Consider the following 59,042-nt stretch of genomic DNA (forward strand, 5'->3'; position numbering starts at 1 on the left):
ATAGTGCACCACCCCCACTATCAACGTCAACCCGAAGCGTGGCGAGCGCAGCGAGCCCGCGAGGGGCGGCGGTACGCGTCCTACGACCTTTTCATACCCCCACTATCCACGTCAGCGTGGAGTTGAGAATAGAATAGTGTGGCGAGCGCAGCGAGCCACCGAGCCCAAAGCGTGGCGTGCGCAGCGAGCCCCGCGAGGGGACGCGGATACCTTCACAGCTATACGCGTCTCCTCGCGGGCTTTACAGGTATCCGCGTCCCCTCGCGGGGCTCGCTGCGCTCGCCACGCTTCGGGCTCGGTGGCTCGCTGCGCTCGCCACACTATTCTATTCTCAACTCCACGCCGACGTGGATAGTGGGGGTATGAAAAGGTCGTAGGACGCGTACCGCCGCCCCTCGCGGGCTCGCTGCGCTCGCCACGCTTCGGGTTGACGTTGATAGTGGGGGTGGTGCACTATGAAAAATGGCATTTGGGGGCATTTCACTACTTTAATACACATTTCAATGCATTCTGATGCATTTCAGTGCAAAATCGGGTGCCATCGCATCGGATGCCATCGTATGGCATCCGATGCGATCGCATACGATTTTTGAGCTAAAATGGCTCAAAAATCGGTAAAACATCGTATCGCATCGTATGACATCGTATGCCACTACATATGGCATACGATGTTATCCGATGTTTTACCGATTTTTGACCATTTTTGCTCAAAAATCGGTAAAACATCGTATCGCATCGTATGACATCGTATGCCACTACATATGGCATACGATGCCATGCGATGGCATACGATTTTTGAGCAAAAATGCTCAAAAATCGGTAAAACATCGTATCGCATCGTATGACATCGTATGCCACTACATATGGCATACGATGCCATGCGATGGCATACGATTTTTGAGCAAAAATGCTCAAAAATCGGTAAAACATCGCATCGCATCGTATGCCATCGTATGCCACTACATATGGCATACGATGCCATACGATGGGAGCCGTGATACTCCACAAGTACCAAAAAAAAAATATGGTGAGTAAATAATGCAGTCCTTATCCAAAGGAAGTATTGTCCATTACAGTCATTTCAATGCATGTGTTTTGTAAATGCATATCCATTGTAAGGTCCATAATGGCTGGCCATCTTTCCTTGTACAGATTGTCCATCCCGAAGTGCTGCGGCATCCAAGACAAGAAGGCCTGTTGCTGCAGAATCTGTGGAAGCAGGTAAATGAACAAAAAGCACGCCATTACACATACAGTACACACACCCATGTCACATGAACAATATCTCACACTACACCTAGAAGTGGTGTAGGGGTGCCTGATGCTGGGAGAAGGTAGCTCATATATATGTTTGTTAATTTTGTCTAATCCCAAACATCTTGTAACATGCCCCCACAGTTGTTATGTTTCACCTGCAAAAATGCAGATTGCGTCTGAAAAAGTAGGTAGAAGTAAAAATGTCTAACCGCATACCATTGTGTTTGTGTCTTTTTCTAAAAACCAATTATTGTGTGAATTATAACATATTGTAATGGTATATGACAATGGGATTGCACTAAAGTAGTGTGGGGTAACTCCATGGCCGGCAAAGGTTGTGGATCTACATATTCCAGCAGGCTCTGACACTCATGGTTTGGACTGTAATGGTTGTAGTGTGTCAGGGCATGCTGGCACATGTAGTTCCACAACACCAGTGAGCCATGTTTGACTGCAAACTTCATTCATACATGTATCAAATGTACTTACAAGCTAGATACCAGCAAGGGATAGGTCAGCACCACCATGTGCATCCGTTGGGCACTGTGTATTAGGCTAAATGTGGGTGGAAACAGATGGTATTGGTCAATAATTTGTTTATGAGTACACTTACAGCACAGGTACATTTTGGAGTACAGGGCACATGTGCTTACCAGAAAAGTAACGGCTGCTGATGTATGTCCGCCACAACTTCTTTAAAGCAAGTAACACTTGAGTAAAATGCTTAGAGAAAGTGGGCTGTGATACCCCCAAGGCCCATGAGGTCACAGACTGAGTGGAGCCTGTGGCCAAATAGTAGAGGGCACACATTAATTTGTGCTGGCCAGACACTGCATAGTTGGCTCCCCCAAAAGGGTCCAAATCATCTCTCACCTGCTCATATAAGTCCAACAGGTTAATGTGGTTCAGCCTAACCATCCCCACAACCTGTTGATCCGAGAGGGAGTCCAGGTACAGGCGAGCACGATACATACGTGGGGTACGCAGTAGTCGGGGGGCTACCATGATCTGGTGCGCAGCTTCCTCCCTCCTGCGCAGCTCCTCCAAATGGGCCACATCACAGATATGCAACTCCAAAACACTCTGCAAAATATCCTTGTCTGAAACCCTCACAGGTGTCCTTAATGATGTTGGGGTTTATGTAGGGGTGTTTGGGAGTGAAAATGAGGGCACCTGTGGTGAAATTAACCATGTGTGCACTTGACCAAAATGAGTTCTGGGCCAAATCGCCAAACAGAACCTGGTCTGAAATAAGTGCGATTATTAGACACCTAAAAAGTGCGATTTGCGAATGCGCATTGTATTAAATAAGCGAGTTGTATAGTTTTCTATACGAAAACATCTGGGTGCGATATAAATGCGAATTATTTTCGCACTTTTGGTCCGCATGCCTTAATGCACATAATATGCGATTTCAGTCCCTTAGCGCATCCTATTAAATTGGCGATTTGACGGGAAAATGTGATATTGCCACTTTGTTGTCTAATTAACACCAAAAAACGCAAATCTCATCCCATAGAATGTCACCCTATATGTTCTCACTTTGATAACATCATGCAATATTCTACTACATTTCTTTCTAAGAGACAAAGACTACCCATTGGGTTATTTACATTTATGGTATATTTGGTCTGCAACCTGTCCAACCTGAGCATTTTTTGAATTATTGTTTAAGTATACTGAGTGCTATATTTGGAGGCAGGATTCTCCTATATTATTGGAGTATTTTGCTTTCCTTGTAGATCTAAATGACCTGCTTTCATGGGGCACCCCCTACGCTAGAATTATTACACAACCATAGAGTTCTTATCACTTGTGATTGTTGGATAGCATACCTCCCAACTTTTGGCCTGAAGAAATAGGGACACTCGCGCGAAAAGGGGGCGGGGCGTATGCAAATGAGGGAGCGGCTTATGCTAATTAGCCGCGACCTCATTTTCATACGAGAATAGACGCTGTGCGTATGCGCACAGCGTCTATTCTACTAGATTGGGGGGTCTCCCAACTGCCACCCCCCGCAGCGGGATAATGCCTGCCGCGGGTGGGACAGCGGGACAGGACCCGAAAATCGGGACTGTCCCTCTAAAATCGTGACAGTTGGGAGGTATGGGATAGTTAGCTACCCCCCTATTGGGCGCTAACCTTCCTGCGCTCCAGAATACACCTCTTCCTCGCTCCTGTGGGAAAATATTCTTAAATGTGCTTTCAGACAGTTTCAACTGCGGCCCCACTGCACAGCTATAGCACCCTGTATTTGTTTACAATATAGAGGGTGCAGGTGACAATGCTGTGGCTGCCAAGGGCATAAAAACATCTGAATAGCAAAAATGTAAAAAAAAATGATGTGGTCACGCCCCCTTTCTGATACTTTGAATGGACAGTTGGAGACCCAAAAACCTGGTACAAAGCCCTTTTTGGCCGGTTTTCGCCATAAAAAAAGGTACTATACGGCCAACGATGTACAGTTGGAGGGTATGCTTAAGGTAAGGGTTGCTGGTTGCTGCTGTGCGCTGTGCTTTTGGGTGCTGTGTTGGGTCATAGGTGGAACTACTGCCAGTGCTAGGGTCAAATTTGGTCAGTCGGCTCTGGCTTCCAGCAATATGGGGTGATGAACCACGCATGTGCAAGAGTGGGCACAGGAGGTTCACATACCTCCCAACTGTCACGATTCCGTCGGGACAGTCCCGATTTTCGGGTCCTGTCCCGACGTCCCACCCGCGGCAGGCATTGTCCCGCTGCGGGGGGGTGGCAGTTGGGAGACCCCCCAATGTAGTAGAATAGACGCTGTGCGCATGCGCACAGCGTCTATTCTCGTATGAAAATGAGGTCGCGGCTAATTAGCATAAGCCGCGCCCTCATTTGCATATGCCACGCCCCCTCGCAAATGAGGGGGCGAGTGTCCCTACTTCGTCACATGAAAAGTTGGGAGGTATGGGTTCAGAACCTTTCTTCTTAAAAAAATGTCATAATGTAGCCTATAGGCTAGATATGGTATCACATGTCAGGACTACCAGTCTACCAGTATTAAACTATGGGGACTGATTTTTGTGTAAGAAAACAGACAGATTGTAGAAAATACGATTGTAGCAAATGGGGCAGTACGGATGGCATAATGGTTAGCATTACTGCCTCACAGCACTGAGGTCATGGGTTTGATTCCCACCATGGCTCTAACTGTGTGGAGTTTGTATATTCTCCCCATACTTGCGTGGGTTTCTTCCAGGTACTCCGGTTTCCCCCCACAATCCAAAAATATACTGGTAGGTTAATTGGCTCCTAACAAATTAACCCTAGAATGTCTTTGTGTGAGTGTACATGTGGTAGCGAATATAGATTGTAAGCTCCACTGGGGCAGGGACTGATGTAAATGTTCAAATATTCTCTGTAAAGCGCTGTGGAATATGTGTGCGCTATATAAGAAACTGTTAATAAATAAATAAATAAAAATACATTATTATATTGGGTTCAATAGCCCCAATAATAGAAAAGGGTAGAAGTCCCCTGCAGCAATTACTCACACAGTGACAGTGCATAAAAACGATTGTTTTTCTTTTGCATTCGCCCCCAGCTGTTGCTATCATTACACAAACCTAGGTGGCTACCTTAGGGGTGTCAGAGTTACTGAATAGTATGGGATATGGTCATTAGGTCGACATGCACTAGGTCGACCACTGAAGATCAACACCAGAAATAGGTTGACAAGGCTCAGGTCGACAGTCAAAAGGTCTACATTAATTTTTCACTGGGTTTTTTAGCCGACAGGCGGTATTTTATGTCCTACCATCCACAATGGCGTGGTGGGAGAATAAAATAGTGTGCCGAGTACACGGTACACTTAGTGTCCATGTCGATTAATTCGACTGCCAGGACAAAAAAACATATAAAAACTCATGTCGATCCCTTTGACTGTTGACCCTCCCTAATGCTTGTGTCGACCTTCCAATTAGCCTTGTCAACCTATTTCTGGTGTTGATCTAATCCCTGTCGAACTTCAGTGGTCGACCTAGTGCATGTCGACCTTAATAGGGTTGACCTAATGACCATATCCCAAACTAACCAGTAACTCTGACACCCCTAAGGCAGCCACCTAGGTTTGTGTAATGATAGCAACAGCTGGGGGCGAATGCAAAAGAAAAACAATAGTTTTTATTTGAAATAATGTTGACCTTCCCATTGTTGACCTGAAGCTTGCATTGATCTAATTCAGGTGTCAACCTAAGCCCTGTCGACCTTCAATTGTCAACCTAATGTAATGCATGTCGACCTTACTGCAGTCAACCCTATGACTTATACCCATTGGTATAGGGTGCCGGCCATTCAATGTGACCACCTCTAATTGAGTCTGATCAACAAACATAAAACATAAACTTTACCACAATAACATGTCAACGAAGCATCTCCAGGCAAGTGAAGCAAGCTCTTAATGCTTTTTTTTTCTTTTAAGAAGGCAGAATTGTTTTACTCCTACACAGCACAGCACACAACATGCTCTCAGAGACAGCAATACCACGCGTGTGCGGTTCATAATAAGCCATAGCCCTCATTATCCTACTGTCAGCTCTGCTTACAAACCTGTTACCATGCAACAGAGTGCTGTCTCTTCCACCCCCACTCTCCTATCCCATCCTTCTGGCACAAACCCCCCACCCACTGCCTATCCAATCCAGCTGTTCTCTGCCCCTAATGCATTCTGGGAGGTGTAGTTTTTTTTTTTATTTACATTTTTTTTTATTTTGCTTTAGTCATCCAATTCCTGATACAGAGACTCATAGTCATACACCAGCACCAAACATCATGTCACACACCAGTAAGGGACACAGCTCTCTAGCAGCAGCCATTTCGCCATCATTTTAGCCTGGGAAGCCAGATGGGGGCGGATGCACTATGGGTAAAGGAACAGAGGCATAAGCATTGCTGCTGGCAGCTATCTGTGAATCAATCTCCCTCACACTGCAGAATGGGATCAATAAATAAAATTCTATCAGCGTGTTGGGAAACAAATTATGCTCTATTCACACAGATTACTGTGATAAAATGAACACTGTAACTTGATTTAAAATACATAATTTATGTGAGGTAATCCTCATATAAAAGTTTTTTTTTTTTAATCTAAATCCTGTATGGTGGTGAGTAAGACCTACTCATTGAGCACAAACAACTGACAGATTAAGCTAGGAATGTGCATCGAATACCATGTTTCCCCAATAATAAGACACTGTCTTCTTTTTTTTTTTCAGTCCAAAAAACACCATAGGGCTTATTTACGGGGTAGGGCTTATTTTCGGGGTAGGGCTTATTTTAGCCCCTCAGTCCTGCTTTTATCCACATCATGCCCCTCAATCACCTTATACTTTAAGCAAAACTGCCGCTTTCCTTTCCTTCTGCATTTTTCAGACACTCAGCCTTTCTGCCGCCGCAGAGGGGTAGATTTATTAAGCTCGGTGAAGTGATAAACTGTCTGGTTTTTATCACCGGCCAATCAGCTCCTACCTGTAATTTTTTAAACCAAGCCTGTAACTTCACAGGTAGGAGTTGATTGGGCGGTGAAAAAAAACAGACAGTTTGGGCGGGATTCTCTAAACTAAAAATGCGGTAAAAACCCCGTTATCGGGGTTTTTACCGCATTTTGGGATGCTGTAAGCATCCCCCGCCGGGTTACCGCAGCGGGGGGCATCGCCAGAAAAATCTGGCGATGCCCCATAGAAGCCAATGGGCTTCTATCGCAACCCTCCGCCGCCCCGCGCCGCCCCCCCCCCCCCCCCCCCGCCGCCCCGCATCGCCCCCTCACCTGTGTCCGGGCAGCACAGCGCAGTGCTGCCCGGACCTGTGACCTCCTCCCTGCACTGATCCTCTTCCGGGTGCAGGGAGGAGGAGAGCCCGGCGCAGCAGCAGCAGCGCCGGGTGTGGGAGGGAGGGGAGAGCCGCCGGGACCTGCTGGGACCCGGCGACTCTCACCGCAAAGGACAGCTCTTAACGCAAGAGCTGTCCTTTGCCTTAATTATCGCATATGTTACAGCATATGCGATAATTAAATATGCGATGGGCGGCGAAGGGGGGCGGAGATTCTTAGAGAATCTCCCCATATATCACTTCCCCGAGCTTAATAAATCTACAGTCACTCTGCTCCCGCCTTTGTACAGATGCCGCTCAGTCCTTGAGGTGCGCAGTGACGTCACATGCGCAATGCATCCCTGGGACCGCTGATGCCAGCAGAGGCTGTAGCAGCAGCATCCATTTCATGCTGGGGAGGGGGGGGGGTGGCGGAGCTGGAAGTTTAGCACAGGGACTGGGCAGAAATAAGGATAGGGCTTAGTTTTGGGGTAGGTCTTGTTATCAGGGAAACAGGGGAGTTGATGGGCTTTGAACATCAAATCAAGTGATGCAATAGCTAGTAACCATTTGATGATATAATCAGCAATGTTTTTTCTGTGTGCAGGTGCCGAAGCATGTGCAGAGTTCCTCAGCTACAGACTCCTTTTCTGGGTGCCCACAGCTGCACTGAACCTGTCACCTATTGGATGGGCATCAGACAGCTGCGCCCGATGGCTGGAAACCATCAAATGACCGCAATTTGCTGGGAACATCGGATTCCCGATGGCATTTGCTAGATCAAGCAATACAATAGGTATATATATATATATATATATATATATATATATATATATATACACACACACACACACACACGGCTGGTGTTATGGTGTTCGATGCCCTACAAACTATCATATGCACACTTGCTCCATTTACTTGGCAGAGAGAGAGCAGGGGAGGGGACAGAGAGAGAGGGACAGCCAGATAATTGGCACAGAGGGGTGGGGATAGATGCTGGACAGAAAGAGTGGGGGGGGGGGGGCAGATACTAGGGAGAGAGGGGATAGATACCAGCTGGCCGCTCCTCGCTGCAGTCCCAGCACCAGTCCAGTGTAGATGGCATGCACCGGGATTGGTTCATGCTCAGTATCGGTCTAGGTACTGCGCATGGACATACCCCAGGTTCTATAGGATGCTTTAGCTGCAGCCCATAGAAGCCAAATCACGGTCCGGTGTCTGTACAATGCAGATGACAGGCACCAAGACCGGCGCATGCACAGTATTGGCCTAGTTACTGCACATGCACATAGGAGCAGCCCATAGAAGCCAAAGAGGAAGCCCGGAGGGAGGGAACACCTCCCAATGGGACTGCCTTGGGTGACTGGCACATCGGACTACCAATAATAAGTTGCTACCAGTCACAGTGAAGCCAGTGTAGTCTCACTGCAGCCCATAGGTAAAAACTGCCACTGGTACTATGGAGGGGGTGAAGGACAGATGCTGGGGAGAGAGGGGGTGACCAGTGGCGTAGCTACATTTTGGGCGCCCCCCCGCCGTTAGGGGGGGGGCGCCCATACCCACCCCCCGCCGCCGCCCCGTCGAGCACCCCACCCCCCCCCGGCCGCCCCGTCGCCCCGCCGCCTATGCTAACCCCCTCCCCCGCAGTCTTACCTATCGCGCTGGTCCCGGCGGCTCCGTCCGTTCATCTGCTGAGGACCACCACAAAATGGCCGCCCCCGTACAGCAGACAGTTTCAGAGAACTGTTTGCTATATGGGGGCGGCCATTTTGTTGTGGTCCTCATCAGAAGAACGGAGCCGCCGGGACCAGCAAGATACGTAAGTCTGCGGGGGATTGGGGGGGGGTAACTATAGCACCGCAGCCCCCGGTGCCCCCACATGCACAGCGCCCCCCCGCGGTGGCGGGGGCTGCGGTGCTATAGTTACGCCCCTGGGGGTGACAGATGCTGGGCAGACAGAGTGTGGGGGGAGAGATGCTGGGGAGAGGCGGAGGCAGATTTGGAGGGGGGGCAGATGCTGGGCAGGGAAAGAGGGTGACATATAATCAGTAGATAGAGTAGGGGACAGATGTTTGGCATATAGGGCGGGATGTATTAAAATATATCGCCGCCCGCCGCAATGCCAGCGCATATGTACTAACATATGCGGCTGGCATCGTGGTGCGTTAACGGAGACCCCACGCTATACCTGTACTGTGGTGTGCGGGGTCTTCATCCTCCCTGCCTCCTCCTGCTGCCTTCACTAGAAAACTAGTTAAAGGGAGAATATAGTTGGTAGTAGAATTTTGCACAGTGCGGCATTGAGGGGGCGTGCCAAGCTCCACCCAAAGGGTGTGTCGAGCACCATATATGGGCGTGTCTATGCTTGTTGCAAGATATTTCTTATTTTGGGAAATTAAGCAAGTATTGATAATAACACTGCTGCCTGCAACATTGGATTTATATGTTTGCAACGATTTGCTATTACAGTATGTTCTTTTAATATACGTTATAATAAATGTGATGCTATGCAATAAATTACAAATGCAACTTAGCCTACTTTTGAAAAAAGCATGTCAGATATTCTACCATAGAAGAGTAGACGTGTACTGCTACATCTGAAAGGGGCATTATAAAATGACTTATATTCTAATATGGATAAGCCCCAAAGCTGTTAGTAAAATCTACTGTACTTGCTGAAGAAAATACACTGATATGTGTCACAGCTTGCTCATACACTGTTTTTTACACGTGGTTCAATATAAGTGGCCATGAGAAACCTTATTTAATATGCATGTAGCCATAGGGATCATTGTGCTTTATAAACAATGCATAGAAATGCCGCTGATGTTTCCATTTAATGTATCATTTTTTTCCCTCCAAAAAATGCATAATGTGGGTTAGATGAAATCAGGGAGATTAGTAGACCATTCAGGGAGACAGGGAGATTACTAATATTTCAGGGAGTCTCCTGCAGATTGCGAGATGGTAGGCAACTATGTGTTACCGGGATCAGAGGAGCATGTGGCACACTCCTCCAATAAGAGGGTCTTCTAATCAGTATGTGCTGAGCTTCTCCAATCACAACCCGGTACATGCTTTTCTGCCCCTGATGTTGGGATCAGGCAGGCAGAGACTGGGCACCGCAGTGAGTTATTGGATTGCAGGTGCTTCCCTTGCTGCTGTCCCGGAACGGCTGGCACTGTTGTCTGTCCCATACAAGGCCAGATGTACTAAGCTTGAAAAGTGATAAAATGGAGAGTGATAAACCACCAGCCAATCAGCTTATATCTGCCATGTCACAGGCTGTGTTTGAAAAATGACAGGTAGGAGCTGATTGGTTGGTGGCTTATCTCTCTCCATTTTATCACTTTTCAGGGCTTAGTACATCTCAGACCAGTGCAGCCAGCAGCAACACAGGCACATTAACAGAGTAGCAGAGCGGGGAGAGCGACTCTACAGCCCAGCACCTCCTTGCACTTCATCTTCAGTACAGGTACTTTAGATGTTTATTTTATTCATTTCTGGAATTATTTCACTGCTTTGCTCCTGTTTCTAAAACTAGTTATAAGAACTAAAAATAAGATACATCTTCTACAATAGTTTTCTATTAACGTTTCTTTCTATGGTTCAAACTGCACATGCCTATTGATTTACAGGATTGGTGGAAATATATTCATAAAACTTCATTTGGCTCCACATATGATGAAAGGAAGCACAAAATATGTAGGTTCTATTATTTATTAAGTCTAAAGTGAAGTGTAAACTACATTGTTTAGGCACTGCTTTTTTTAAAGCAGCAATCATTTACATGGCAAAATCAACCTGGTTTTGCAGTGTAAATGATTGTCACTTTAAAAAAAAAATAGGAAAACTCTCCCAAAATCTCCCTCTTTCTGATTCTCATGTCCTATTACATTTGGTCCAGTATGTTTTTTAATGGACTATAAGTTTGCATTAAAGGCATACTGGACCTTGTGTCATTTATCCTATAAACTTGCATACACAAGGGGTCAATCACAATAGCTTTTGTTTTTCTACAAACTAGCACTGCAAACATTAGTTGCTAACATTAGCAGTGAGGATTGTTGTCTGGACCTGTAAAAATGGTAGGCTACAAAGATCCAATTCACCTGTCACAAATCCATGCTTCCAGGATTTGCTCCTCCAGTGGTCACACTGAATGTCGAGTGTGACATCATCACACCCAAAATGATCAGTGTGAAGCACCGAGAGAGGTGAGGTTGAGTAGGTTACTTGGGACCCAACTGCACCGCTTTGCCCAGGGGCCCCTAATGTTGTTAAGATTACCCTGGAAGTGGGATCAGATCACATTGGCCCTTATTCTGGTTCACTCGCAAATGTAAATTTCTTCTTAAATGGACAAAACCATGCTGCACTGCAGGTGGGGCAGATGTAACGTGCAGAGAGAATTACATTTGGGTGGGGTTTTACTACAAAGTGAGATCTACAGTATATTGCCGTGTAAAAATAAAGCAGTCAGTATTTTCCCTGAACAGAAAATAACTCACCCAAATCTAATTCTCTCTGCACATGTTACATCTGCCCCCCCTCCCCCGAATGAACCAGAATAAGGGCCCTAATGTGCACTGGTACCACTTACCCCCATGTGTTATAGGTTTGGTATAGCACACCGACAGTCGGGATCCCGACAGTCACGGGGGGAGTGCAACGAAGACCCTTGCGGGCACAGTGGATTATTCTATTATTTATTTATTTATTAACAGTTTCTTATATAGCGCAGCATATTCCGTTGCGCTTTACAATAGCAGACAGTGAAACAACAAAACAGGGTATTTACAGACAGTCAAAATGTAGGAGGGCCCTGCTCGCAAGCTTACAATCTCCCTCTATGGGGGTAGTGGACCCCCACAAGAGAATTGACAGTGGCCGCTGAGATCCCGAGTGTCTGGGTTTTCACAGTCAGGATTCCGACGTCGGTGTAATGACTGTCGGAATCCTGACTGTCTCTCATCCATCCGGAACCCATGTGTTATGTGGAGGAGTGTGGCAAGAGAGCGTCCTTCTGCCTATGTTGGTGCTGCTATCTTTAAGATATGCTGGGCAATGTATAAACGTCAGTAGCACTGACCGTTCCGACTCCTGCAGCTATCAATTTCAACAGCTGCAGGCATTTCTGGCTGTTTCGGGCCAATGTCTGTTTGGGGCGGGTGACTTTCCCAATCTGCGTACAAAATAAAAGTCAGTTTAGACTGACTTTTATTTCCAAAAGACAGGAGAAATCATTTGATGTTTGGCGATCTTCAAATTATTTCCACTGCAAGCGGTCGCATGCCAGCGGATGTGTTAGCGAACACATCCCCTCACAGGGAAGGGATTCGGGTGCCGGGGGGCGGGCGTTCAGCGGGGTGGAGTTAGGGTGCTCACTAACCTATAGATCGTAAGCTTGGAAACAGGGCCCTCCTACTTCTGTCGGTTTGTATCTACCCAGTTTGTTTTATCACTGTTGTAAATCGCAACGGAATATGCTGCGCTATGTAAGAAACTGTAAATAAAAAATAAATAAGCAGCAAACGACCTGAATTAGGCCCTCAGTGCCTACTTGGATGGTACCAACCCACTGAACAGGACAGCCGGGGAGGTAATGTAGTGCACTCTCACACTGGCTATATGCCGAAGATATTGTAAACAAACATACACAATGAAAGAAGCCAGCACAATCATACATGTTCCCCTATGAACCACATGCTGTCACCTTCCAGAGAAGGATACATTAATTGTATTTTCAAGGTTAATTGTCTATGCCTGAATGTTATTTTAATATCTTTGAACTAAAGTTATTAGCTGCCTTATCTCACCTGATAATAATACATTGTGGCATATTTATTAAAATTATTGTGTGGGATATCGCTTATGGCTCCATATAAATAAACTATAGTCATTGTGAAAAGCAACAAAAATAAATGATAATCATTGATAACATGACAGCTTTTGTAGTGAATACAAAAAGCCATATATATATATATATATATATATATATATATATATATATATATATATAGAGATAGATAGATAGATATATATCTATATATATATATATATATACATATATATATCTATATATATATATATGTATACATACACACACACACACACACACACACAGTCAGTGATGGTCACACAGCTATTCATTATTTCTGCCCTGTAACTCATTTTGACAGATGGATCACTCTTCTTTCTATAATCCCTTCCTCCCTCTGTTTCTCTGTTTTTGTTCAGCTTTCAGCTTCAGCAATCGTTCTCTCTGTAGGACCCTGCAGGAACCCTTTCAGGTTGCAGAAGGCAGGAAAAAAGGGAGAGCGCAAGAGAGGGGGAGTGATACAGAGAGAGGGGGGTGTCAAAGAGAGAAAGGAGGAAGGAGGATGTTGCCTTTCGTGATGCTAGTTTAGGCCAGGATGCATCAGCTACAGTGACATGGTGGGTGACTGTGTTTTTCATAGCTCTGCTTCATAGCTGTGCTAGATAATCTCACTGCTCCGTTATACAGAAGAAAGGATGCTTCACTCAGCTTGATGTGACAGACACAAAAAAAAGGACGAGGCTGGAGGAGGAGAGAAGAGGACTATGAGATCTGGGTACCCACATCCTACATCCCCAAAATGATGAAGACGGAGGGTAAGACCCCAGGTGGGGGGCCCAGGAGTTCTTCTCCACATAGGAATGCATATGAGGTTGGGGTGCAGACACTGCGCACTGGTAAAGATGGGGCGCCTGAGATGGAATCTGAGGAAGCGCGTAAATCAAGGTGCAAATATGGTTCCAATGTTCACCGTATTAAAAATATGTTCCTACAAATGGGGACAGGTCCAGCAGGTAGTGAGCCTGAAACTGCCAAAGCAAAGGATAAGCCATCTCGGTTGACTTTGCCGCGGGCCGGCAGCCTGAATGAAAACGTCAACCATAGCGCCCTACTGAAGCTAGGAACCAGTGTGTCGGAGAGGGTGAGCCGTTTCGATCCACCGACAGAAAGACAGCCCTCCAAACTACAGGAGGCACGCCGTGTATTTGAAAAAAATCTACAAGAAAAGGAGACCACCAACAGGATTTTTCTGCGTAAAGAGAGAGGTGGGTTCCAGGACAGAAAACTAGATGTTGTAGTGAGGTTTGGCGGAAGCACAGAGTCACTTGACAAGCTAGACACAGAGGCCGTCTCACCTACCGTAAGCCAGTTGAGTGCAGTGTTTGAGAATGCAGACCTCCGCAATAACATTCACAAAGTTCCCATGAAAGGTTCAACCAGTCGACGGACAAGACTTTTTCAACCAGAAGCAGCCAAAGCCACAGAAGAAAAAAAAACATTGGGAAAGGCAGGAGATGTTCCTCAAAGGCCGGCTGTAGTCCAGGAAATTTGTAAAATCAAACCAGTGGAGGTCGAAGAGAGTGGGGAGTCAGAAACTGATGTGGTTAAGGAGATCGAGGCATCAAAAGATGAATCTGGCAACACTGGAATTGAGAATGGTGGCTCAGAAGCAAAAGGGGTAACGGCGAGGGAAACAGAACTGGAAGAAAAGGCTGAAGGGGAGGCCGCAGAGGATGACTTTAAGAGGGAAGACTGGTCTGAGGTTGAAGTAATAGAACTCAGTGCTTACAGTGGACTAGGGGAGGATTCGGGGGGCAGTGGTTTGGATGAAGATGAGGATGGATTTTATGAAGTGGTCACTGGTTGCCAGGAAATTGAAGGTCTGTCAGAAGAAGAGGAGCAGGCTCCAACACGAAAAATTCGCTTCAGCACGGCCCCCATTAAGGTAAGGCATCTTGGCAATCAAGCCATGATATGTCTCATATACTACACTGTTGAGTTTCTGATCATGCCAGGCAAGTGGCAGAATAAGATTCAACCTATAGTTGCATTTTCCAATATACCCCTTTTTTTTTATGCAGCCACTAAGTACGAACCCTCCTATATTCTTAATATATACTCAGCCACTGTGTCAATAATAACACAGTATTCCTAACAGTGACAACAGGCCAGAAAATCCCAGTGTGCTGCTGTACAGAGTCCAGGAATGGTACAGCATATCAGCATATGCTATGGCATGTAATGTCTCCATGACACCAGTAGGAATATAGAACCTGCCTTAAAATACATTGTAGCCGGTACAAACATGCTCACTGTCAGTGTTACATTAACCACTGATACATGATATATAGGCGTGTATGGGATAGGACTATATATATTTATATCTGACTGTGTACGTAGACAGAGATCAGTTATCTCAGCGGGGTTAGTTTTTTTCCTGCTATACCACACACTCAGCTGTTTGAATGGAGGAAGTGTGTGTATGTGCCTGTATGACACTTCCTGCTGTGGGGACAGTGGCAGGGTGTGTGTGTGTGTGTGTTGGGGGTGGGGGTGGGGGGGCGGTAGTTCCGCATGCTTCCTGTTATTGGGGTTATTTAGAGATTTAAAGGTTCCTGTACACTGACCCAGCTGCACTGGCACAGCTGTGTGGAGTCGTGCGGTGCTTATTACACCCTTGTCTCTTACAGTTTTACAGCCCATATGGCAAACAGAACACTGGATGTCAAATATGTATTCTCTTGGGTGCTACTTATTTAGAGCAGACATAGGCAAAAGGTGTCTCTCTAGCTGTAATGGAACTACAAGTCCAAGTATGCTCTATTTTCATACAGCTTGCGAAGTAATCTCTCAACTGATAAATATATTACCTGTAGGTGAACTGTAGGGTTTTATTAGTGGGATTAACGTTTTATGTGGGTTTTATAATTTATAGCTGCCATTGTGGTATCTACTAGTACAATATAGTGTGTTATTGGTGCACCCAGACAGACAGAGTAGTGTATATTTAACATGCAAAACTGTATGCACTTCAGAATGGCATATAAAGGATTAACATTAACAAAGAGCAGCGGGTGTTATGCAAAAAGTTATCGGCTTATGCAAAAACACATGTGTACTGCAGGGGACACTAGTCTGGCATACACCAAACTTTACAGTAGCTTTCTCTGATGCTCACAATCTCAGGTTTACATTTTTTTCAAGGAAATATTTTTTGGGGGGGGGGGGGGGGGTTGGCATGCAGTGATCCTTATTATAATATTGATAGATGTCATTGTGCTGTTTTCTAGTCCTAAAACAGGTCGTAGATATTAACAAAGAGCATTAACCATTTGAGTGCCAACATCTCTATGAGAGATTTTCAAAATATATGCTCAAAATGCCTCCGTCGCTCACATTTGGTATATAAATGCAAATAAATAATGTTGTGTAAAAAGGTAACATTACAGGTCATTATAATTAATGAAAAGGTTTGCTTTGCAATTTCAAAACCTATTTTGACAAATTCCCTGCTGTGGAGATAGAGCTTCGCCACCCTGCAGCTGACCATTCATACATGTGCATATCGGCCTGCTGTATGCATAGCACCCCTGTCATTTAGTACACACTAACTCCTTCATACATGGGGTAGAGGCGGTATCAGTGTACATAACGTGCACTGATACCTCTTCTCCCCCATAACAATGCTTCATACATCTGCCCCAATATTCCCAATGGCTACATGCATTTTAAATAAGGTTTCTTATGGCCACTTATATGGAACCACCTGTAAAACACAATACATGAACAACCCTGATACATATCACTGTCCTTTCTTCAACAAATACAGTAGATCATAATAATTAACTGGTTTGGGGCTCATCTACATTTAGATGTAAGTCATTTTATGACACACCTCTCAGATGTAGTAGTGCATGTCCAAGCTGCTAGGTGCCACCTTCAAGGGACTGCCCAATGGCCCCTCCAATTCTGGTGCCTCCCTGTTTACAATATAGCTGAAATACTTTCTCAAAAGTAGGTAAGTATGGTTAAATTACATTTGGAAGTTATGAGGCACTGTCTGACACACTGGGCCCCCACTTAATCTAACTCTGGTCCATATATGGAACTAGACACGCTTTCTTGGGTGGTGCATGACACCCCACCCTCGACGGGGCAACATGCAAAATTCTAATACCAACTATAATCTCCCTGAAACTAGCTTTCAAATGTAGGCAAGTATGCACAAGATATATCAAATGCATTTTGATAATATTCAGTGGCTTTGTCATATTTGTGGAGAGACGTTATACTACTTGCACACAAAAATATACATCTTAATGTTTTTTTTTTTATTTTATATCACTATACCTCCTTACAATTAAAGGTGCAAAATGGGGTAGGAAAGAACTACAAGGATCAGCATGATCTAGAATAGAAATACTATTGCAAAAATACACACTCCATGATAAAATATATAATAAAAAACAAATGTTATCAATGTAAATCACTGCGATTATATGCTACTTGGGATCTAAATGACACTAACCAATCTGAGTGGCTTTCCTGCTCCGAATAAGACTGTCTGTATAGGCTAATTAGTGATAGGCCTCCTGACTTTTCATGTGCGCCAGTGCTCCACAAAGTGTAGTGGGTGTGGATTAATAGGTGGACATTGTTTAGGTCTACAGACAATAGGTCGACCACTATTGGTCAACAGACAATAGGTGGACACATGGATAAGGTTGACTTTGACAAAAGGTTGACATGGAAATGGTAGACACAGGAAGGTCAACACAAGTTATTTTTGTGCATGTATCAACATTTGCCGACATGGACAATGTATTAGTTACTGCATCCCCTCGCATGGCTCGCTGTGCTCTTTGTGTGTATCATACTTTTGTCAATGTCAATCAGTCACGCAGTTTCCGATGGTTGGGAAAGGCATTCCCAGGTGTGCACAGGGGCTCTCTCTCATTTCAGAGCAGGCATCATCAAGTGTGTATACAGGGGTGGGGGACTTTGGCTTGTGTTTATGGGGCTTTAGTGGCACTACAGGCGGGCAGGGGCATTTTATGTGTAAACGGCACTAGTGGGGGGCATTATGGGTGTAAGTGGCACTACAGGGGGGCATTATATGTGTAGTGGAACTACAGGGGGGCCAATATGTGTAATGGGCATTATGGTATGTGGCATACCATGTAATGGACATTATGGTGTGTGTCATTATGGAAGAGGCATGAAGGTGTGTGGCATAATGTGTAACAGACATGAAGGTGTGTAGCATAATGTGTAACAGGCATTACGATGTGTGGCATAATGTGTAATGGACATTACGATGTGTGGCATATTGTGGAATATGCATTACGGTTTGTGTGGTATAGTGTGTGAGAAGCTAGTGGGGGGGGATGAAAAAACATACCCTTGCTCTGGGTACTATATCACCTAGCTTCTCCTCTGGTTCCACACTTTAGTCAGTTTTCTTGTAAGACGTTCATCTCCATACTGTTCTGTGACTGTCGGCTTTCTGCTCAGAAGTGCTGGTTCAGAACTGTGCACAAATGCTTTTGCAGCTGTAATTTAGGGCTTAATTCAGACCTGAACGAAAAGCACATTTTTGCTCAAATGAACAAAACCATGTGCACTGCAGGGGGGCAGATGTAAAATGTGCAGAGAGAGTAAGATTTGTGTGCGTTATTTTGTTTCTGTGCAGGGTAAATACTGGCTGCATTATTTTTACCCTGCAATGTAGATTTCAGTTTGAACACACCCCACCCCAATCTAAGGGGCATACACGCGGGGCAATTTTAGCCCTATTTCTAAGTAATCTATCTAGATTGCTTAGAAATTAAGCATGGATTGCTCCATGTGTATGCTTTCGAGTGACGGTGAAAACTCTTTCATTCAATTTTCTTTTTTTTAGTAATCAGATCTAATTTCCAATATCTGTAATGGAAAACGTGATCTGGCCAAATTTACTTAAATTTGTTTTTTAAAAACCCAGTGCAGTGAGTGAGCCCTGTGATAATATCTTCACAGCTACCTCTGCACAACTTTCTCTGCCCACTAATTGAAAGGTCCAGCCATTACTGTCCATTGGAAACACAAGCTGATCATTGTAAAAATAATAATAATAATAATAATAAAATACTTACCTACATCCAATAACCTGTAATCAGTGATCCAGTGTGGGCTGCCGGTTATATCTCTGTGCTCCTGCAGTAAAGTGATGTTGGGAAGCGGCAACTCTCTTTACAACACTGTTGGTCACAGCAGGAACACAGTATCTGATGACTAGAAGCGCTCCCGTATCACTAATCACCGGTCCCTGGGTCTGCTTAATAATAATTGGTAATAAAAAAGAATTTGTGCCTGCGCTGGCTGCTTCCAAATAATTGTATCAGACGTTTCTCAAAAAAATATAAACAATTTATTAAAACATACACATGAATAAAATCACACTATATCATATGAACTGAGAGTCCTTTTGTTAAGGATATTATCTCACTGAGAGCTAAATAGCAGGTGCTGGCTGAGAATAATAAAGTGCTGTGGATTTTATATTACCATCCTGGTCGGTCTGGAAGATTTTGTATACCAGAGTCGGGATCACAGTCCTGAATTAGGCCCTATGGCGGGCGGGGGTATATCTCTCCCCTTAGAAGATGATGTCCTTAGGAGACTGGGATTAGGGATCATGCAGGTATCCCAAAGGCTGAAACTCCAGTTTTTCCAAGAAGGACTTGTGAAGGCGATGGATGGCTGTGTCCCTTTAAACAGCATCCATCGCCTTCACAAGTCCTTCTTGGAAAAACTGGAGTTTCAGCCTTTGGGATACCTGCATGATCCCTAATCCCAGTCTCCTAAGGACATCATCTTCTAAGGGGAGAGATATACCCCCGCCCGCCATAGGGCCTAATTCAGGACTGTGATCCCGACTCTGGTATACAAAATCTTCCAGACCGACCAGGATGGTAATATAAAATCCACAGCACTTTATTATTCTCAGCCAGCACCTGCTATTTAGCTCTCAGTGAGATAATATCCTTAACAAAAGGACTCTCAGTTCATATGATATAGTGTGATTTTATTCATGTGTATGTTTTAATAAATTGTTTATATTTTTTTGAGAAACGTCTGATACAATTATTTGGAAGCAGCCAGCGCAGGCACAAATTCTTTTTTATTCTCAATTGTACTTTAGGGCCTGACAGCCCTGTGCCAGCCGCTGTTGATTTGCGCACCACACATTGTTTTCTAATAATAATTGGTGGTTGGAGGGAGGTCCTGGCAGATGAAGGGTACCCGGTGACAGTAGCAGTGTTGGCGCTTGCATGGACACACACTCAGGGTGTTTTTTTCACGAAAATTGGATTTACAGGGGATTACAGGGGCAGAGATTTCTCACAATATATTCAAGAATCACTTTGTGCATTAGGGATATGTTATCACATCCATATCCTCAGATTCCGACTGTGATAAAACTACCCCTAATGGTGCATACACATGGAACGATTTGAAGGACAATGTGGGCGGTCCCAATCGATGGGAACGAAAAATTGTTCAAAGATCATAGACCAATCTTTTGTGAAGTGTATCAAATCATTCCATTTGTATGCACGATGAACGATTTGATACACTCGTGAACGATATCGGAAACGCTTCTGGCATCATTCCATGTGATCCTTGTTCTGAGCCTGGTAACTCTTTCCATTCTATTCAGTTTGGAACCAGTCACCAATGTTAACTACTGTATATAATCTAAAGTCACTCTAACAGTTACAGTTAATTTTCATGTATTGTGTTCTATATATCATGGAATGACCCATCAGTAAATTGATTACCAACATTTAAAGGGAGGGATGCTCTAAAGCAAAAATACGTTAAAAACCCCGTTACCGCAGGGCTTCTTTTCGTGACCCCCACCACCCCGGCTGCTTCGCAAAGGGCAACTCTTAACGCGAGAGCTGCCCTTTGTGATAATAATTGCATATCTTAGTGCATATGTGTTTATTATAGATGCAGTAGCCGGTAATGTGCAACAAAGTGGGGCAGCAGATGTTAGTGCATCCCCCCCAATTAACATTGTTACTATGGGCCCGTCGACCTTCAATTGTCGACCTAATGTAATGCACGTCGACCTTACTGCAGTCAACCCTATGACTTATACCCATTGGTATAGGGTGCCGGCCATTCAATGTGACCACCTCTAATTGAGTCTGATTATTTGTAAACATAAACTTTACCACAATAACATGTGAACGAAGCATCTCCAGGCAAGGGAAGACTGTCTAATGAAGCAAGCTCTTAGGGCCTTATTCTAGTTCACTCTTTATGACAAAATCCTTCTTAGATGGACAAAACCATTTGCACTGCATGGGGGTAGATTGCAAATGTGCAGAGATAATTAGATTTGGGTGAGTTATTTTGTTTCTGTGCAGGGTAAATACTTTACTTACTTTTACACTGCAATATAGATCTCACTTTCAAGTAAAACCCCACCCAAATCTTATTCTCTCTGCACAAGTTAAGATCTGCCCCCCTGCAGTGCACATGGTTTTGTCCATCTAACAAGGATTTTGTCAGAAAGAGTGAACTAGAATACGGCCCTATGATCCCCGGTCATAACACATAACACCTTCATCCACTTGTCTTTTCATTTGTTACTACTTAAGTCTCCATGTGTGGGTGGGTGCCATTTAATACTGCAGAAAATGCAATATATGATAGAAAGTACTTTATAAACATTTCTCGCCAACACTGGTGAAATTGACCATTTCACAAATAAGATTGCCAGCTGACTTTCATACATCATTAAAACATAATTAAAATGTATATCTATCGGAGAAATGGGAGGGAGATGTGGGACAAATTGGACTAGAGGAATGGAGAAAAGCACTGACGGCCATACCTAAAGCAACTAACTCCGTTAGAGTACAACAAGTACAACTATATATTCTACACCGCGCATATATGACGATGCCAAAGTTGCTTAAGTTTGGGGGTAGAGCAACGGATCGGTGCCCGAAATGTCACGTTATGGTCGGTTCCTTTTACCATCTTATTTGGGAATGCCCGATTGTACAGGAGTTCTGGGGGAAAATCATTAAGACCCTAGGGATATGGGGTATTAAAAGGGAACTCCTCACTAGTGGGGGCTGTCTGTTAAACATTATTAATGGCAGGAATATTCCTGCAGAAGATAAACTATTTATAAATAATATGTGCTCACTTGCTAAAGTTGTAATTGCGAGGACCTGGCTGGCTAACACCGGACCTAAATTTGTAGAATGGTTAACACTAGTAGAGTACACGGTTAAACACGAAAAATTTGTGCATATTTGTAGAAAGACACCTGAGAAATTTGAGAAGATTTGGAATAGATGTTTAGACACAAAAAACACAGACTGCACTAAATTAAAGAAAATAAATATTATAAATACATAGAGTTTTTTTTTTTTTTTTTTTTTTTTTTTTGGTCAATATTGGATTGATTTAATTTGGTAGAATGGTTAATACTAGTAGAGTTCACGGTTAAACACAAAAAATTTGTGCATATTTATAGAAATACACATGAGAAATTCATAGAATAAATGTTTAGACTTAAGAAACACAGAATGCACTAAAATAAAAAAAATAATAATAATAAAGTTTATAAATATAACGTGTTCGCCAGATAGGTCCCTAAAGGTGTACAGCGAAAAAGTGTGTAAAAAGGTTATATGTAAAATTGGGCCAATTGGACCAGCATGGGAAGCAGGCCAGTGACAGAGAGGCTTTAGAGAGGGAATTATGTCGGGTGGGTGGGTAATAGAGGATGGGTGTTCTCTGAAATGCGGTCACAATCTGTTTTAGCCTGGGACTATAGCAATTGTAAAGCAGGGATTGCTAAGCGGGTCAGCCACATAAGTATGAAATAAGGGATGGATGGGTTTTGTATTGTTGATGTTGGATATTGTATAGTGTTTTGTGAATGTCTTGTCTTTTTATATGCTGAAATAATAAAAAATTAAAAAAAAAACATAAAAAAAAAAAAAATGTATATCTATTATCTAACAATATTAAACGATGTATTGTGGGAATGAGAGTGGTCAATCCATATAAGTTTTGTTCATTTCTTTGCAAAGAAAGGAATTAATAAGTGTATTCATGAGTGGAGATAGCTGGGGCAGGGCCAGGTAATTGTTTGGGGAGTGGCCTAATTGTTGGAAGGCGTGACTGCATGCCCTCATGCAAATGTATGCACAAAATGTATTTGAGAACAGATCTCTTTGGCGCTATCATGCCCATCGGCCAGGGGCAATATTAAGCTGCTGTTGTTACTGACAGGTAAGGGGGATGGGGGGATTGGCAGACCCAGGTTTCCCACGCCCTTCCATCAGGCCCGGGCAGGGTAATTAGTATCAGCTCCTCCACTCTCAGCGGCAATGAGATGTATCTTTTGTAATAGTAACGTTCTATGCCTGAGTTTGTATAAAGCTAAAATTGTTTATCTTACAGGTGTTTAGCACATACTCCAATGAAGAATATGATCGGCGTAACGATGATGTGGATCCTATGGCTGCTTCTGCAGAATATGAGCTTGAGAAACGAGTGGAGAGGCTGGACCTCTTCCCTGTGGAGCTGGAGAAAGGTATAGCGTTTACTACACTATACAATTACCATACTGTGGAAAAAAATCCAACTGCATAACGATCTGCACATGACCCTCCAATTTTATTCATATCAACCAATAAGGACACACCATAGCTCAACCCATTTGTGTCCTCAATTTGTTGTCCACAACCTTTTCCTTTTATAATATGAAACAATACAATGGGCCTGGAGTAGGTTTTGCTATTCACTTTTGGGGGGGAATTTAATTGTAGTGCCAGCATTTCAGCTCGCCCCACTTGGGGCATTATGTGCAAAGAGTTACCCGTCTGAGCGCTCATATGGGACTTTTCGCATTGTGCCAATAAGCGTAGTTGGGCTTAGCTGCTTTACACATCTAAACATGACTATATTTAGCAATTCACTTGCATATCACCCCTGCAATCTGTGAGATCGGTACAATATAACAATTGAATTCCCCCTTATGAGTTCAATTTAATGAGCTCTGCAAAGCCCTATCTTCTGTCAAAATGGCTGTTTTGGAGTGTATTCTATTTGATAAAGGTTACCTCCGCCTGGGGCTATTGCCGTGTACCACTGGTTGCAGCTGTCACTTGTAAAGCGTGGTGGGGAAGCTGGCTATTGATTAGCAAGGACAGTGATGTGCTGTCTGAACATTACTGCCCTCTCAGGATGGCAACAGCTTTGAGCAGTATGGTAACAAGGGTGTAAAAGAGCTACTGTAATTAGGTCAACAGTCATTAGGTTGACACCAGATGGTCGACATGCATTAGGTTGACAAATACAAAAGGTTGACAGTTGAAAGGTCAACAGAGGGGAAGGTCAACACAATTTTTTTTTGCACATTTTTAGGTCAAGATTTGTATGTTTAGTTATATGTGACCGCCATGGGTACAAATGTTGCGCTCTGTGCACGGTGGCTCTCGCTGCCACTGCTACACTTGCCACAGGTTACTATTCCCCATTGTAGTCCCCATGCATAGTAAATCAAGCAAATGTTGGGAAAACATGTAAAACAACAAATTTCGACCATTGTCATGTTGACCTTTTGAACCTGTCAACATTAAGCACTCCCGACCTTTCATCTTTTATCCTTTTGTACCCGTCGAAAAAGAAATTCTGAAAATATTGATAAAATACTGATAGTGCTTCGAGCTGAGCAAATAAATGATTTTATTTTATGGATTATATTGTTAATATACAGTAGATACATCAAATGTTCAGGAAATGAGAAAGACACACAAATTGAAATAGGTCTTTGTTAACAATTTGGGAAGCGGGACCATTTGTCTACAGCAAAAATATAGACAACCATTAGGTAGATACCATTAGTTAGACAAGCAAAAAGCCAAAAGGTCGACATGCCAAAAGGTCGACACTGCCATTAGGTCGACAGTGTCTAGGTCGACAGTCAAAGGGTCGACATGGGGGTTTTCACCTTTGTCGACCTTTTGACATGTCGACCTTTTTGCTTGTCTAACTAATGGTGTCTACCTAATGGTTGTCTATCTTTTTGCTGTAGACAAATAGTCCGGATACAACAATTTGTATAGTCATGCTCTATATATTATGTACAGTAAGTAGCCTTTACCTTTTTTATTATTATTATTATTATTATTATTATTATTACCTATCCTTAATTTACTATATGCAAGAGTATAGTGAGCCCACTGTCTATGTCTGGTGCCCACAATGACTTAAAAAAACAAACATCACTGACCACTAGAGACCATGCAACGGATTAAGGCCCTTATTCTAGTTCACATGTGATGTTGCTTTGGGCAACCAATCAGAATCTACTTCTTATTTATTTAGCACCCTCTAGAGTCTAGAAGATAGTAGACAGGATTTGATCTGTTGCCCATAGCAACATCACATATGAGTAAAATACACTTGTTAGTACATTTCCTCCAGAGATTGGTAATAGAAGCAGATAGGGACTAGGGGTGGGGTGGAGAGTTTGTGGACTAGAAACTGTCACAGCTGAAAGAAAGTGAAAGTAAAAACTGTCACAGCTCAAAGTTAAAGAAATTGCAGAAGGCTTTTAACTAGCAATTTCCATACTGATTGTGTCTGATGTTACTAGATGACATCTGCAAAAAGTGGTGGAAAGGAATAAGTTTCTTTTTAATTGAGTGATAAAGATAGTGGTATATGTACTCAAGATGAATGCCACAATCTGTCTGACAGACACTTTATCGGGTTTAATAGACACGGCTGATCACAGAAACAGGGACACTCATGAATTATACAGGTTCTGTGGCTTGAAGGTTCAGATGAAATGCTGGCTTGAAGTCAAGACAGCCACAAAACCTGTAACTCATGAGTGTCCTGGTTTAAAGGGATAGTATGTTAAGCCTGGTCATTTGTATTGTGTTATATTAGTTCCTGTTCTTCTGTAGTTCTAAATAAGTTCCATCCTATGATCAAGGCTGGATTTAAGTAACAGGCCGCCCATAGGCACAACATTGTGCCTGCCCCCCTCCTCCCATCAGTGTCCCAGTCGCAGGTCTGGAACAGGCACCCTGTCCTCTCCTTCCCGGCCAGTGCTGGAGATGTCACTGTTGCCATTGCAGCTGGTGTTCCAGTCACTTCCACAGTCGCTGCCATAGTGCTGCTGGGATATGGAGCAGTAGCCGCCCCGGCAACACCCCCACCCGCGATTTGTAGCCCCCCCTCCCGCAACCCCCCTTCCTGTGATTTACCCCTCCCGCATTTCACGGACCCCCGCGAGAAGACCCCCTGCAGATGCCGCCCATAGGCACGTGCCTCACATGCCTAGTGTGAAATCTGGCCCTGCCTGTGATTGGCCCAAGCCCAAGTCTGCCTAACCATTCCCACATTCACATGATGCTATGCTTCTTTATAAGCTAGGACTACTGGGAATATGTTAAAGAAGATGTCATTAAATAAAAATAATATACAGTATACAATTGTTAAATATTTTCCAAAATTTATAATGCTATAGGATGGTCAAGTTGAATGTTGGTAGTAAAGCCGTGCGGCAGTGCAGGATCTCCTACCAGGCACATGACACTTATGCCTAGGGGCGGCAAGGCAGCTTTCTTCCCAAGCACAGCTGGAATGGGTCAATGCATGGGATCTAAAGGCAGTGTGGGTTTCCATCTGTCACTAAAGGAGGGATGAGGCTCATTATAGTCTACTATGGAGAGGGGGAGGCAAATTATACTCTATCATATAGAGAAGGGGAGGCATATTGTATTCTATGCTATAGGGAAGCATATTCAATTCTGGGTGGGGAAGGGTTGGCTAAGAATGTTTTACCTAAGGGCGGCCAGACTCCTAAATCTGCCTGTGAAGCTGGGGCCACCGGATTACATTTGCTCCCAGAGCAAAATTTGCTAACAAGTCCCAGCCCTCATGTGTTCTGGGTCATGTCATCATGGTCACTTTTGACAATGAGGCACATGGGACTATGGTCCCAGACCTCCACATAAATATAGGCCCATCATTATTACAGCCTGATGAATACCAGTGGACACCAATATGTGCAATAGCATACCTCCCAACGGGATGCGGTCATTTGGTCTACTGCATTATGGTAGAAAGTCATTAGGTCGAATCCATTAGGTCGACATGCTAAAAGGTCAACATGACTCTAGGTCGACATGGGAAAAGGTCGACATGATTCTAGTTCGAAAGGTCATTAGTTCGACAGGTCATTAGTTCGACAAGGTCATTAGTTCGACATTGTCTATGTCGACATTCACAAGGTCGACATGGAGTTTTTCACTGTTTTTTGAGCCAACATGTGCCGACAGGCGGTATTTCATGCCCTACCATCCACTAGGGCGTGGTGGGAGAATAAAATAGTGTGCCGAGCGTAGCGAGGCACCGTGCCCGACGCATTGCGAGCGCAGCGAGCGATGCGAGGGGATGCAGTGCACTTTAAACTGTGTCCATGTCGACTGTGTTGACATTCAGGTAAAAAAACAATGAAAAACCCCATGTCGACCTTGTGAATGTCGACATAGACAATGTCGAACTAATGACCTTGTCGAACTAATGACCTGTCGAACTAATGACCTTTCGACCTAGAATCATGTCGACCTTTTCCCATGTCGACCTAGAATCATGTCGACCTTTTAGCATGTCGACCTAATGGATTCGACCTAATGACTTTCTACCATAATGCAATAGACCAAATGATCCCAACCCGCTCCTGCAAGGCCGCATCCCATTTTAGCCACTGTGGGGGCATGGCCAGCGGCTCTGAGAGCTTCTGGCCATGCCCCCAGCCCCTCTGTATCTGGGAATATACGCTGTTTGCATGGGCACAGCATCTATTCACCACTGCAGAGCGCCTGGCAGGGGGGACTCCCACTCTGGCAGAGCACTTGTTTGTGCCACCAGCTAGAGGGTGCCCAGACAGAGACTGCATACAGGCCCCCTATTTACCCAATAATGATGTCCCAGTAATGCATGGATTTACAATAAATTGCTAACATGGCAAATACCACAACGTGCCTAACACAGCAAAATGAATGCCTGTTCTTTGGTGATATCACTGGCAATAAGCTAACTAATGCACTGTGGGGCAGATTTATTAAGCTTGGTGAAGTGATGAAGTGTCTGATTTTTATTACCGGCCCATCAGCTCCTAACTGTGAAGTTACTGGCTTGGTCTGAAAAATAGCTGATGGCCAGTGATAAAAATGGGTGTGGATCGTTTTATAGACCACACGGAAGTACTAGGCACAGACAGGTAGATACGGCAGTACTAGGCACCAGACGGTAGATTTGGCAGTACTAGGCACCAGAGAGGTAGATACAGCAGTACTAGGCACCAGACAGGTAGATACAGCAGTACTAGGCACCAGACGGTAGATACGGCAGTACTAGGCGGTAGATACGGCAGTACTAGGCACCAGACGGTAGATTCGGCAGTACTAGGCACCAGAGAGGTAGATACGGCAGAACTAGGCACCAAAGAGGTAGATACAGCAGTATTAGGCACCAGACAGGTAGATACGGTGGTACTAGGCACCAGACAGCTAGATACGGCGGTACTAGGCACCAGACAGTAGATACAGCAGTACTAGGCACCAGACAGGTAGATACGGCAGTACTAGGCACCAGACAGGTAGATACGGCAGTACTAGGCACCAGACAGGTAGATACGGCAGTACTAGGCACCAGACAGGTAGATACGGCAGTACTAGGCACCAGACAGGTAGATACGGCAGTACTAGGCACCAGGCAGTAAATACGGCAGTACTAGGCACCAGACAGGTAGATACGGCAGTACTAGGCACTAGACAGGTAGATACAGCAGTACTAGGCACCAGGCAGTAAATACGGCAGTACTAGGCACCAGACAGGTAGATACGGCAGTACTAGGCACCAGACAGGTAGATACGGCAGTACTAGGCACCAGGCAGGTAGATACGGCAGTACTAGGCACCAGACGGTAGATACGGCAGTACTAGGCACCAGAGAGGTAGATACGGCAGTACTAGGCACCAGACAGGTAGATACGGTAGTACTAGGCACCAGACGGGATGCAGTTAAAATCCCGGCGGTCGGGATCCCGGCGTTCAGAATCCCGACGCCGGAATCCCGACCGCCGAAATGCCGACACATTCTCCCTCCTGGGGTGTCCATGACACCCCTGGAGGGAGAATAAATTAGTGTGCCGAGCGTAGCGAGGCACCGGGCCCGCTGCGTGGCGAGCGCAGCGAGCCCGCAAGGGGGGGCGATCCACGTCCCCCCCTTGTCGGCATTTCGGCTGTTGGGATTCCGGCGTCGGGATTCTGAACGCCGGGATCCCGACCGCCGGGATTCAATACTGAATCCGCACCAGACAGGTAGATACAGTGGTACTAGGCACCAGACAGTAGATAAAGAAGAGGGTTGGAGTAAATTGCGCTGCTGTTTAGATGATTTTATTATCTGTAACACATTGGCTGCCCCCAGCCAATGTGTTACAGATATTAAAATCATCTAAACAGCAGCGCAATTTACTCCAACCCTCTTCTTTAGCTTTCTCTTTTTGTGGGTCTGACAGGCCCACAGGAGTTACTGCAGCAGCTGTGGCAAATTCTGCTAATTATCTATATATTTACACATTTTTTCAAAGAAGTAGATCTTGAACTGCAGAGCGCCAGGAATTGTGTCCCAGAGAGCCCTGTTTTCGGTGCCACTCTGACACACAATAAACCCCCTTGCACCAGACAGTAGATACAGCAGTACTAGGCACCAGACAGGTACATACGGTGGTACTAGGCACCAGACAGCTAAATACGGCGGTACTAGGCACCAGACAGTAGATACAGTAGATACAGCAGTACTAGGCACCAGACAGGTAGATACGGCAGTACTATGCACCAGACAGGTAGATACGGCAGTACTAGGCACCAGACAGGTAGATACGGCAGTACTAGGCACCAGACAGGTAGATACGGCAGTACTAGGCACCAGACAGGTAGATACGGCAGTACTAGGCACCAGGCAGTAAATACGGCAGTACTAGGCACCAGACAGGTAGATACGGCAGTACTAGGCACCAGACAGGTAGATACAGCAGTACTAGGCACCAGGCAGTAAATACGGCAGTACTAGGCACCAGACAGGTAGATACAGCAGTACTAGGCACCAGACGGTAGATACGGCAGTACTAGGCACCAGACGGTAGATACGGCAGTACTAGGCACCAGACAGGTAGTTACGGCAATACTAGGCACCAGAGAGGTAGATACAGCAATACTAGGCACCAGCAGAATGTTATTATAATAATTATATTGCAGTAGGTACTGGTTGGCAGGGCACCGGCAGCCTGGAATTTATTACAGCACTGCAGGACAGGTATTATTTATTAATGAAATAAAATAGCATAGGTAGGTACTAAGTAGGTAGGCAGTAGCACTGGCAGTGGCACCAGTGGACTGAGTTGGTACTGGCAGCCCCTATTCAGTGCAGGCACTAGCAGCACCAGTGGACTATATATATAATATAATATTATTATATACAGCACAGCACCAGAGGTAGGCCCCAGCACAGGGGAGACAGTAGTACTACAAGTACACAGTTACACAAACAGCAGAATCAGTTATCAGTTTACAGTGTCAGTTAGTTACACAGCTGACTGTCCTCGTTGCTAGGGTGATACCACCCTAAGCAGAGAGGACAGAGTACACAGCAGCACTGAGGGAGCCCCAGCAGACAGCCCCAGCGACAACTTCAGTTCAAGCCCCAGCAGCAGCACCAACACACCCTCTCCCAACCCTCTCCTAGACTGGAGTGAAGATGGCGGGCGCGAGAGCCGCTACTTAAAGCATCGTGAGAATCCGTCACCGGGCGATGACGTTTTGCCCGCGCGGCCGGATCCGAGTCAGGCGGGAAGCTCCGATCGCCGCTCGGATCCGGGCTCGGATTGATGACGTTCGTGTGGGCTCAGATCTCGGAAATCTGAGCCAGCACATCCCTACATTTAAGCAACATTATTATATTGGTTTGTATATACCTCCCCGCAACATTTGACACACATTCTTTATTTTTCTGGCTTCCTGGCATTGTGCTCACAATACAGTATTTCTTTTGTCTTGGCTGAGGTGTTTATTTTTCATGCCCTTGAACACTAACCAGCCAAGCTTAGCTCTGCTTTGGATACTATGGCACAAACAGAAACGTTTTTGTGTATATTCAAGGAGACTGAATACAATCAACTGTGCCTAGATGGCATGAATATTGAAGGACCCCCCCCCCCCCTTCCAATATACTATGGAGGTACCGCCAGATTTCTTCATATCTACGGCAGTCCCTCCATTTCCATTATCAGCCACAGCTCCCATAGGTTTATGGGCCGGATTAAGGGCCTTATTTTGGTTCATTCTTTCTGACAAAATCCTTCTTAGATGGACAAAACCATGTGCACTGCAGGGGTGGCAGATGTAACATGTGCAGAGAGAATTAGATTTGGGTGAATAATTTTGTTTCTGTGCAGGGAAAATACTGACTGTTTTATTTTTACACTGCAATATAGATCTCACTTTGAAGTAAAACCCCACCCAAATCTAATTCTCTCTGCACAAGTAACACCTGCCCCACCTGCAGTGCACATGGTTTTGCCCATCTTAGAAGGATTTTGTCAGAAAGAATGAACCAAAATAAGGCCCTAAGTCTTGTGAAGTATGGGACTGCACACTGCAGTCAAGGACAAGACTTAGGAAGAGTCTCTGTGAGTCACTTTTCAGTCCCTAATGCTGTCATCAGAAAAAAAGTTACATAGCACCCAGACACATCAATCTAGCCTGCTCTGTATGGGGGGGGGGGGGGGGGATATGGGATTCCTGGGTCATTTACAGCCTTCTCCCCTCTCAAATCTCTTCTCTGCTTGGAAAGCTCCAGTCGGTAAGGATGACTATCGATGATTCTAAATTATTGATGATTCATGGCCAATGTAGAATAGTTTTGCCATCCCTGGGGAAGAACCAGATGGTTTCCACCATCGATGTCAAACAAACAAATAGCTTAGTTTTTCTTTTTTCACCAAGGGGCTGGGACACAGAGCATAGCTCTGCCACCGACACCCGTGAAGCCCCGCCCCCTTGTTTTGATTAGTACTCCAGTCAATCAGTCAAATAAAATGAATGACCATTGATAGGTAAAAACACCAATGGTCATCCATTGCATAGTATGAATCTATCGATGGCCAGTTGCACTATTGTCATCAATGGAAACCATCAATGGAAAATGCAACGATGGCCATCCCTACCAGTTAGTAGCTTATGAAATCTGATACTCCTCTGCTCTGCTCTGCACTGCACACTCCTCTGCTCTGCACTGTACACTCTCCTGCTCTGCACTGTACACTCCTCTGCTCTGCACTGTACACTCTCCTGCTCTGCACTGCACACTCTCCTGCTCTGCACTGTACACTCCTCTGCTCTGCACTGTACACTCTCCTGCTCTGCACTGTACACTCTCCTGCTCTGCACTGCACACTCTCCTGCTCTGCACTGCACACTCTCCTGCTCTGCACTGCACACTCCTCTGCTCTGCACTGTACACTCTCCTGCTCTATACTCTTCACTTTCCTTTTCGCATTTTGGCTGTCAATTTTTTCTTTCTGCTGCTGCACAAGAGGGAGACTAATATAGGGGGTACCTGGGTACAATGTCCTCTGCATTACCCCCTCAATATGGCTCTGGCCTATTGGTCACATTATATAGAAATTACTTGGAAATGGTTTCTCCTAAACTGTCCCCATCAATGGATGTTGCATATATGTCATTAGATTGCACATGCGCAGAACAGCCTGGCACATAAAGGAGATGGGAAATTATCGCTTTTATGACACATCACAGAGACTGATAATTTCATGGTCCCGGCATGGTATAAACAGCACAGGTGAAGCATAATTTAAATTTTGCCACGAATAGCAGCAATAATTGCAATTATCAGCTCTAAAATTCAATAATTAGTAGATTCTCTATGCAAGTACGTTTTTCTATAAAACTCTCCAGTACACTGGTAGATTCCAGTATATAACATAGAGTATGTCACATGAATAGTATATTGTGTATAAGAATAGGAGAATGAATAAGGATGATGTAGTGATACAGCTCACAGGCACGAGTAAGAGCTGTATGTGGGGGAGGTGTGAATTGGGCTGTGAACCTCTCTCCTTGTGAAATGCAAACTGTCAAAAGACTACCAAATGTCTCAGAAAATACAGTCATAATTTGACTAGGAATGAGCGGATTCGGATCTTTGAAATCCGAGCAACCCAAACTTCCCAATCCAAGGCAGGGTCCAAGCCCAGCTCGGAGTTTCCCACCAGATTCAGATCCCAGATCGAGGCAAAATATCATCCTCCCACTGTTGAATTCTCATGGGTTTTTGATCCTATATAAGACCCCACCGATCGGTGCCATCTTTACTCCAGCTTTGAAGAGAGCAGAGGAGAGACCTCTTGCTGTCTGTCTGTGGGTGGTGGGGGGAAGGTGCTGGTTGCTGTCTTAGAGTGCTGTATTGGGCTGCTGTCTTAGAGTGCTGTATTGGGGTGCTGTACTGTGCTGTAGAGGGTGCTACTGTCCTCCTGTGCTGGCCTGTGCTGTACTGGGGCGCTGTCCTGTGCACTGTAAAAATAAAGGGGAGCTGCCCTGTGTGCTGTAAAAAATAAAGGGGCGCTGTCCTGTGTGTGCCGTAGAAATAAGAATACAGGGTTGCTGTCCTGTATGCTGTTGCTGTAAAGATAAAGGGGCGCTACTTTGTGTGCTGTGAAAATAAAGAGGTGCTGTCCAGTATGCGCTGTAGGAATAATAATACAGGGTTTCTGTCTAGTTTACTGTAAAAATAAAGGGGTGCTATCCTATGTGCTGTTAAAATAAAGGGGTGCTGCCCTGTGTGCTGAGTAAATAAACATGCGCTGTACTGTGTGCTGTAAAAATAAAGGGACACTGCCCTATCCTCAAAAAATAAAGCGGCACTGCCCTGTGTGCTAAGTAAATAAACGGGCGATGTCCTGTGTGCTGTAAAAATAAAGGGACACTGCCCTGTCCTGAAAAAATAATTGGTGCTGCCCTGAATAATTAAAGGGGTGCTGTCCTGTGTGCACCATAGAAATAGTTATACAAGGTTGCTGTCCTGTGTGCTGTTGCTGTAAAGGGGCACTGCCTTGTGTGCTGTAAAAAATAAAGGGGTGCTATACTGTGTGCTGTAAAAAAATAAAGTGACGCTGCTCTGTGTGCTGTAAAAATAAAGGGGTGCTACCCTGTCCTGAAAAAATAAAGCAGCGCTGCCCTGTGTGCTAAGTTAATAAAGAGGCGCTGTCCTGTGTGCGCCATAGAAATATGGCGCTGTGCGCTGTTGCTGTAAAGGGGTGCTGCCCTGTGTGCTGTAAAAAAGGGGGGTATTGTCCTCTGTGCTGAGTAAATAAAGGGGCACTGTCCTGTGCTGCAAAGGGGTGCTGTCCCATGTTGTAGAGGGATGCTGCTGTCCTGTGCTGTTAGGGGTGCTGCTGTTCTGTGCTGTTATGGGTGCTGTATATAAGTCCAGTGGTGCTGCCCTGTGCTACCATATTTTCTATCCAACAACTGTCTTGCCACATGTAGTCTTTGTAAAAGCATAAAAAGTAGTGCTCAGGATGCAATTATCTAGAAACATCCTCCCTTGTCACCTGCACCGCATACATCATAAGTCAGTGTCAAGTTAAGAAACTTTGGCTAAGAGTTTAAGCAGTGTAAGCAGTCCAGTGACACCTAAATCGCTTTTTCCGGCTTAATCCAAGCACCGTAAATCCACACCACCAACTCCATCATCTTCACTTTCCTCCTCGATCAGAATCGGAAGTAGTCCTGCAGGCCATATCACTGGCATGACTGACTCCTCTCCTATCCGAGATTCCTCAGGAGGATCCTTGAGTGCTACTCCTACTGCTGCCGTTGCTGCTGCTACTGTGAGTCAACCGTCATCCCAGAGATGAAGTTGAAAGACTGCTTCTACTACTTTAACTAAGCGATTAACTGTCCAGCAGTCCTTTGTGAGGAAGATAAAGTATGACAGCAGTCACACTGTTGCAAAGCGGATTACTGAGGCCATAACAACTATGCTGGTGTTAGGCGTGCTCCCAGTATCTGCCATCAGTGCAGTGGAATTTAGAAAGTTGATGGACGTACTGTGTCCGCGATACCAGATCACTTCCACTTTACTGGCAAGCGATTCCCAGACTGTACAGGGACACTAAGAAAAGTGTCCTCAAAAATGCCACTGTACTCACTTTTTCCCTTAACCACGGACAAGTGGACTAATGGAACAGGGCAAACTAATGACTACATGACTGTGACAGCCCCCTATGTGCACACTATATAAATAGTTTACTAAATTACAAAAAAATTTTTTGGATCCCATCCCTTTGGCTCTAAACTCCTCCCTCATACTGCACTTAGTTTTAGAAGTACTGTAGATAATCTTTTAAAGCCTAATCCAACTGTGAAGGAGATCGGTGTCCTTCTATGTATTTAGCCCCCATGCTGAAATGATGTGGGTTTTGCCAGATCATAAGCTAATAACATATCTGCTCTACAATTTTATTTACTTAAAATAAATGGCACCCATACCCTTTTTATCTATTGCAGTGGTTCTCGACCTTGGTCCTCAAGTACCCCCAACAGTTCACATTTTTCAGGTCTCCACACAGAATTACAGATGAAATAATTAGCTCCACCTGTGATCTTTTAAAATGTATCAGTGAGTAAAGAGTGCACCTGCTGGATGACCAGGAAAACGTGCACTGGTCAGGGTTCTTGAGGACCGAGGTTGAGAAACACTGATCTTATATTATAATATCATGTGGAGGCTCCAGAAAACAGGCTGAAGCACGGTTCAAAATTCAAATAGGGGAGTCCCACCGGCTGCCATTGCAAACTGACTCACTGGCAGTTGGTGCAAGCAAGCTCCCCTATTTCAATTTTTTTTTTTTTTTTATTATTTCTTTATTAGTTTTACGTTATACAAAATTTTTAGCATACATTTGACCCCCTCCATATATAAATATACAGAAGTTATGATCTTACAATTATTAACAGGGGTCATCAAAAAGACATTACCAATACATACATACCCACAAAGACAATAGCGCCTACCTCTCTACTCCCCACGTCCACCATATATAAAGGGGTAAGGAACACAAAAGATTGTCCCCTCCCCCCTACACTCCACATGCCTCCAGCAGTTCTCCTCCTCAGTTAGTTTGCTCTTCAACAGCCGGCTCTCAAATACACCTAAGTTCCTCGCCTTCACTCAGATTTAGTGAAGTTTAGTTGTTATATCTTTACATCTTACGTGAGGGACGGCTATTGGGGACCCAAACTTTATAATTGATCACAATAATAATCCTCAATGGAAGGACACACGGATAAGGAATAAAACATATAAAAAAAAAAAAAAAAAAAAGTGTATAAATAGCGTGTTTTTATTTGTGTGTCTTTATAACTAAAGTCTACTATTTTTCCGATATGTATTCACACATTTCAATATATATACTTCTAACTACGTGTTGGACTGCTTTAAGTACACAGCCCAAGATCGTGCAGACCAACAACTTACTAATAATACTCGCAAAGTATTTGTGACAGTGATTATGATTTCCCAACCCCCCACCTCCCCTCCCAATCCCTCCCCTAACCCGATATCTTATTCAGATTTTTTATCTCATTATGTGCCCTAAAGTTATTTAAATATATATCTATTCTCATATTTCTAGATAACATAAATTAATTTTATTTCAGCTAGGAGTCAGCTATATAGGATGCTCCTTTATATCCTTTATAATATAACGAGTGAAACCAGCTCCCCCAAATTAAGTGAAATTTTTTAATATTATTCCTTAAAAGATAGACCTCCCTCTCATGATCAAAAATCATATTAACCGTGTTTATCCATTCCATTTTATCTGGCGCGGTTTTTGCCATCCAGGATCTGGCAATACACATTTTCGCTATTGAACCAAGATTGATGGCCAATTGCCTTAATTCTGGAGAGTTCCCTAAGTTGTACCAGATACCCAGTATCAGGGCCCTAGGCTTTAGCTCCTGGTTCGGGACTCCCAATTCTAGGAAAATGCCTATTATATCCTGCCAGAATTTCTGCACAAACTTACACTGCCACACTAGGTGCCAAAAATCGCAGCCCCCTACTTTACATTTTGGACAAGAATCCCCATTCTCCCGTGAGAATCGATTAATTTTTGTAGGTGTATAGTAGATTCGGTGTAATATATTATATTGTATTTGTTGCAGCCTTACTGAGGCAGTTGCTAATCCAGGTATCTTAAGGGCCTTTTCCCAATCCTCTTGAGTTATTTCTGGGATATCCCCAATCCATTTTCCCAGGAGGTCATCTAGCTGATAATTTTGTGCTAGAGTGGAAATGAATTTATAACACTTAGATATACTTTTCGTGGCATTTAGTTTCCTTATAAACTTTTTTATTGGGTTATCTTTAATTGATATGGAAAACTCCTGCATATACTTCTCAGTAGCACTTCTCATTTGCAAATACCTAAAGAACATGCTATTAGGCACATCAAACTCCTCACGTAGTCATGAAAAGGGTTTGATTCTGTTTTGAGCTGTTATATGCCCCATATTATTTATTCCATACATTGACCATACAGCAGCACCCTGCTGTTTACCTAATTCCCCAAAGGAGGGTAGTGAAGCGAAATTAACTTCTGGGTCTATACAGTATCTCTGTAGTCCATTTCCCTATTCAACCATTTCCAAACTTTAATCGCTTGGTTAAGTATCTGTGGGTGATTTTTGCGACATCTATTAGTTAGAATGGCTTGAAAAGGGGAATGGCCAGGGACGGCCTTGTTTATTAAGTTTATTAACTCAGGGGATTGGGCCTGTTCATTTATCCATTCTCGAAGATGCACCAGTTGCGAGGCCGCATAGTACCTCTTGAAGTCTGGTAAAGCAAGACCACCTTGATCTCTAGGTTTCATTAAAGTCTTAAGTTTGATTCTAGGGATTTTATTTTTCCAAATAAAGGAAGTTAACACTCCATTTAGCTTCCTGAAGATCGTATCACTAATATAAATGGGGGAGTGTTGTAGGAGGTAGAGCACTTTTGGTAATATTATCATCTTAATAAGATTAACTCTACCCATAACAGTCAAGGGGAGTTTGAGCCAGTTTTTACATCTAGATCTAATTTGCTCTATGACGGGAAGAATATTGTATGTTATAAAATTAGTTGCCTCTTTCGTAATCACCACTCCCAGATAATCAAGTTTTTCCACCCTGGGAATAGCCACCCCATCTCCACTACTCCAAGAGGTATCAATTGACTTTTCATCTATCAATAATTGAGATTTTTCTTTATTAATTGTTAATCCTGAATATAAGCCGAATTCATTTAAGTTATTCAGGACTATAGGCAGGTCTACTTTATAATTGACCAATCCCACCATGAGGTCGTCTGCATAAAGAGAGACAAGGTTGCCCATCCCCCCAAACCCTTGTTTTTCACAAAGTATCTTCCTAAGCTTACAAGCCAAAGGCTCGATAGCTATTGCAAACAATGTGGGGGATAATGGGCAACCCTGTCTCGTCCCCCTATAGATGGGGAATGGATCGGAGACATATCCGTTTATAGTAATTCTAGCACCCGGGTTATGATATATGGAAAAAATCCTTCTAATAAAACAAGGTCCGAAGCCAAATGCCTCCAGGGTACTCCCTAGATATGTCCACTCAAGGGTATCAAACGCCTTATTGGCATCAAAAGAGGCTAATGCTACATCTCTACCTATAATTTTCCTGGCTTGTAGGAAGGTAAACACTCTACGGATATTAGTAGCAGTTGACTTACCCCTCCTAAAACCGGTCTGGTCATTGTGAATAATTTTATCTATCACAGTGCCAAGTCTATTTGCTAAGATCATAGCGTATAATTTAGCATCCGTTGTTAATAGAGATATAGGTCTATACGAATCTACCTTTAGAGGGTCCTTGCCCTTTTTCAAAATAACCGTAATGACTGCTTCTGTCGTAGATTGTGTGAGAGTACCCTCCTTCTCCATTTCTTGGAAGAAATATAGAAGCCTCGGGGCTAAACTAGCACCGAGGGTTCTATAGATCTCTGCTGGTAACCCGTCTATGCCGGGAGCTTTGGCAAGTGATAGCTCCTTTATAGCCCCTTCTACTTCCTCCAGCTTGAACGGGGATTCCAAGAATTCCCCATCTTCAGGGGATATAGTAGGGAGATCAATATTATTCAAATAGTTTCTACATTCACTATCCCCCTTTGTGGTCCTAGATTTATATATTTCCTTATAGTGATCCATAAAGACTTCAACTAGTCCCGGTGTTTCACTGACAATTTCCCCCGAAGGTGAACAAATTTTAGTAATTATATTTACAGGTTCTTCTACCCTGGCAATATACGCCATCAATTTGCCTGCCTTGTCAGAATGAATATATCTTTTATGGGATTCTTTTAGTAACCTATATTTCGCCATGTCCTGAAGATGCGTCACCCATGATCGTTTAGCATTTAGCCACTCCAGTTTACTGGGTTCTGAATGTTGTACTAAATAAATCTGTTCGAGTTTTATCATGGTCCCCTCTAAAGTTAACGATATTTTTTGAAGTATATCTTTTGCATATGCTACTTTTTTAATCAAAGTGCCCCGTAAATAAGCCTTAAAGGCTTCCCAGACCATAGCGGGCTTCGCAGAATCAATATTAGTACCAAAAAACCCTTCAATTTCCTGATCTAAATCGGTAAGGCTACCAAACCGGGACAACCACACTGGTTGAAACCTCCAATACCGGTGCCCTCGGCACGGCTCGGGATCAAGCTGTATAACTAGGGGAGAATGGTCAGAGATACCTCTTGCTTTGTATTCAATTGAGGAGATTTTATTAAGTAAGGCTATAGATGTAAATATATTATCGATCCTGGAGAAGTTGTTATATGTGGGAGAGTAGCATGAGAATTGGCTCCCCTTTGGAAACTTTTCTCTCCAGACATCGTGCCATCCCACCTCCTCAATAAATTTAGCAAGGAAACTTCTCCCCGAAGGGGTAGATTTCCTCGGACACCATATGTCCAATCCATAATTCATCACCATATTAAAATACCCCAGGCATATTAAGGGGCTATCTGGTCTAGCAGACACAAACTCCAGGGCTGCTCTTAATACGTCAAAGCTAAATGGGGGCGGGACATAGACTGAAAGCAAAGATAGTCTAGTTGTACCAATTATTCCATCCAGAAATACATAACGCCCATTTGGGTCAATCTCTACTGCTAGATGTTCATACGCCACCGACTTTTTAATAATTACTGAGACACCACGAGAGGCCGATGTGAACGGTGCATGATACATCTGCGCGATCCAGGGACGTTTTAAGGATCGGAGTTTTTCACCACACAAGTGGGTCTCCTGCAAACAGATCACGTCGGCCCCCAGGGTCTTACAATAATTAAGAACCAGGGATCGTTTGATTCTGTCATTCAAACCCCGCACGTTCCATGACATAATACTAATCATGATAGTAATTATTTACCATATTCAGCCAATTATAAATGACTATAGATTGAAGATTACTATATCCAAAAAGGTGTAATTGGGAAAAAAGAGTGACTTGAGAAGAAGCATCTTCCCCCCAATCTGTTGATTTAAAGCTGTAAGAGCAAATAGGTAGCAAGATAGGGACATATATCGGCAGGCTATTTCAATTTTGGACTGTGCTGCGGCCCCTCTTCTGGAGTCGCCACTGGTAATATCTAATTTAAAGTTAAACCCCCTTTTTGCCTTGCCTGACAGAATCTGCCAATCCTGCATTACTAAATCTGCAATATCATATTCTTCTTGCAGATTCTGAAGGTCTTGGAATCAGTATAATTGGGATGGGAGCTGGGGCTGATATGGGCCTGGAGAAACTTGGAATATTTGTCAAGACTGTGACAGAAGGTGGAGCTGCCCACCGAGATGAAAGGTAATGCACTCTTACTTCACATTTCATAACTATACATAATAAAACATATCCGTTGTACAGGTCTGCATCCTATGGCGCATTAAAGTAGAGTTCAACTCTTTTTTAACCAAGCAGTTAATTTATTATAATATACACAAGTAATATTACACTTGGCAAATATATACTTAATTGTGCAAAAAAAAAAGCCCATATTTTAAAGATTAACTAAAAAGGCATGGCAAATGTTATTTCTCATTTTAGTACATAATCTGAAAGTGCACGGAATACAATTTCTTTTCAACTGCTTTTGAATATGATATTGTCCAGATGGTGGCCTTCATTCGTCATACACATTTGCAGTCGATTTCTGAAGTTCCGCATCACTCATCTAGTCAGTTCCGACAATCTCGCAAAAACAACTTTCTTAATGAAGCTCATTTTCATTTGTCTGGCTATGTCAACGAGCAGAATTTTTGTTACTGAGCAGAAAACAATTCTCATCAGCGTCATAAAAGGACTCTACATAGCCAACAGGGCCATCTGCAATCTGAGGTGCACAAACTGTGACCAGGAACCATTATTGTACTGAAGGAAGCTACACTCCAATAAATTATGACATCATATGTAAATCCAATAAAAACTTAAGTGTATTCCATACACTTTTAGATTATGTACTAACACTAACTGTACTAACAACCATGCCTTTTTTTTGTGAACCTTTAAAATTTGGGAATTTTTTTTGCCTCACCCTATACATGTGATAGTAGGCAAGTGTTGAAGGGGCTGGTGCAATGAGACACACTGATGATGATGATGATGACACTAAAAAACTTCCTCTTGCCATTTTGAATAGAGAATGCAAATTGTATTCCATGTCCAGCTAGTATTAGAGATGTAGACCAGGGGTGTCCAACCTTTCACCTTCCCTGGGCCACATTAGAAGATGAAAATTTGGTTTGGGCCGCACATAAAATTAAATAACAGTAACGATACCTGATCATCCAAAAAAACATAGAAAAAATAGTTAACATATTAAACTTAATTGGAAATGAAGTTAGTGAGATGTTTGACATTGTTTCTCACATTCTGACACAGAGAATAGGCCGAAATTCACATTGTGACACAGAGAATAAGCCGAAATTCACTTTCTGACACAGAGAATAAGCCAAAATTCACATTGTGACACAGATAATAAGCCGAAATTCACTTTCTGACACAGAGAATAGGCCAAAATTCACATTCTGACACAGACAATAGGCCAAAATTCACATTCTGACACAGAGAATAAGCCAAAATTCACAATGTGACACAGGGAATGAGTAAAAATTCACATTTTGACACAGAGAATAAGCCGTAATTCACATTTTGACACAGAGAATAAGCCAAAATTCACATTGTGACACAGAAAATAAGCTGAAATACACATTCTGACACAGGGAATGAGTAAATAATTCACATTCTGACACAGGGTGCCAGATAACACATATGCCCCCACAGTGCCATATGACACACATGCCCCCACAGTGCCATATGACACACATGCCCCCACAGTGCCAGGTGACACACATGCCCCCACAGTGCCAGGTGACACACATGCCCCCACAGTGCCAGGTGACACACATGCCCCCACAGTGCCAGGTGACACACATGCCCCCACAGTGCCAGGTGCACATATGCCCCCACAGTGCCATATGCCCCCACAGTGCCATATGCCCCCACAGTGCCATATGCCCCCACAGTGCCAGGTGACACACATGCTCCCACAGTGCCAGATGACACACATGCCCCCACAGTGCCAGGTGACACACATGCCCCCACAGTACCAGGTGACACATATGCCCCCACAGTGCCATATGCCCCCACAGTGCCATATGCCCCCACAGTGCCAGGTGACACACATGCCCCCACAGTGCCAGATGACACACATGCCCCCACAGTGCCAGATGACACACATGCCCCCACAGTGCCAGGTGACACACATGCCCCCACAGTGCCAGATGACACACATGCCCCCACAGTGCCAGGTGACACACATGCCCCCACAGTGCCAGGTGACACACATGCCCCCACAGTGCCAGGTGACACACATGCCCCCACAGTGCCAGGTGACACACATGCCCCCACAGTGCCAGGTGACACATATGCCCCCACAGTGCCAGGTGACACACATGCCCCACAGTTCCTCTTCTTCACCCCCCCCAAACCACCCCACCCCACCCGACCTGTAAAAAGTCTTACTATTCTTGCTGCGCCGTCCGCCCCTCCACCTTCAGCACTGCAGCAGGACCCAGCGCTGTCTTTATGCCGGCAGATATGCTTTGTTTCCCTTCCCTATGGCGGCCGACTGCACGTTGAGTGCCAGCCTCCACCAACTCCTTTTGGCGCCTGACATCTAGTAAGCGCCGTACGTCAGTGCGCGGGTGTGTGATGACGTCACCCGCGCACCTCCGCAAAGGACTGCTGGGACCGGGCTTCAGAAGAAACATCATGCCCCACAACAGCCATTGAAGCCCGTTCCCAGCAGGTTTTTTTTTTTACTCTTTAAAAAATTGCACTGGGCCGCATTGCTAGCCGACCTGGGCAGCATGCGGCCCGCGGGCCGCGGGTTGATCAAGCCTGATGTAGACAGTTCTCTTATAGTCAAGATGCTGAAGTACAGTAAATGTCCATAACAACATTACAATTTCATCATTTACGAATTATGATGCATTGCCCGGTGAAATGTATTATCAAATTATCTAAATACTTAAAAACAATGTACACAACATAAATAGCATAATGGTCCCATACCTATATATTTGGTAGTGAAAGGTTGTAATAGCAACTCCTCTGCTGAACTCCCTACTGGGACATATCCAAGTCGAGCGCATACCAGGAAGTGTATCTAAGGCTTGATTCTGATTCTGAACCATCTGTGAATATGTAAAGTCTTCCAGTTCTGATGCATTTCATCTATAGTCTCACTTCATCAGGGGACTATTAGAATATACTTGGAATTCTTCAATCAATATTAATCACTGGCTGAACTCTTCAATTACCTATGGGTTAAGTGGTTGATGGGGCTATTCAATTACATCTTGTGGCAGCCCACCTGTAATTGAATAGCAAAAAAATTTATTTGTATGCGCTATATAAATAATTGTTAATAATTCATTCATAATTCTGTTTGCTATTATAATAACTATTTATGGGGTTAAATGTAAAGGATGTCAAGGACACCATTTTAGATGCCACTAGTAGCAGGTTTAAGACAGAAAACTAGAAGTTTTAGAGGCTTTTTCTGTCACATATATAGATATAGAATAGCTAGATATACAATAAGATCCTAATTCTGGTTCACTTGCAAAAGCAAATTCTCTCTCTAATGGACAAAAGCATGTGCACTGCAGGGGGGTGGGGCAGATGTTACATGTGCAGAGAGAGTTAAATGTTGGTCAGTTATTTAGTTTCTGTGCAGAGTAAATACTGGGCGCTTTATTTTTACACTACAAATATAGGTATCAGTTTGAAGTACACACCCCACCCAAATCTAACTCTCTCTGCACATGTTACATCAGCCCCACCTGCAGTACATATGGTTTTGTCCATTAGAGAGAGAATTTGCTTTTGCAAGTGAACCAGAATCAGGTCCTAAATGAAGAATCCTCAAACAAGCGATAGAGTAACTTTCAAATTTGGCCATGCATGTAGTTGGCAATTTCAAAGATTTGTGGCCATTAGTCACTGAGTCCTGTTGGAAAGGTCAGTTGAAAACTGTCAGTCCAATGACATTTATATCTTTAATGCAGTGGTTCCCAAACTGTGTGCTGAGGTGCCTTGGGGGACTTGCAGGGGTGCCCTACATTGGTGGTCCATGTCCAATTAAAATTATTTATGACCAATTGAATAGGCAAATGGTGGACAAACAGAAGTGGAGAATGAGAACTTCTTGGCCTAGGGGTGCCATGAATACAATTCTAATACTCTGTGCTGCCGTGATTCAAAAAAGACTGGGAACCACTGCCTTAATGTATTGCATGTATTCAACTTACTTTAGTTAAATTATTATTGAGCACCACAATCTTTGTTGGGCTACAGGTTCTGTGATATTGTGTTAATTTCTGAAAATGGGCTGCAAAATTTGCAGTGTATACCTAGTATTACTAGTGCTTCAGTTAAGCACTCCTATAGTACATAGTTTAATAAAAGTAATTCCATTGATGAGTACTAGATTTAGGTGTTCAGGCCTTTTAAGGCATAGATATGGAAATTAAGTGAGTAGGCCAGAGGTTCTCAAATGCAGTCCTCAAGGCACCCAAACAATCCTGGTTTTAATCATATCCATGCTTGGCCACAGGTGATTTCATTAGTACCTCAGTCAGTATGGAAAAACTTAAAACCTGGAGGGTTGGGGTGCCTTAAGGAATACGTTTGGGAACATTTTCTGTTGGCACATCTTTACTCTTACAGAAATGGTGAATATTTATGTTTAATTTTAATGAGGCCATAGCTTGTGCAGCACATGACATCTCTATATTATTCTCATTATATATTACAGTGACATTATAACTTTCTAAGTACCTACCCCCTCCACATTGTTCTTATTTTGCAGCATACAATTTCCTCTTCGTTTTATTTTCCACAGAGCACCCTTAACTGGTCTACACAAGTTAGTATATCCTTAAAAAGCCAAACTGCACCTGAAAATGTTACCATAGTCTCCAAGAGGTGGACTGTTGGCCAAAGCTTACCACAAGCCTCTAATTCATATACATTTTTAAACAGGATCCAGGTGAATGATCTTCTGGTGGAAGTCGACGGAACAAGTTTGGTTGGGGTTACACAGTCCTTTGCTGCTTCTGTTCTGAGGAATACCAAGGGTCGTGTGAGGTGAGATATACTTAATATTTAAGGTGTGAGCTATGATTAATAAAGGGCCCTGGTACTGTAGTACACAAAAGCAAATGCTCATCTTATGCTAGAATTCAATGGTTGGCTATTGTTTGTAACTATCTATTGGTTAAAAGCCTGGCTGAGACTTCAAACAAAAATGTTACAGCTCAGAGGGGACAAGTGCAGGGGACATGGCAATGTGATTGGCATCATCAGCACCCCATCCCCAAATGTGCAATGCTGTGATGTTAAATATGCTGTATATAATGGCTGTTCAGTGTCAGCGTTGTGAAAAGGTAGACAATTATGCAATTTAGATATTTATGTTATAAAATTTGACAGGTTCCTTATTGGCCGGGAAAAACCTGGGGAACAGAGTGAGGTGGCTCAGCTGATCCAACAGACATTGGAGCAGGAAAGGTGGCAGAGGGAGAGCATGGAGCAGCGTTATAACCAGTGTAATGAGGATGACGAGGAGGTAAGTGGTCTTTTATAATTATGTATAATTATTATTTACAATGCTAAATGAATGTTGCATATTTGTTGCCACTGGAACTCTTGTACATTTTATGTGTGCAGACAGGGGAGTATGCCACAGATGAAGAGGATGAGGAGATGAGCCCCATGTTCCCAGGTAGTGAATTGGCTATTGAAGTCTTTGAACTACCTGAAGGAGAAGACGCATTGTCCCCTGTGGAGATGGACCCAGAAAAACTAGTGCACAAATTTAAAGAGGTGATAAAAACAGAATTGCTTACCCTTTAGTGTGTGCCCACTGGAGAAGTAGCTTTTTCCCCTGCAAATACATAGGAGCTTATAGAGTACATATGAACCTGTGTTTTCTCATGCAGCTGCAGATAAAACATGCTGTGACGGAGGCAGAGATCCAGCAACTAAAGAGGAAGGTGAGACAATAGCATCACCAGATGCCAAAACATCACTGAATCTGGCATGGAACCTTTGACTTAATTGTCATTACAATGAATTGTTCTTTGTAATAATCCACTGAGATACAGCTGTCATATGCTTTACTTTTGCTCAGTCCATTTACTTAAGATCCCAAGGGTGGATCCAGAATAAAATGACGGAGGGTCACCATGATAGGGGTGGGTTTATTTTTAGTGGTGCCATGATGCAAGCGCTCTCAGGAAATGTGTGTGGATTCACTACAAAGGGCATGATAGGAAACAGAGATGCCGAGAAAGAGAGTAGAGAGAGATATATGGGAACAAAGGGACAGAGCGGAGAGAGAGAGCAGAGGGAGAGAGAGAGAGAGAAAATTAGAGAAGAGGGAAGGGAGAGAAAGGGAGAAGTGGAGCATAGGGAGAAGGAGAGTGGAGGGAGAAGGAGAGTGGAGGGAGAAGGAGAGCAGAGGGAGATGGAGAGCAGAGGGAGATGGGGAGCAGAGGGAGAAGGAGAGTGGAGGGAGAGCCGAGGAGGAAGGAGAGAAGACGGGGAGAAGAAGAGAGGACAAAGAATAGGAGAGAGATGAGAGCAGAGGGAGAAGTAGAGAAGAGAGAGGGAGAAGGAGAGCAGAGGGAGAGAGGAGAGCAAAGGAAAAGCAGAGGGAGGAGGAGGAGAGGAAGAAGGAGAGCAGAGGGAGAGGGAGAAGGAGACCATAAGTTGAAGGAGAGCAGAGGGAGAAGGAGGGGAGGGGAGAGGAAGAAGGAGAGCAGAGGCAGAGGGAGAAGATGAGCATAAGGTGAAGAAGAGCAGAGGGAGGAGAGCAGAGGGAGAGTGGAGGAAGAACAAGTACGAAGGATGAGCAGAGCGAGAAGAGAGCAGAGGGAGAAGAGAGCAGAGGGAGGGGAGAGCAGAGGGAGAGAGAGGAGTGCAGAGGTAGAGAGAGTAGTGCGAAGGGAGAGGGAGAGATGGAGGAGTGGAGGAAAAGAGTGAGGAGTGCAGAGGGAGAGAGAGGAGTGCGAAGAGAAAGCGATTAGTGTAGAGGAAGAGAGAGAGGTACTGCGGTGGGAGAGAGAGAGGAGAGTTGAGGCGGTGTACATAGGCTGCAGCAGGTCCAGGCATTAGCTCCACTGGCAGCGGGTCCCATCATTAGCAGCAGTGGATCACAGAATCAGTGCCGCTGGCAGTGGATCCCTTCATTAGCCGTAGCGGATCCCAGAATCAGCATCGATGGCTGCGGGTCTCGTGTTTCCCCCTCCTAAATCTGCCACTGTAAGAACCTGAATAGAAGTCTATGGCCTAGTTCATGTGTTTACACAAAAGCAATTGCAATTCTCCATGTACCAATAATAATAAAACTAAAGGGAATGAAACTCATTACAAAGTTTTTATTTCGTTTTTTTTTAAAACATAGAAACATGTAGAGGGAATTCAGTTGTTTTCCCACACAGTTGCCACTCGATGGTGCCCAACAGAGCAATTGAATTATTGCTCTGTTAAGGTGTAAATAGCAGGGGTAACACATTTCGGCTTGAAGCCTCTTAAGTTAGATCCGATTGGCAGTTTCAGCCAGGTGGAGGCAAACAGGATTCAGAAGTATGGGGTCCTTAAAAGTCTTAAGAATCTTTTGTCAAATGCAAGTGTCTCTAATTATGGGCCTAGATTTATAAAGGTTTGCACTCTTCACCATTCCAGTGCATGCTACGGCTTGCGGTTTTACAAATAGCTGAAAGGCCATAGAAGCCTACTCTATATGGAAACTGTGAGCTTTGAGGGCTATAGCTAGTTCTTTTTGGCTTTACATTTGTCTTTTTGGATTTACATTTGTTCAAAACCATTTGTTTGTTTATCTCTCCAGTTGGCTGGGTTGGAGCAAGAGCGTTCTCGTTGGCGGGTGGAGAAGGTCCAGCTGCAGCAAAGTGTTCAGGAGAACAGGGATCGTGTAGAGAAATTGCAGGGATACTGGATGGAGGCTCAGAGTCTGTGCCAGGCTGTTGATGAGCATCTAAAAGAGACTCAAGCCCAACACCAGGGATTGGAGCGCAAGTACAGCAAGGCCAAGAGACTCATCAAAGAGTACCAGCAAAAGTAAGTAACTCTCTTACACTGACAATATCTGTCTTACGTAAGCCTTGACACAACATTGTGCTAGCTTCTTCCTTATCTTTAGGTCATCTCTATACTCTTACTATACTCATTTATTATTTATTATATCTGCTTAGCAGTTGATAGGTCCAACTCTTCCAAATATCTTGGTCCTGTCTGTTTTTTATCTTCATTTAATTATGTAAAACCATCCACATCTACCAGCATGCAGTGGCGTAACTACTTATTTTGCGCCCCCCCGCCACACATTTCCCCCCCCCCCCCCACTCCCACTTCCCTCGGCGCCCCCCCATGCACATACCTGCCCGCCGCTGCATCTGCGGTCACAGTCCTGTCTCTCCCAGCTCTGGCTCCTGCTGCTATAACAAAAAGGGACTCTTAGAAAATGGCTGCCCCCATACTGCAGACATTTTCTAAGTGTCCGTTTTTATTATTATAGGAGCCAGCGTTAGGAGAGACGGGACTGTGACGGCACGGCAGGCAGGTACCCGCAGACAGCAGCGGGTAACTATAGCCCGCACACCCCCGGCGCCCAAACTTTCTCTGCGCCTCCCCGCCACCGCGGGGGCTGCGGAGCTATAGTTACGCCCAGGGCAGCCGAGAGGAATGCCGGGCCCCGGTAAAATTTGGGGGTGTGGCCTAAGTGTGTGTGGTGTGGGCACCTCCCACACTTAGGCCACACCCCCAAAATGTTTAGAGGTGGGTAAAAGAAAACTATAAAAACTGTAATCTCAGACGCAGCACACACCTACAGCATGTGCTGTGCTGACAGCAGGCTCAGCATGACCTCTCACGCTGTCAGTGAGACACTCATGCTGAGCCTGCTGTCAGAACAGCACATGCTGTAGAAGTGTGTGCTACTGGTGATACCCGGGAGGGACGGAGGGGGGAGGGAGGGGTCGAACCAGGGCCCCTGCGGGGCCCCTTCAGCAAGCCTGGGCCCGGGTAATTAGTACCTGCTCCCCCCCTCTCTCGGCTCCCCTGGTTACGCCACTGCCAGCATGCTCAATAATGATCCTATTAGGCATTGGGGTTGCATTGTGGCAGCAATCTGCAGTACACCATGAAAGAAATTATATAGGGCAGAGGGGGTTGTTTCATCGCAGGGAAGTCATGGGACAGATAAGTCAGGAATGCATGCTACAGTGATATTGCCCGCAGTTGGCCAATGTTTTAAATCTCTAAATGCAGAGCTGCACAGCTGCTAACATAGTAGGCCATAATCAGACAGAGAAACTCAGACATGCTGCAATGTAGACATTTCTAGTAATCTTCTCTGTCCACATAGGGGCTTGTAGTGCATTAGCATAAAGATGCACCCACCTTTGAATCAACCCCATAATGTCATGTTGTGCATCAGCTCCAGGCTGTTAGTGCTAGTAATGTGATATATTCTTTGAAATCAAATACCATCATCACTTCACTGTATTACCTAAAAACAGCAGCATGTGTCAATTACCTTTTAGAATTGATGTGCCCCTGCAGTTAGGGAGGTGCCAGAATACAGGAAATGCTGAGTGAAACTTGTAGATTTTTAGCAGTACCTAGAATCTCCCAGTCTGAGACACCTCCACTGTAGAATCCTTCAAAAACAAACTCAAGACGTTCCTGTTTACTCAAGCATTTCCGTAATTCCTTTAAGTATAGTTTCTGAAAATCTTTTCTGTACTTCGTTGTTTCTGCGCTGTATTACATTCATTTTATCTGTTAAGTGCCTTGAGTCCTATTAGAGAAAAAGCCCTATATAAATAAAATGATTATTATTATTATTATTATTTTCCTTCTAGGGAGCTGGACTTCATGAAGAAAGAAGAGGTGCAGAAGCAGACGCTGGAGGAGGTGGAGACTGCACATTCTGCAGAGATCCTGAGACTACAGGAAAAGGTTAATCTGTCTTTAGATTAGTTATTTTATCATGGCTCATCCTATCAGTTCATTAGCAACTATCCATTGGTTATTGGTAAATGAATAGGCTGCATTAATATATGATCTGCCAACTGGGTATATGTAAATATGTCAATGTTTTAAAGTGATTGTTGCACAATGAATATCTTTTTGTTGGTCATTGCTTTCTTTTGAGCCATATTATATATGTATAGGAAGAAAAAATAATTTCAGTTAACCTTGAATAATATAGGAAGCTGCTCTCTGGATGCAGTTGTATGACATGGCCGGAGCATGGCAGAGCAGTGGTATATGGTTGGCTAACAGTCAGCGTCTTGTTAAAAAGTCAATAGGTCGACACCAAAAGGTTGACATTGACAAACGGTTGACTTTGAAAAAAGAACAACACAAGATAAAGGTTGAAGAGAGTTTTCATGATTTATTTTAGGTTTTTTAGTTTTTCATACATCCAGGTGTACACTGATTCGATATGTCAGAGTACAGGGGCTCACTTTGCTCTCCAAATCATGGAGAGCAAAGTGAGCCATTCGAAGAGATAGGGTACACTAACTGGGGGTCCAATTGCTCAGGTGTTGACACTGACACAAAAATCATTGAAAAACTCATGTCGACCTATTCATGTGTCCACCTTTTGTTAATGCCGATCTTGTGTATGTTGACTTTTTGCTGTCGTCCTAGACATTGTCTTTCAACTATACCATACTCCAAAACAGAGTCAGATGCCAGAGAAACATACACAAACTAGACTGCTCATGTAAGGACACAGCAATAAAAAAAAAAAAAAAATGCTACAAGCAAATAGCAAATGTTTTAGTAAAAGTTGCATGTCACTAAAGTAGCAGTTCACTAGTTAAAGCTATCAATAAGTGGACAGCTCCTTAATAAATAATCTCCTGTAAAAGTACACTTTCCCACATTCATGCTGCCTGCTAGATGTAGCTCCTCTGAAGTAGGATCATGGAATTCTAGAATTGTTCAACTCTGCTGTGCTTATCTCTGTGGCTTTGTGTCAGCATCAGACATCCTTAATTCTTTATCTAATTCTCTGCTCTTTCCCCATCTCAGGTCTCCGAATTAGAGAAGAAGCTTCTCACTCTCCAGTGTCCCACCCCTCCTTAGGTCGGATGTACTGGATATTGGGGAATGCTGGGCAGGTGGCTCCTGCAGGATCTCTACCCCAGTGATAGAACTGCAGGCACTTGCCCCTCTCCCATAGCTCATCTACCACCCGACTATTACACTGGAGGGGTGGAGTACAATTCACTGGGATCCTGACAGTTGATTGTGATTCTCTATAGACTATCTAACTGGACACGGATGGGATACCAGCTGGCTGTGTTGTATGTAGCTTCATGGCCTTTGTCTTCTTTTGGACTATGTATTTGTGTGGACGTCAGGCCCTTGCTCCCTTGTAGACTTGGAATGTGCCACATCACAGAATATTTTACTCAGTGACTCTACAGACTGTAATTTATGAGGATACTGCAGTGACTGGGGTAACTTGGCTCCCCAATGGCCTAAACAGTTACTGTAGCCTATGCTCCTGGAATTTGCGTGTCTCTGTGCTGTGTTTGTGCTGGTGGTCTCTGTCTATTACCTGCCCTTGGCACCTCATGGAAAGTATGTACCATTGAACATTCCTCTGCCTCAAGTTTTCTTTGCAGTCTGTGACTCCTTGACCCCTTTCCTTCACGTATGACCAGTTTCAAGTGTGTGTGTGTTAATGTGTACCTGTTGCCTACTCACAGTGGAAGAAGCCAATATTCAGCCCATCAATTCACTAGTCACATCTCAAATGCATTAGGCTTTTTAAAAGTAGACAACAGGTACATTTGTAAGAACATCTAAAAAATGTGCAAGAGACATATGTGAGTAATTTGGAAATTCGAGTACTCGGGCAAATGGTTAGTTTTGTGTATAATTAGCATGTGTGTACATGGTAAGGTGCATCCTTGATGGTATGAATGACTGGATATCTATGTTTTGCTGTAATGTACATTCCTAAAATATATGTGTATATATGGGATTATGTGCCCTTCATTTTAAATTAAGAATAATTTTAATATTAGAATAGTAGTAGTTGGATTTGAGGACTATACAAAATAATTAATAACTTTTATCAAGTGGCACCATATTACGGAACAATTTATAAAGCGTATTTTAACATTCACATCAGTTTCTGCCCAGTTGGAGCTTACACACACACTACAGGACCCACAGGATTTGTATAAAAAGTAATGAGACCAAATTTGGGAAAATATATTTATTGAAGATATCGCTACAAACAATTAAAATTCTTCAAAATAAGACCCTTTTGCATCGACACACTTCTGTCAACAAGTTGTCCACACTTGGAAGGCACCCTGGAAATCCTTTACTGGAACATCCTTCAAGCAGCGCGACAAAGCTGCTTTGACCACTGCTACGGTCCCATGGCGGTGTCCATTGAGGGTTGCCTTCACTCGTGGGAGCAGGAAAAAGTCCACCGAGCCAGATCAGGACTATAGGGGGGCTGGGGAAGCGTTACAATGCCGTTCCAGGTCAGGGAGTCGTTGAGTAGGAAGTGTGTGTGGCTTTGTGCATTGTCACGATGCAGCTTCCAATTGGCGGCAATGACTGGACTCACTCGATTGACCGTTCCCTTCAATCTGATGGGCACTTCCACATAGTCTCACACAGAATTTAATGGTGTAGTGCTGTTCAATAGAACGTTGCGTTTTTAAGCTTCAACCGATTCTAGGGACAGTGTTGCACTAAAACCACAATACGAACCGCACGGAAGCTCGTATGTGACTGACGCTCGGTGCGTGTTGAAGCTGACTTCCCTCTCCATCAAACCCACCTGGAGCATGCACACTGCAAAGTACAGTCACATCAGAAAAAACAGGTGTCATTACTTTGTATACAAACCCTGTATTATTCCCATATGTGAACCAGTATGTTTTGGGGTATGGTAGAAAACCCGGTCAAACTTGGAGAGAATATACAAACTCTAAATAGTGCCCTTTTCAGAATGGAACCAATGGCCTCATTGTAGGTTTTTCACAACAATAGTATCCAGTAACGGATCCAGAGGAGGCACAGTCCAAAATGTAAATAGGGGAGCCATACTAACTGCCATCCCAAATGCTGCCCGATATACTCCCTGGCAGGTGGTGCTCCATTATTTGAAGTTTGGACTGTGTTGCAGATCCACATCTGATCGTAACCAATGTTCCGCCATACATGCAAGTGTGAACTGCAGGAAGAGTATGTTTATTATACAAGGCATAATAAGGAACTTTGAGGTAACTTCAACTATTCTGTAGTTAGTATATCTTATAAGTTATATTTACATTATTCAGTTTTAGAACTATGTTATTTAACTGCAAATCAAAAACAGTAAAATGCATACAGGCATTCTTTATAGAACACTTTAGTTATTCTTTATAGAACACTTTTCTATCAAAGCAATTTATCTTATTTCAGAGAACAAACCCATGTAAAAACACTGCTGGGGCATACACACTCCACATAGATAGGCCCCTGATTGGAACTGGGGTGGAGCAGGGGGTGCCGTGGATTTTAAGCGCTGCACCAGCTGTCATAAAGCAGTACGGCAGCCATGTTAACCACATCATATTTACATAAATAAAGCCACAGTTTAAGCAGCTTCCAATGTACAGTAAACTGTGCTGCTGGAATGCTTGTTAGACCATGCCAATATATTAATATTATTCCCAGAAACCACAACGAAAAGTAAACATTGACAGGTGTTATATAATATTATATACACATATATTTAAATGTACACAACTGTAAGAAGGGAACATGTATAAAATCTTAAAGAGAAAGTGGACAATTTGCCCATTCAACTAATCATCTTCTAACTGTCATTTTTCTAGCACAGTGACACACAGGGCCAGATGAATCAAGCTTCAAAAAGTGATAAGCCAATCAGCTCCTTCCTGTCATTTTTCAATCCCAGCCTGTAACATGGCAGGTAGGAGTTGATTGGCTGGTCGTTTATCACTCTCCATTTTATCACTTTTTCAAGCTTGATACATCTGGTCCACAGTATGGTCATTGCTCAAATCAATTTATTGTCCATCACAGCTGATTGTAAGGGAGGGTTTAATCTATGTTTACAAAAAATATGCCCCTTGTGCACCATAATGGATAATCAAAAGAGGCTTACTGTGCATCCTACTTCATACTTGACGACTTTTAAATTTGCCTCTCCGGGCCAGCTGAAGCTCCTGGTCGGGCTGGGGGAAGGAACAAGGTGGCTGACTCAAAGCGCCGCCCCCAATCCACGCAACCACCACGATTCGCGGGTCCGTGAATAGGGGGCGGGGCTGAAATGATGCAAAATGCCACGATTTGTGTAATTTAAGCCCCACCCACTCTCCGTGGATCCGCGATTTGCGGTAAACGCCGGTAATACGATCAGCAGGGAAGGGGGGATCAGCCCAACCTTCACCTACTGACCCAGCCATGCCACTCAGAACTGCATAGTCAGTAAAATGACAGAAGCTGATTGGTTGATTTGAACAACTTCTCCACTTTAACCATTCCAGATTTAATACAGTATATCTCCCTAACAGTGAGAAATGTGCGTATGTGTAGTAACTTAATTCTTTAAATTTACAAAATACAGGCATGTATGTGCTCACTTTCCACATCCCAGTTGTATATAAGCTTTGTATTACTGTGAGTCAATTTTTGCCGGTTATAGAAACATCTGTATCTTTGACAATACATGCAGATAAGATGCAGAACTAATGATGATGCCGCTGGCTCTGGCAAGAAGCTGCCGGCAGCCATGTTTATGACTGGCAATCCCTTCTTGTTACAGTTAAAGAATGACAGAATGAACAGAAGAGGCTTCCGAGATCAGGCTACACTTAGCAATGTGGCATATGCCGCACAAATTCTGGCACTGTATTTTAAGAGAAGAATATGGGGTTACTTCTATATTTTGAACAAGGGAGGTATGGGGTGAGAAGGATTGCCACTAGGGGGTGTGAATGGATAATAGAAGAAGGTTGAGTGATACTGTGCCAAATTAGTATCTGTTTATTTATTGGTCTGTTACTGAAAAAAAAACACAGAAAGGATGTAAATATGACATTATAATGTGAATCCATTGTGGGTAGAAGACAATAAAAGCATTTTGGGGATTATGGATCAATGGGGAAAAGAGAACTTTGGCATTAAACAGACTTCACTCGTCTGATTTTTGTCACTTTTGAGCAATCTCAGCCTATGGAAGAAGATAGTGTTAAAAATTAAATGACAACACAAAAAACATTGAAAGTAAAGTGTTAGTGAACAATCAGTCCCTGAAGTTAGTTTTGATGTATTTAAAAAGTGTTCCTGTGTAAGTGCATCAGTATATCTTAATGAGAAGCGAGAGTGGACTGCTAGACCATAGGTTTTACAGACAGGGCAACAACAAAAGGTGCAACCTTAAATAGAGGCCTGCAAGTCCAGACAACTTTTACAGGAGAAATGCATACAGTCTATAGGGTAAATGTCATAGCCAGCGAATTGCAGGATTTGGCAAGGTTGGTGGCAATTTACACACTAGATTTAAAGAAAAAAAGGCAAAACTAGCAGTTTAAACCTAGCATGGCTATTACATTTACCCCATGACTGCATTGTAGTACAGACCCATGCTGTTTGCCAGCATTTATTACTCTACAGTGTTCATCTGATGCAACCCTAAAGGTGCCCACACAGGAAGCCACTGTTTCACACGAAGCAGTCATATATGATGTGATTTGAGGAATATCTCTATGTCTATGGCACTCAAAAGTACCTAATTAAAATACCTTATTTGAAAAGATTATTCAGAAATCTGATTGTGAAATCTAACATTTGTGGTTGGCCAGTACTTGAAAACAGCTGTATTGCTATGTGTATGGGCAGAATGAACAATTAAAAGTTAAGTTATTGCTTTTCTGAGCATGTTCACTCTATCACATTTAGCAGCTTTAGAATGGTACTTGAGTGCATGTGTATGTGTGTGTGTGTGTGTGTGTGTGTGTGTGTGTGTGTGTGCGTGTGTTTGTACAGATTGGGGGTTATTCTTGTTGATTTGCAAGGCTGTGAAGGCAATGGTCGCTGACCATTGAATGATGTGGAAGGCACACACACATCTAAGGTTACTCTTAGGTAAACTTAGATGTGTGCGGACATTCAGCAGTAAGTGGGCAGCCAGCTGACATCCGGTGATGTCAGCTGGCTGCCCCCAAAGCCCACGTCACTGGGCAATTTCCATGGGGATGCCCATCATTCTCATGGCAATGCCCATGAAATGCTGAGAGTTCCAATGGGAGAGAATATCCGCCGCCGCCGCCCCACGCCCTCCACCCGCAATCTTAGGTCCATGGCCGCATGCACTCAAGCAGCCACTGCTAATGGCCTAGAATAAGGTCCATTGGGTAAAGGTTAGTATTACTGCCTCACAGCACTAAGGTTATGGGTTCAATTCTAACTGTGGGGCTTATTTTGGTTCACACGCAAAGCTGCGAATTTTGCAGCTATGCATGTCATCTATGCACCGTCCGCACGCACTACTCCCCCCCCCCCTCCTCGCACACCAATTTCCCTGCATGCATAGAATGATTTTACAAGCACTCGCAGATCTGACACCTCTCTGGTGTCTTAGATCTGCAGGCTTCCTGTACGGAAGCGGTCAGGCAGCTGGCACTCGCGTTACGGGCGAATTTCCATGGAACGCCCAGCGTTTTCATGGTGACGCCTATGAAAAGCTGTGCGTTCCCAGGGGCGCTACCCTTCGCCGATGTCCCATGCCCCCGGCCTGCACTGCTAGGGCTGCACATGTGCATAACTTTTTATGTGCATGCGTAGTTGCTAACCATTGCTCCCCTGAGCAAACATGCAGAGGAGCGAATGCCTCCGAATAAGGTCCTGTGAGGAGTTTTTATATTCTCCCCATGCTTGTGTGGGTTTCCTCCCGGTACCGAAGTTTCCTCCCACATTCCAAAAATATACTGGTAGGTAAATTGGTACCCAACTAATTTTACCACTAGTCTGTGTGTGTACATAGGCAGACTTGATGGGCCAAGTGGTTCTTATCTGCAGGCAATTTTTTTTTGCTTCTATGTGTGTATACAAATGGTTTAATGAATAGATCATTTGTATATAAATAGCTATTAAAATCAAAAATTGTTGTGCGTGTCCACGTTAATTCAGACATGTACACATAATGCTGATCTTAAATGACTAAAGGCCCCCATACACTGGTCCGATTTGTCCTAAGCCCTTGAGAGGCCCTGGGAGGCCCACATGCAATTTGGCACTTGATGTTCCATTTTTACATGCAATAAATTGCATGTGATTTATTGCATGTAACACTCCCGGGGAGCTGGTGCGGCGGCGAGGGGTGGGCAGTGGGGTCCGGCCAGCTGGTGGTGGTGGTGGGGGGCAGGCATTCGTAGTTTCGGGCATATATAATTAGTTTACGGTATAGATGATAGACAATATCTAGGTCAACAGTCACTAAGTAGAACAATGACTTGGTCAACACTAGAAAAAGGGTCAACATACCTTAGGTTGACACTGGCAAAAAGATGACACAAGCTTATGGTCGACAAAGGCAAGATCGATTATCAAAATGTTGACATGAATTTTTCATGATTTTTTGGTGTCTATGTAATCGAACTTCGACATGGACACCGTATATGTAAATTTGTGGAACTTTTTCATCTTCATCAACTCTACAATTGCTGGTCACCATTCCAACCAGACATCCATTGTGGAGAGAGTGCAGGAATTGAGGTTGGCTACTTCCATCTAATATCACCAAGTCCACCAACCTTGAGGGCACCTGCTCCCTACCATCTCTAAAGTTGAGACCTCTAGCGAAGTGAGAAACCCTGGCTATATACAACCTTACAGGAGGAGGAGTTTGCAGGTGCACACTAAATATAAATGCTAGACCTTTTAATATCTTTGCTATAGTGCATTGGAGGTTATTAGCATAATGATGGCCATTATTATGGGCTTGTCCACCGCGTCCAGGTTACCTCAATAGGACAAGTCCCTAACACTACTCTGAGATATGTGAAGGGTAGTAGTAGTAGTAGTACGTTCAATAGGACAAGTCCCTAACACTACTCCATCACCCCTTTAGTTTGTTTAATATATATGTAGCACCCTCCACATTTATTATTACCTCTTACTTAGGTAAGTCTTATCACATATAATTTCCCCTATCCCTTTTATTTTCACTTCAATTTCACACTAATGTGATGCCATGGGGTGGCTCTGCTGGACTGGCCTCGGGGGTCCTG

At 43.9% G+C, this 59,042-nt stretch overlaps 1 protein-coding gene across 1 annotated transcript; it reads left to right on the top strand.

The window, feature by feature from the left end:
- The first annotated feature begins 13,384 nt into the window (after positions 1 to 13,384).
- Positions 13,385 to 56,683, top strand: PPP1R9B (protein phosphatase 1 regulatory subunit 9B). Its single transcript, XM_083147375.1, has 10 exons — positions 13,385 to 14,852; positions 23,387 to 23,519; positions 40,854 to 40,974; positions 45,718 to 45,822; positions 46,168 to 46,303; positions 46,405 to 46,560; positions 46,677 to 46,730; positions 48,587 to 48,816; positions 50,622 to 50,718; positions 51,805 to 56,683. The coding sequence occupies exons 1-10, from the start codon at positions 13,707 to 13,709 to the stop codon at positions 51,856 to 51,858; spliced, it is 2,232 nt and encodes a 743-aa protein (XP_083003501.1). The 5' UTR covers positions 13,385 to 13,706; the 3' UTR covers positions 51,859 to 56,683.
- The last annotated feature ends 2,359 nt before the right edge of the window (positions 56,684 to 59,042 follow it).

This window comes from Crinia signifera, chromosome 6 (assembly GCF_055691185.1).
Source record: "Crinia signifera chromosome 6, ASM5569118v1, whole genome shotgun sequence".
Classification (NCBI taxonomy): domain Eukaryota; kingdom Metazoa; phylum Chordata; class Amphibia; order Anura; family Myobatrachidae; genus Crinia; species Crinia signifera.

Excerpts from the sequence above, each read along its gene's own strand:
- PPP1R9B (XM_083147375.1), top strand. The coding sequence starts at position 13,707 with ATGATGAAGACGGAGGGTAAGACCCCAGGTGGGGGGCCCAGGAGTTCT. Across the intron at positions 40,975-45,717 it reads GCTGCCCACCGAGATGAAAG|GATCCAGGTGAATGATCTTC; the intron begins GTAATGCACTCT and ends ATTTTTAAACAG. Across the intron at positions 48,817-50,621 it reads ATCAAAGAGTACCAGCAAAA|GGAGCTGGACTTCATGAAGA; the intron begins GTAAGTAACTCT and ends TTTTCCTTCTAG.